Raw genomic sequence first — 71,249 nt, 5'->3', positions numbered from 1 at the left:
AAGGTGTGCTTCGGAAAGAAACTATGTGTCAGGGACCATAATTAGGGGTACCCCCAAGACTCCTAAACTCGGCTGGTATCCACCATCAGCACAAGCTGCAAAGGCCTGATGGGCGCAATACAGGTCAAAGCTCCATCCACTCCAAGGGCACGATCTCGCCTCGCCCGAGCCCAGCCTCGGGCAGGAACAATAGACCCATGTGGATTCACGCCTCGCCCGAGGGCCTCCTCAAGCAACGGGCGCACCTTCGACTCGCCCGAGGCCCAGCTCGGGCAGGCTTCGCGGAGAAGCAACCTTGGCCAGATCGCCTCGCCAACCGACAGTATCGCAGGAGCATTCAATGCAAGGATCGCCTGACACCTTATCCTGACGCGCGTTCCTCAGTCGACAGGGCCAAAGTGACCGCAGTCACTTCACCCCTCCACTGACTGACCTGACAGGAAAACAGCGCCGCCTGCCCTGCTCCGACTGCTGTGCCACCCGCCAGGGTGAGGCTGACATCAACCGAGTCCAGCCTCAGGCGCCATAGGAAGCTCCGCCTCGCCCGACCCCGGGGCTCGGCCCCCGCCTCGACCACGGAAGACGGTCTCCGCCTCGCCCGACCCCAGGGCTCAGACTCAGCCTCGACCCCGGAAGACGGTCTCCGCCTCGCCCGACCCCAGGGCTCGGACTCAGCCTCGACCCCGGAAGACGGTCTCCGCCTCGCCCGACCCAAGGGCTCGGACTCAGCCTCGACCCCGGAAGACGGTCTCCGCCTCGCCCGACCCCAGGGCTCAGACTCACCCTCGACCTCGGAGGAGTCACCGCCTCGCCTGACCTTGGGCTCGGACCGACCACGTTACAGGGGGGCCATCATTACCCTACCCCTAGCTAGCTCAGGCTACGGGGAACAAGACCGGCGTCCCATCTGGCTCGCCCCAGTAAACAGGTAATGATGGCACCCCGCGTGCTCCCATGACGATGGCAGTTCTCAACCCCTTACGGAAGCAAGGAGACGTCAGCAAGGACCCAATAGCCCCGACAGCTGTGCTTCTACAGGGCTCAAGCGCTCCTCCGACGGCCACGACATCACATGAACAGGGCACCAACACCTCTCCGACAGCCACGTCGGCATATACATAGGGCTCTGGCTCCTCTCTGCTAGACACGTTAGCACATTGCTACACCCCCCATTGTACACCTGGGCCTTCTCCTTACATCTATAAAAGGAAGGTCCAGGGCCCTCGTACGAGAAGGTGGCCGCGCGGGAGGACGGGCTGACGGGCAGTCTCTCTCTCTCTCCCTCTCCCTCACGAACGCTTGTAACCCCCTACTGCAAGCGCATCCGCCCTGGGCGTAGGACAACACGAGCCGTGGTTGCCCTTTTTGTTCCCCCTTGTGTTCCGTCTCGCGCCAACCCATCTGGGCTGGGACACGCAGCGACAATTTACTCGTCGGTCTAGGGACCCCCCGGGGTCGAAACGCCGACAGTTGGCACGCCAGGTAGGGGCCTGCTGCGTGTTGACGAACAGCTTCCCGTCAAGCTCCAGATGGGTAGTCTCCAGCAACCTCTCCAGCCCGGGACGCTGCTCCGTTTCGGGAGTCTCGAGTTCATGTCCCTCGACGGCAACTACGACATGGTACTTCTTCCTCCGCCGCGCGACAACGACAACGACGGCCGCCAGCCCGCCCGACGGCGGCGGAATCGACGACGTCTTCCCCGCGTGGCGGAAGAACAGCATCCGAGTCTGTCCTGTCACCTTCCCCACCGACGGAGGAGGAGGCGGGGCAACCATGGCCAAGCAGGAGGCGGCACCTCGTCGGCTATCGAGCGAGTCGACGACGCCGGCCCCCCAGCGGGGGACACGTCGGGCGTTGACCTCGCGTCTGAGACAAAGACGAGCGTCGCTACCCCAAGCGAACGGATGACTCCAGCACGCTCGCGAAGGACTTGCTGGGCGTTAGCCTCGTACCTGAGATAACAGTGCAGTCCGTCCCCGACGCGACTTCGTCACCACCCGTCGATCAAGAGGTACCGTCCGTTTTCCACCCTGTGCCTTTTAGATTCAGCTTCGACCCACCAAGCGACCCTGCTTCGGTGGACGCTTTCATAAAGGCATATCCTAACCTTCTAGGGTACCATATGTGGTCAACCTAGGACCGACTGACGGTCGTCTCGACCTACGGGCCCCCGGGTTCCGAGGAAGATGACGAGCCCGACTCTGGTTGGGATTTCTCCGGACTCGATAACCCCAGTGCCATGTGAGACTTCATGACCGCATGTGATTACTTCCTCTCCGATTACTCCGATGGTGGCCACAGCCTTGACAACGAGGACTGTGGCCCGAGTCGTGAATGTTTCCATGTCGATCTAGGGGGTCTCGACGAAGGCAACCACCTTGGTATGCCGGAGGACAGTGATCCCCCTAGGCCTGCGCCTCGCGTTGACATCCTTCGGGAGCTAGCTATGGTCCCAGTCCCTGCGGGGGGTTAGGACGCACAGCTCGAGCAAATCCGCGAGATGCAGACCAGGCTCGACGAGGAAGCAGGACAACTTGTGCAGCTCCGACAGAACATCGGGCAGGAGTGGGCAGGCCGAGCGCCAGCCGGAGAAGCGCGTCATCTGCCCCAGGACGTCCAGCACAGCATTGCTGACGATGCCAGGGCAAGGCCGTCCCTGGCTTCCAGTGGGGTCGGCCAGAACCTGGCTGCAGCAGCAATACTACTTCGAGCAATGCCGGAGCCATCCACCAACGAGGGGCGGCGTATCCAGGGAGAGCTCAAGAATCTCCTGGAGGATATCACGGTCCGACGGGCCGAAAGCTCTGCCTCCCGAAGGCAGTCGTACCCCCCGGAGCATCGCTCCGCGACTTCCCGATTCATGCGGGAAGCCTCGGTCCACACCGGGCGCACGCGGGATACAACGCCTGCAGCCCTAGGTCGCCTCGGCAATGAGCGCCACCACCGCGACCGTCGAGCCCACCTCGACGAGAAGGTGCGCCGAGGCTACCACCCCAGGCGTGGGGGACGCTACGACTGTGGGGAGGATCAGAGTCCCTAGACCGAACCACCCGGTCCGCAAGCTTTCAGCCGGGCCATACGACGGGCACCGTTCCCGACCCGATTCCGAACCCCGACTACCATCACCAAATACTCGGGGGAAACAAGGCCGGAACTGTGACTCGCGGACTACCGACTGGCCTGCCAGCTAGGTGGAACGGACGATGACAACCTCATCATCCGCAACCTCCCCCTGTTCCTCTCCGACGCCGCCCGAGCCTGGCTGGAGCATCTGCCTCTTGCGCAGATCTCCAACTGGGACAACCTGGTCAAAGCCTTCGCCGACAACTTTCAGGGCACATACGTGCGCCCTCGGAACTCCTGGGATCACCGAAGCTGCTGCCAGCAGCCAGGAGAATCCCCGCGGGACTACATCCGGTGATTTTCGAAGCAGCGCACCGAGCTGCCCAACATCACCGACTCAGATGTCATCGGCGCGTTCCTCGCCAGCACCACTTGTCGCGACCTGGTGAGCAAGCTAGGTCGTAAGACTCCCACCAGGGCGAGCGAGCTGATGGACATCGCCACCAAGTTCGCCTCTGGTCAGGAGGCGGTCGAGGCCATCTTCCGAAAGGACAAGCAGCCTCAGGGACACCAGCAGGAAGACGTCCCTGAGGCGTCCGCTCAGCGCAGCACGAAGAAGAAGGGCAAGAAGAAGTCGCAAGCGAAACGCGACGCCGCCGACGCAGATCTTGTCGCCGCCGCCGAGCACAGGAACCCTCGTAAGCCTCCCGGAGGGGCCAACCTGTTCGACAAGATGCTCAAGGAGTCGTGCCCCTATCATCAGGGTCCCGTCAAGCACACCCTTGAGGAGTGCGTCATGCTTCAGCGCTACTTCCATAAGGCCGGGCCCCCGGCGGAAGGTGGCAAAGGCCACGACAACGACAAGAAGGAGGGCCACAAAGCAGAGGAGTTCCCCGAGGTCCACAACTGCTTCATGATCTACGGTGGGCAAGTGGCGAACGCCTCGGCTCGGCACCGCAAGCAAGAGCGCCGGGAGGTCTGCTCGGTGAAGGTGGCGGCGCCAGTCTACCTAGACTGGTCTGACAAGCCCATCACCTTCGACCAAGGCGACCACCCCGACCGCGTGCCGAGCCCGGGGAAGTACCCGCTCGTTGTCGATCCCGTCATCGGCAACGTCAGGCTTACCAAGGTCCTCATGGACGGAGGCAGCAGCCTCAACATCATCTACGCCGAGACCCTCGGGCTCTTGCAGATCAATCTATCCACGATCCGGGCCGGTGCGACGCCCTTTCACGGGATCATCCCCGGGAAGCGCGTCCAACCCCTTGGGCAACTCGATCTGCTCGTCTGCTTCGGGACTCCCTCCAACTTCCGAAAGGAAACCCTCACGTTCGAGGTGGTCGGGTTCCGAGGAACCTACCACGCAGTGCTGGGGAGACCATGTTACGCCAAGTTCATGGCCGTCCCCAACTACACCTACCTCAAGCTCAAGATGTCGGGCCCCAACAGGGTCATCACCGTCGGATCCACGTACCGACACGCGTACGAATGCGACATGGAGTGCGTGGAGTATGCTGAGACCCTCGCCGAATCCGAGGCCCTCATCGCCGACCTGGAGAGCCTCTCCAAGGAGGTGCTAGATGTGAAGCGCCACGCCGGCAACTTTGAGCCTGCAGAGGCGGTTAAGTCCGTCCCTCTCGACCCCAACAACGACGCCTCCAAGCAAGTCCGGATCGGCTCCGAGCTCGACCCCAAATAGGAAGCAGTGCTCGTCGACTTTCTCCGCGCGAACGCCGAGGTTTTTGCGTGGAGTCCCTCGGACATGCCTGGCATACCGAGGGATGTCGCCGAGCACTCGCTCGATATCCGAGCTGGAGCCCGACCCGTGAAGCAGCCTCTGCGCCGATTCGACGAAGAAAAGCGCAGAGCCATAGGCGAGGAGATCCACAAGCTGATGGCTATAGGGTTCATCAAAGAGGTATTCCATCCCGAATGGCTAGCCAACCTTGTGCTTGTGAAAAAGAAAGGTGGGAAATGGAGGATGTGTGTAGACTACACTGGTCTAAACAAAGCATGTCCGAAGGTTCCCTACCCTCTGCCTCACATCGATCAAATCGTGGATTCCACTGCTGGGTGCGAAACCCTGTCATTCCTTGATGCCTACTCAGGGTATCACCAAATCAGGATGAAAGAGTCCGACCAGCTCGCGACCTCTTTCATCACACCCTTTGGCATGTACTGCTATATTACTATGTCATTCGGTTTAAGGAATGCAGGCGCGACATACCAAAGGTGCATGAACCACGTGTTCGGAGAGCACATTGGTCGAATGGTCGAGGCTTACGTTGATGACATCGTAGTCAAGACGAGGAAAGCCTCCGACCTCCTCTCTGACCTTGAAACGACATTCAAGTGTCTCAAGGCGAAAGGCGTAAAACTCAATCCCGAGAAGTGTGTCTTCGGAGTCCCCTGAGGCATGCTCCTGGCGTTCATCGTCTCCGAGCGGGGCATCGAGGCCAACCCGGAGAAAATCGCGGCCATCACCAACATGGGGCCTATCAAGGACTTGAAAGGAGTACAAAGGGTCATGGGATGCCTTGCGGCTCTGAGCCGCTTCATCTCGCGCCTCGGCGAAAGAGGCCTACCCCTGTACCGCCTCTTAAGGAAGACCGAGCGCTTCACTTGGACCCCCGAGGCCGAGGAAGCCCTCGGGAACTTAAAGGCGCTCCTTACAAGTGCACCCATCTTGGTGCCCCCCGCTGCCGGAGAAGCCCTCTTGATCTACGTAGCCGCAACCACTCAGGTGGTCAGCGCCGCGATCGTAGTCGAGAGACGAGAAGAAGGGCATGCATTGCCCGTCCAGAGGCCGGTCTACTTCATCAGTGAAGTACTGTCCGAGACCAAAATCCGCTACCCACAAATTCAGAAGCTACTGTACGCGGTAATTCTGACGCGGCGAAAGTTGCGACACTACTTCGAGTCTCATCCGGTGACTATGGTGTCATCCTTCCCCCTGGGGGAGATCATCCAGTGCCGAGAGGCCTCGGGTAGGATTGCAAAGTGGGCGGTGGAAATCATGGGCGAGACAATCTCGTTCGCTCCTCGGAAGGCCATCAAGTCCCAAGTCTTGGCGGACTTTGTGGCTGAATGGGTCGACACCCAGCTTCCAGCAGCTCCGATCCAACCGGAACTCTGGACCATGTTTTTCGACGGGCCGCTAATGAAAACAGGAGCAGGCGTGGGCCTGCTCTTCATCTCACCCCTCAGGAAGCACCTCCGCTACGTGCTACGCCTCCATTTCCCGGCGTCAAACAACGTGGTCGAGTACGAGGCTCTGGTTAACGGGTTGCGCATCGCCATCGAGCTAGGGGTTCGGCGCCTCGACGCTCGTGGCGACTCGCAACTCGTCATCGACCAAGTCATGAAGAACTCCCATTGCTGCGACCCGAAGATGGAAGCCTACTGCGACGAGGTTCGGCGCCTGGAAGACAAGTTCTACGGGCTCGAGCTCAACCACGTCGCTCGAAGATACAACGAGACTGCGGACGAGCTGGCTAAAATAGCCTCGGGGCGGACAACGGTTCCCCCGGATGTCTTCTCCCGAGACCTACATCAACCCTCCGTCAAGACCGACGACACGCCCGAGCCCGAGGAAGCCTCGGCCCAGCCCGAGGCACCCTCGGCTCAGCCCGAGGCACCCTCGGCCCCCGAGGGTGAGGCACTGCGCATCGAGGAAGAGTGGAATGGGGTCATGCCTAATCGAAACTGGCAGACCACGTACCTGCAATATCTCCACCAAGGAGAGCTACCTCTCGACAGAGCCGAAGCTCGGCGACTGGCGCGGCGCGCCAAGTCGTTCGTCTTGCTGGGTGACAAAAAGAAGCTCTACCACCGCAGCCCCTCAGGCATCCTCCAGCGATGCATATCCATCGCCGAAGGTCAGGAGCTATTACAAGAAATACACTCGGGGGCTTGCGGTCATCACGCAGCGCCTCGAGCCCTCGTTGGAAATGCCTCCCAACAAGGTTTCTACTGGCCAACCGCGATGGCCGACGCCACTAGGATTGTACGCACCTGACAAGGGTGTCAATTCTACGCAAGGTAGACACACCTGCCCGCTCAGGCCCTGCAGACAATACCCATCACCTGGCCATTTGCTGTGTGGGGTCTGGACCTCGTCGGTCCCTTGCATAAGGCACTCGGGGGCAACACGCACCTGCTGGTCGCTATCGACAAATTCTCCAAATGTATTGAGGTCCGACCCCTAAACAGCATCAGGTCCGAGCAGGCGGTGGCGTTCTTCACCAACATCATCCATCGCTTTGGGGTCCCGAACTCCATCATCACCGACAACGGCATCCAGTTCACTGGCAAGAAGTTCCTGGACTTCTGCGAGGACCACCACATCCGGGTGGACTAGGCCGCCGTAGCTCACCCCATGACGAATGGGCAGGTAGAGCGTGCCAACGGCATGATTCTGCAGGGACTTAAGCCGAGAATCTACAACGACCTCAACAAGTTCAGCAAGCGATGGATGAAGGAACTCCCCTCGGTGGTCTGGAGTCTGAGGACGACACCAAGCCGAGCCACGGGCTTCACGCCGTTTTTTCTAGTCTATGGGGCCGAGGCTATCTTGCCCACAGACTTAGAATACGGCTTCCCGAGGACAGGGGCGTACGACGACCGAAGCAACCAGACCAACCGAGAAGACTCACTGGACCAGCTGGAAGAGGCTCGGTACATGGCCTTACTACACTCGGCACGGTATCAGCAGTCTCTGCGACGCTACCACGCCCGAGGGGTTCGGTCCCGAGACCTCCAGGTGGGGGACTTGGTGCTTCGGCTACGACAAGACGCCCGAGGGCGCCACAAGCTCACACCTCCCTAGGAAGGGTCGTTCATCATTGCCAAGATTTTGAAGCCTGGAACATATAAGCTAGCCAACAGTCAAGGCGAGGTCTACGACAACGCTTGGAACATCCGACAGCTACGTCGCTTTTACCCTTAACATGTCTTCAAGTCGTTCATATACCTCGTTCTCTTTACATACACAAATAAAGTCTAACCATCAAGGAAGGGTCAGCCTTGCCTCGGCAAAGCCCGACCCTCTCTCGGGGGCTAGAAGGGGGGAACCCCCTCTGCGTCAAAATTTTCCTCGAAAAGTCTTTCTGCCAGAACATCTTTCACGCTTTTCGACTACTTCGATAGTGGGATCCTGAAAACGACGGAGTACACGTAAGCGGCAAGGCCAACCGAGCCGAGGGACTCCTATGCCTCCGAGATACGGATACCTCACTCATCATCATCTGCGATAAGTAACTCACGCTCGGATAAGCGATTCCGCTGACCGAACAAGTCTTAACGCTTGAAAACTTTTTCTGCCAAAACGATTTTTCATGCCTTCTCGACTATATCGATAACAGAATCCTGCGAACGAGTAAGAGTACACGTAAGCGGCGAGGCTGACCGAGCCGAGGGACTCCTATGCCTCCGGGATACGGATACCTCACTCATCACCTCCCGTGATAAGTAACTCTCGCTCAGATAAGTGATTCTGCTACCGACAAACAAGTCCTGATACTCGAAACAAGAGGAAAAGAAACGCAGCTTTACAACGCGACAACGATATGTTTGGGCCTCGGCGGCATCGAAAAACATACGCACACTACAGACAAACTGTTCCTACAGGTTCAGACATCAGTAGGGGGAGCAGCAGCACCCTCGGCATCGACCCCACCTTCAGCAGAATCCGACCTAGCCTCGAACAACAACACAGTCGGAGGATCTCCACCTCGAAGGAAGATATCAGTACCGTGTCTGGGCCATCGTCGCCAGGGTCTCCTCCAGGAACCCGGCCCGAGCAGACGGCTTGACCGGCCACTCTGTAGCCTCAGCCAGTTGTCCCCCGGGACATCAGCCCAGCTCATGGCTTCGGCAGCCCGACTCCAGGGTTGGTCCCGCCAGTGGACGACCTGGCCAGGTTCCAGCCGCCGCTGCTACGCCTCCTCGGCCTGGGAAGTCACCTGCTCCTGGGCCAACGAAGTTTCTTCTCGAGCCAACTCCGCCTCTGTCCATGCTGACACCGCTGCCTCTGGCTCCGGCTCATCGCAGATCAGTCGAGGGTTCCTTAACTGAGCAAGAGAAGCCTTGAGTGGCAAGGCCGACCGAGCCGAGGGACTCCTACGCCTCCGGGATACGGATACCTCACTCGTCACCTTCCGCACAAGGCAACTCACACTTGGTTAAGTGGTCTAGCTAGCCGACAGGCAAGTCTTAGTGCTCGAAATGAGGAAGAAACACGGTATTGCACTCAAATACCAAGATGTTCAGGCCCCGACAGCCACAATGAACAGACACCGGCACTCAAGATGCCATTACAAACGGAACCCCGGTTCCACTCCCGCGGGTATGAACAACCTCCACATCGGAGGGCCTGTGGGACGACAAACTCCGGGTGACTCGCCGGCGACCTCTGCAGCAGCAGCGATGGTCCTAGGGCGGACGCTACCGCTGGAAGGCTCTCGTTCGCGTCCCCACTCGAGGGACGAGAACCAGATATTAAAGCCAAAGAGCCAGAGGTCGGTCCGCGGGTGGCGCTGATGGTCTCGTCGACGGAGAAGCTTTCTCCAGCTGCCACCACCTCAGCACCGACGGCGGCGTCCACCTGCCCACCAACACCGCACCAGCGAGCGCCGGCCGCCCCAAAGCGCACCGGCAGGTCCTCACTCCCGTCCTCGCCACGAAAACGAGAATGGGACCGTCCCAGAACACGAGTACCACCCTCGCGGCGTACGACGTGTTGTGAGACCCCCCGGTGCGGCTGGCCACTGTCGCTCGGACAGAGGGCGAAATGCTGCACCCTGGCTGGGTAGCAGCAGTTCGCCTTCCCCGGCATGGCTGAAGGACGCCTCCTCCGTAGAGCTGGAGGATGGTTTCCACCCCCAGAAGCCGGAGGAAGAAGCGGGACGCCAGCCCACGTGAAGGCAGGCCCCGGCTCGCCTCGCCCTCCGCCCCAGCAAGGATGATGAAGATCCTTGAAGTTGAGGGCGGGGCGGAGGCCACAGCCCGGCTTGCTTCTCCCCACCATCGAATTGGTGGTCACCGTCTTGGGTGACCATTGGTGAGGGGATGCAGCCGGGCTGCCTGATAAAAATCCTTGAAGCCGAGCGATGGCTGAAAGGTACCAACCTCCACGAGGTTGCGCTCCTCCCACAACGAGACGAAGGCAACGCGGGCGCTCCCCATCCGGGGGCTCGAAAGGCAGAAGGACGCAATGCATGAGGAGAGTGCAAAGGCATGGCTACCACTCGGGGGGTCGATCCCTTTTTAAAGGCGACTCTCCCCACTCGCGTCCTCAGGCGTCGCGGACCAAGTCTTCACCAACGCGCTCCAGGGTCCTCCCCCTACGACACGGGGGCTGGGTCCCACACGACATGCAAGCTGGCCCAGGACAGAAGAAGCCAAACCGCCGCGCGTGGAGCGTGTAACCGCCCCGCGGTTACAAGCACTCCTCCATCTTCGCCTAAACCAGCGGGTGAAAGGGCGGACCGCCATGCAGGCGGCATGCAACTGCACCACGGGGACACACCCTTTCGACTTCAACGCATCCAGCATGGAGGCCCAGGCCCACACGTCATGTAACCGGCGCGCCGGTTACTGCGTGCAAAAAACTCCACCGCCACTTGCGCTAGTACCGCGCCTTCTCGACTACGGAACCGGTGCCGCGACTCGAGGCAACCCTACGCACAGCCCAACAGTGCCAACCAAGCGCATCGGTCACGGGTCAGTCAGCCGCGGGAGAAGGCGCGACGGTCGATATGGCCAGAAGTGGGCCGGCAGTAATGGCGGCAGCAGGCAGGCGGAGGCAGCAATCAAATCGTCTGCAGGCTCACGTCCCCTCCTGGGGCAGCAGAGGAGCCCACTCTCACGGCGTGAAGACGACGCGCCCGTGTTCCGTCCCTCGAACGGCTCGCACAATGGCTGCCCCACGAACCACTCATCCCGTCGCGTTAACTCCGCGGCAGGGCAGGCGACACCTTTGGCAGGCGAAGCGGGCGACGCTTCACCTCTGCCATAATGACCGCGTCAAAAAAGGTGTGCCACATCATTCAATTTCGTACCCTTTTCCTCTTCCCCTTTCTCTCTCTTGCTACAGGGACCGAGAAAGGGGATACTACAAAAAGGATCCTTCTCTGCGAAGGAAGCGGGCCCCGAGCCCTCCTACTGATCAGGGGTTCGAAGGCTGGCCCCTCGGAAGGGTTCGACAGCCACCCCAGAGCAATCGGGCTCCGTGCCCAATACTGGTCAGAGGTTCGGAGGCTGGCCCCTCGGAAGGGTTCGACAGCCGCCTCAGGCCACTCGGGCTCCGCGCCCACTACTGATCAGGGGTTCGAAGGCTGGCCCCCCGAAGGGTTCGACAGCCGCCTCAAAACACGCAGAGCGAGGGATGACTCTGGGTACGTCCGATACATGGCCGAGGCTCGGGCTACGCTCCCGAGGTACCCTAGGACATTTTCGAGACCAGCAGGAGCGATTCTGTAACGGAATCCCATCAGAGGGAGGCATCGAGCCCTCGGACCCTATCAAACGGGACCGGGTCTGGCAAATCACCTGCAGGTTTTTTTGGAGCGCGAATCTGGGCCACTAGCCGACCCTTATCGAACGGGGCACGGGCGTCCACTCGGATCACCCGTTAGCAACTCACTGGAGACACCATGTTCGGCGCCCTCCAAGGGCAACATGGCGCTTTCCCCCCTCCTTGCGGAAAGGCGACGAAGGTGCGTATGATAAAAGCCGAGTCAGCCCTTGACCGTCCTCTCGCTCTGTGCAGAGGCTCGGGGGCTGCTCTCGCAAAACCCGGCTCCGGCCAAATCGTTGACAGCGTCAACATACCAGCCCGAGAACTCGGAACCTGACCATGCACCCGGGCTACGATCAGATCACATGAGGGAACAACTAGACCGGCCGAGGCGTCACGAAAAGCACTAAGACCTCGGAGGAGTCAAACCACTCCTCCGAGGCCACGAGGGCTACACCCCCGGAACGAAATGCAATCGAGAAAGGCCGGTCCACATGCAAAAAAGTGCGATAAAGCCTCCAAGCGAGTACCAACACTCCCTTTGAGGCTCAGGGGCTACTGTCGGGGACCATAATTAGGGGTACCCCCAAGACTCCTAAACTCGGCTGGTAACCACCATCAGCACAAGCTGCAAAGGCCTGATGGGCGCAATACAGGTCAAAGCTCCATCCACTCCAGGGGCACGATCTCGCCTCGCCCGAGCCCAGCCTCGGGCAGGAACAATAGACCCATGTGGATTCACGCCTCGCCCGAGGGCCTCCTCAAGCAACGGGCGCACCTTCGACTCACCCGAGGCCCAACTCGGGCAGGCTTCGCGGAGAAGCAACCTTGGCCAGATCACCTTGCCAACCGACCGTATCGCAGGAGCATTCAATGCAAGGATCGCCTGACACCTTATCCTGACGCGCGTTCCTCAGTCGACAGGGCCGAAGTGACCGCATTCACTTCACCCCTCCACTGACTGACCTGACAGGAAAACAGCGCCGCCTGCCCTGCTCCTACTGTTATGCCACCCGCCAGGGTGAGGCTGACAGCAGCCGAGTCCAGCCTCAGGCGCCATAGGAAGCTCCGCCTCGCCCGACCCCGGGGCTCAGCCCCCGCCTCGACCTCGGAAGACGGTCTCCGCCTCGCCCGACCCTAGGGCTCGGACTCAGCCTCGACACCGGAAGACGGTCTCCGCCTCGCCCGACCCCAGGGCTCCGACTCAGCCTTGACCCCGGAAGACGGTCTCCGCCTCGCCCGACCCTAGGGCTCGGACTCAGCCTCGACCTCGGAGGAGTCACCGCCTCGCCCGACCTTGGGCTCGGACCGACCACGTTACAGGGGGCCCATCATTACCCTACCCCTAGCTAGCTCAGGCTACGGGGAACAAGACCGGCGTCCCATCTGGCTCGCCCCGGTAAACAGGTAATGATGGCACCCCGCGTGCTCCTACAGGGCTCAAGCGCTCCTCCGACGGCCACGACATCACATGAACAGGGCACCAACACCTCTCCGACAGCCACGTCGGCATGTACATAGGGCTCTGGCTCCTCTCTACTAGACACGTTAGCACATTGCCACACCCCCCCATTGTACACCTGGGCCTTCTCCTTACATCTATAAAAAGAAGGTCCAGGGCCCTCGTACGAGAAGGTGGCCGCGCGAGAGGACGGGCTGATGGGCAGTCTCTCTCTCTCTCCCTCTCCCTCGCGAACGCTTGTAACCCCCTACTGCAAGCGCATCCGCCCTAGGCGCAGGACAACACGAGCCGCAGTTCCCCTTTTTGTTCCCCCTTGTGTTCCGTCTCACGTCGACCCATCTGGGCTGGGACACACAACGACAATTTACTCGTCGGTCCAGGGACCCCCCGGGGTCGAAACACCGACACTATGCAAAACTCGCTTTTACAACGAGTGTCTTGAGCTGTGTATTCGAGTATGTCTAAGGGGGTAAATGTAAAAAAACTAAAAAAAATCCATATCGTAACGAAGATATCGTGTCTTGGCTCTATGCTCGAGATAAGCGACTAACTGATTGTTCAATTTAATTTATTGAATGTTCTGATTGATGTCACTAATATAGTAAGACACATGTTTTAGATACGTCCACTGTATTATATTGTGTTTTAGATGTGTCTTATACTTACAGTACCGTGCAACAGTGTCAGTGTTGCACATACCCTTAGATATCTACTAGTCGATTACCCGTGCGTTGCGACGGCTCACAACAATACCCATGTAAATTATCCACCAAAAAGATCTCAGATTTTTTATTAACTGTCTCCGCTCTTCACATAATATTTTTTATGAACGCACGGGTACCATAGGCAGCAAATTAGAGATCCCATCCCTCGCCTCCCCCACTTCCAAGGTTTTGTAGAGCATGAGGGAAAGGGAAGAAGCAGACATACCTGTTCGTTGCCGGAGAAGGACACGATGAAGACCTGGGCATCTGGAGGCGATATAGGTAGTATACCGCTAGATATACAGGGAGAGAGCATGCAAGCGGAGAAAGAAGCCCAGCCGGAGCATCTCCAAACCGAGAGGCACCCGCACCAGGCGTCAATCCGAGAAGGGCGAGAGAATGCGAGTGTCTTCCCAGCCCTAGACCCACCAAAGCGACACAACACCACCACCAACTCCATAGCATATGCTGACTGCTACCACGCTACAGGCATTGGTTGTCCAATATCTCAGACCTAGACTCCTCATCGCCAAGATAATCTAAGCGTGGCAGGCGCCACCATATCCTCCTCGACGGCACGCACGGAGAAAGGCCAGGAGCATAACCGACTCGCGCCGTACCCGCGTCGACGAGCGTCAGTCGGCTTGCGGTTGCGACCGTGGGCGGGGACAACAGGTTGGGGAGGAAGAACAGGGCGAAGGCCGGGAAGATGAACGGGACGTCCGATGATGGCAAAAACGATGGTGCGCGCATGATGTGAAACGTCCTCGTGGACGTGCAATAGCCACTGCGCGAGTCGGTGTGGGGGCTGGTGTCGGACGAATACGGGGAGGAGGCACATGCTCCTACGCCCTCTGCCGAGAATGGGGTGGCGCGGATGTGGAGGCATGAGGGGAGAGATAAAAGAAGTAGAATGGTGAATGAGGTGGTGGCAACTGAGGCAAGATCCATATTATCGTGTGGATGTATAGATGGCCAAATGAGCCGTGTCTGGCGAGCCGGCTCGAGGCACAACCCATTTAATAGTGCCTGGCCAACCCGCACGAACGTCGTGCGGTGCTTGGGCCGTAGCCTCGACCCGTAGTGCTGGCCCGGCCGACACGGTTATTTTTTTATTTTACAAAAGATCATATATACATATGTACAATTTATATTCAATATTATAAACACATGAGCATGATGTTCTACTGGTTATACAACTTTGTCCAGTGTCTTCCACCCTTCTTCCCCCACCTCCTGCACTGTTTTTTAACATTTTACGCTGAGTTGATTTAGAAGAAATGTAGAGATTTTTTTAAAAGATGATGCAGGACGACCATTGAAACTAGTGCTTTAAGTATACTAGTCGGTTGCCCGTGCGTTGCAACGACTTACAACAATACCCACATAAACTATCTATCAAAAAAATTCAAGATTTTTATTGATTGTCTCTGCTCTCTGTATATTTTTTTTGATTTAGCTAACTGATGTTATTGTTTACTCCATGCAATGTCTTGGTACAACTCGACCAATGAAGTGAGCGATTAGAAGAGAGTTTACAACGACTGACTGAACGAACAGAGATTATAAAATGACATAATTTCACCATACAGAGACCAAATAAGAGAAAGTTTGTGAGCTCAAGTTTCTAAAATATGTCACATGAAGTCAAACTTATAAAAAGATAGATCAAAATATGGAGTGATTGCTAAAGTCAGGCATAAATAAAAATTGTATGCACTCCATATAAATTATGCTACTTCGTAGCAATTAATAACGTTTAAAACCAATAAATAACCTTTTATTTTACTGTTAGTGTGACAAATCATTGTTGCTCCATCCAATTCAGCAATCTCAAACACCATGTAGTCCATTGCACCAATGTGGTCTCAGAAACGACCGAATTCTTGCAAGAGCCAATAACGCTGTGTCGTGCTTGGGTTGTAGCCTCGGCCCGTAGTGCTGGCTCAACACGATTATATATTTTTATTTTACAAAACAAACGTATATACATATGTACAATTTATATTCAATATTCAAAACATTTGAGCATGATGTTCTACTGGCTAGACAATTTCACACAGTGTCTCTCGTCCTTTTTCCATCAGGGCATGGATTCGAACCTCACCTACTGCACCATTTTTTAACATTTTACACTGATTTAATCAAATGGGACTACGGGCTAGCCCGACACAGTCAGCAGGTCGACATGACGTGCATGGGCCATAGTTGTGGCCCACATGCGTCTAGCCCGTGCTAGGCCAACGTTTACACTGATTTAATCAAATGGGCCGACGGGCTAATGGGCTGACTCGGCACAGTCAGCAGGCCGACGTGACGTGCCTGAGTCATAGTTGTGGCCCATGTGCGTCTGGCCCGTGCTGGACCGATGTTTGGCCATCTATATATGTGCAACGGATTAATTTGAAATATGTGTGATGAGTTATTTGTAAAAAGATGACGCATGACGAGCATTGAAACTGGTTCTTTAAGTATAACTAGTTAGTCCAAATGTTTGTGTTGGGCAATTCAACCACCAAAATCAATTAGGAAATAGGTGTAAGCCTAATTCCCTTTCAGTTACCGATGAATCCGATCGAAAAAATTCGAAATCGATTTCTGGAATACCGAAAAATTCTGAAACCGTTTTCATCCCTAGTTATAGTTTACTCCATGCAATATATCATGGTACAACACGACCAATGAAGTGAGCGATTAGAAGAGAGTTCACAACGACTGACTGGACGAACAGAGATTATAAAATGGCAAAATTCCACCATACAAAGACCAAATAAGAGAAAGTTTATGAGCTCAAGTTTCTAAAATAAGTCACATGAACTCAAACTTATAAAAAAGATGGATTAAAATATGGAGTGATTGCTAAAGTCAGGCATCAATAAAAGCTGGATGTGCTTCATATAAATTATGCTACATCATAGCAATTACTAACGTTTAAAACCAACAATTAATCTTTCATTTTACTATTAGTGTGACAAATCATTGTTGCTCCATCCAATTCAGCAACCTCAAACACCATGGAGTCCATTGCGTCAATGTGGTCTCAGAAACGACCTAATGCTTGCAAGAGCCAAGAACGTCGTGCCGTGCTTGGGTTGTAGCCTAAGCCAGTAGTACTGGTTCGGCCCGACACGATTATTTTTTTTATTTTACAAAAAAATGTATATACATATATACGATTTATATTCAATATTAAAAATATCTGAGTGTGATATTCTACTGCTTAGACAGTTTCACCCAGGGCAATAGGTTCGAACCCCACCTCCTGCACTGTTTTTTAATATTTTACACTGATTTAATCAAATGAGCCGATGGGCTGGCTCGACACAGTCAGTAGGCCGACATGATGTGCTTGGACCAGAGTTGTGGCCCGCGGGCGTCTGGTCCGTGACGGGCCGTTGTTTGGCCATCTATAGACGTGCAACAGATTAATTTGAAATAACTGTGAGTGGTTATTTGTAAAAAGATGACGCGGAACGACCGTTGAAACTGGTGCTTTAAGTATAATATAGATATAGAATAAAGATTTGTTAGCTAGCTATTTTTATTAGGATTTTTTAATCAACTAAATATTAAATCTAGTACATTCTGTTGTCCATTCATACCGTCCTTTATTTATGCAATCCTTTTGTTTGTTGTTCAAGACAGATATTTTAATGAGTGAATGAATGGAAGGGCAAGTCCCGTGGGCCGGAGGATCCAAACAAACGGCACACGGAACGAAAAAGCTTCACGACTTTCACGAGACAAAACAACCCGAGCAAGAAAACAAAGCACGACCAGAACCGCAGAGGGGGGACACCCGGACTCAGAGAGAGAGAGAGGGGCATTCGCCCGTTCGAATTCTCTCGCCTCGGCCTCCTCCTCACCTGCCTGCTCGGCTGCTCGCCAGACCAACCACAGCCGTCGGCGCTGCAGACCGCGGCGGGCAGGATCAGCGGTGCGTAGCCTGCCCATTTCGCGAGGTAGATCCCTGCTCAAGTCTTCGCCGCTTCATTTTCCGTGGGGAGTTTTTTTTTCATGGTTTTCTTTTCTGGGTGAAAGTTTGGGTTTCTTCGGGAGGGAGGGAGGGTGGGGAGAGGTTCTAGGAGTTGCCGAAGCGATTCTGCTCGATCGATTCAAATGCGGCCGACCGGACGATAGCGCTAGCGCAGGGGTTTAAGCGCGTGCTTTCTGCTTGGTTGCCAGGGTTTGAGCATGTTTTTTTTGTGTGTGTGTGGTTAGTTTCTCGATCTGACGCGATTTCGTGACGCGTCGATGCACTTCTTTCGTGGGTAAAAAAGAATCTCGTTACCTTTGCTTGATTAACCCATGTAGATGTAGGGTTCTTGTTCTTGACATTTTGTTCAATTCGCTAAAGGCACGGGAACTACTGGACACTGGTGCAGAAACCAATATGTACAGATTTTTCTCCTTGTGAAAGACATGCTAACGCAAGCTTGATATGAGCCTACATGAAAGCTTTGAACAAGTCCATGAGACGCCTACCTGAAAACTTTGAACAAGTCCATGAGACTTGAGAGATATTTGTTGCAAGTAGGAAGACCTGTCAGGTCAACCACTTGAAAGCATCACCTGAGGTCCTAGGGACCATGTGTGCTTCAGCTATTTCAAAATCTCGTAACAGTATCCAATCATATAGCTAGACTGTGCTGGAGCTGTAAAATTGCACTTTTACGCAAGATATGGTATCATGGCAAGGAAAGGATTTGTGTTTACAGTGCCAGTAGTAGGATGCACACACTGCTGCCTTTACCGAGAGCGTATCTCTCCCATCCCCTTTATTAAATCTCACATAGTGTAAATGAAAATATTCGTCATTTTTTCATAGCAGGACCATATAATTCCAAGACCCTGATGATGGCCACAACTGCTTATATCGATGATTCCTGTTCGGAGGTTATTGATCCCCCGAAGACTGAGGTGCTGGATGTTGCTGAACTCCCTGGTGACCATACTCAGAACCCACCAAAACCGAATGTTGTGGTGTCTAGCAGTGTGCGTGAACTTCTGGAATGTCCAGTCTGTTTGAGTGCCATGTATCCTCCTATTCATCAGGTGCACATTCATACTGATCCATGACGTGTTTATATCTATAACCTGTCTAAATGTAGAATTGGATGAAAATTATGGTTTACTGGTTTAAGAGTTCCTTTCAATATCATGTACTACTATCATCAATCCACCATTTAATTCTGACCCGTTTCAATTTCCTTAGACCTTTTAATCTTCAGTGTTTATAAACCTTAACTTTTACTCTCTCTTCCCTTTTTTTGGTTAGCTATGGTGCAGTGCAGAATAGTAATATGTTCTGCTTTTTATTCAACTATTTAAATCTTATTTCTTATGATAGTAATGCCATCTTTTGTCTATGCAGTGCTCTAATGGTCATACATTGTGTTCCGGATGCAAACCAAGGGTTCATAACCGTTGTCCAACTTGTAGGCATGAACTGGGTAACATAAGGTGTCTTGCTCTTGAGAAGGTGGCTGCATCTCTTGAACTTCCATGCAAGTACCAGTGCTTTGGGTGCCCAGGCATTTATCCTTACTACAGCAAGCTGAAGCATGAGTCGCAGTGCCAATATAGACCTTATAGTTGTCCATATGCTGGATCTGAATGCACAGTTGCTGGTGACATCCCATATTTGGTGAATCACTTGAAAGATGACCACAAAGTTGACATGCACAATGGCTGTACCTTCAATCATCGCTATGTAAAGCCAAACCCTCATGAAGTTGAGAATGCCACATGGATGCTTACGGTACTTCACACTGACACCAATACGTTGATTTAAATTTCTGTTGTTTTTACTGTAGTTTGTTTCTGCATAGATAAAAGTCTATGGCGTAGAAACTTCTGTATATATTTGTAGTGTGTGTTTACCGACTTTTATCTATTTGTTGCATGTATATTTTACTGTTGTTTGCTTCTTCAAAGGTAGAAGTTCATTTTTCTATCCTGTCTTGGAAACTTTTGCACATTTGTCAGATATTGATGTAGTGTGACTGTTTATCGACATCTACATATTTGTCACATATATACGATGAAGATGCTGAACATGGTACACACTTGTTGGACGAGAAATGATTAGGTGCTGATCATAATACACACCTAAAACACGACTAGAGGGAGAAACGTGCACCCTCATTTTTTATAGGTAGAATTTGAGAATGAAACCTGGGTACAAACTGAGCGATAGCTAGTGGTGGGGCTGGTCGTGGTCATGCCCTCTGACCGGGGTTCGGAACTCTGGTATTGCAAAAGATCCCCATGCTTTGCTCCCTGGCTTGGGGCTGTGGTGTGCTGCCGGCCTAGGTAACAGTGAGCTGCACTGGCCTTGGTAACGGTCAGCACAAGTTCAGTTTGGCCCTATAAATGGGCATGTGTCAGGGTTTGAGGGGTTTTCTCAACTGGGCTCATATGGCCCCTTCTTAATTATAATGCTGTGGGAGCAGTTCTTTCCCCACCGGTTGATAAAATCAAACACTGGTTGACTGGGGTGGTCGTACACTCTCACTAGCCAATTCATCTCAGGGAGATTCTCGCTTGTTCAACTGTTTTTTTTCTTATACAAACACACTGCATGTACAGATCCATCTTCATCTGTTTTCGATGAAAGGCCATGCTGTTTTAAGGCGTGAGTCATTTCAGATTGGTTCTTGGTTTGCTACATTTTCTCACTGTTTGAAGCGCAATAAAGAAACACAGCTGTTACAAAATCACTTCCATGATCTGCTATAATCGTCTCGTGCAGGTATTCAGCTGCTTTGGCCAGTACTTCTGCCTACACTTCGAGGCCTTCCAGCTGGGCATGTCACCCGTCTACATCGCCTTCCTGAGGTTCATGGGAGACGACGCGGAAGCGAAGAACTACAGCTACAGCCTGGAGGTAGGGGGCACGGGGCGCAAGATGGTCTGGCAGGGGGTGCCGCGGAGCATCAGGGACAGCCACCGGAAGGTCCGGGACAGCTACGACGGGCTCATCATCCAGAGGAACATGGCCCTGTTCTTCTCGGGTGGCGACAGGAAGGAGCTCAAGCTGCGTGTCACCGGGCGGATCTGGAAGGAACAATGAGCTTGATGGGTCAGCTAGTACGTCTGTCCCGCTCCGCTGCTGCCCTGAACTCATGAATCGCATCGCAAAGAGCTTTTGCCAGTCGTAGGAATGGGCGACTCTGTGGTTCGTTCTGTGTTTTCAGCTTCTTCTCGCTTGCTATTGTCTTCATGGTTCCTGCAGGGTAGGTAGGTGCTGTTGGATGTGTAGATCATGTAGAGGTTGGAGGTTGCTACCGATGCAGAATTCGTGGAGATTTCCTATTTTATTGAACTGTCTTTAGAGCAGCTTCAAGAGATGAGCTATTAGTGTTGTCGAGTAAAAAATTTGGATGCCCTTCCCGCGCGGAAGCATCTTTATTCCCGCACGTAGCCAATATCGGTGCTGCGAGTAGAGATGGCAACGGCTATAAACCCATTGTATTTTTGCCCTCTCAAACCCGTACATATGAAAAATATCTATGCCCATTAAAAAACCAATACTTATAACGGATTTGAGATTTTGCTCAAACCCGTATCCATTGGGTTAGCGGGTACCCACAGGTTACCTGCGGGTTTTATTTCCTATATACTTGTTCTTCTCATAATCATAAGTATCGTAATAATTAATGAGATTTGGTCCAAAATTTATGTGATGAACAACAAGTTCATGATTCGGTATAAAAATTACTAGTAGAGAGAATGAAATATAAATAATAAGTTGTATAATTAAGTGACCTTGTACTAAGTTATTCATCCACCACATATATAGCGCTAGAAAAAACTATAATAGCAAGCAAGCAACACTCTCACCGACTACTTATACATTCACCATTTGATAAAAATTAGGAAGTAAATAAGGAATAACAAGTTTGTTGTTCGTTTATAAAATAAAATGACAATGTACAATAGGTTTGGTCGGGTTTAAAAAATCCACGGGTTCACAGGTTTGGGTACTTTAGAAATAAACTCGTATCCATAAACCCGTTAGATATAGATTTATGCCCATTAACAAACTAATGGTATGAAAATTGATCTAAATCCGTACCTTAATAGATTAAAAACCTATCGGGTTTCAGATTTCAGGTATCCATTGGCATCTCTAGCTGCAAGTGCTGCAGTCCGCGGCGATTCCTGCCGTGCTGCAGCTGCAGGAGATGTTGGTACAGTCCGACGTCCAGGAGAAGACGCATGAGGTGCTCCAGCTCCAGCCATATCTGATTGTGCCTGGGACTTATTTTTTCTGTTGATTTATTCTTTCAATGTAGGCATCAGATTGTGCCTGCAGGAGAGGAACACATCTGTGCTGAACTCGTGTTTGCTTGGTTACCAGATCAGAATGTCCCTGCTCTGGAATACATTTGTGAGTTCGCGGTTCCACGTTTGCCAGTTCGTTCCAACATTTGCACTCGAACGTTCTTCCTTTTCGCGAGGAATACATTATTGCAAGAAAATTCCTTATCTGACGCTAAAAGACTCGCTCTTTCTAATTTAGCATCTGAACTTCAAATCTTCATTCTTTGAACACCCGTTGAAATTTTTGTTCTCAAATTGACACTACCGTGGCTTTATACATGTAATGGTCTCAAGTTCCATTGTGAAAAATGTTTTTTTGTCCCTCCAAGTGTTCCAGGTTTTTAATTATGGCAGATTTTTTTCATGATGGATTTTTTTCTGAGCACTTGAACCTAGATTATTTTTCTGAAAGTTTTTTTTCCATCCAGATTCACCGCACTGTTCACCCAGGGGAAAAAAATCGCCAACAATAAAAGCTGGGACACTTGGGGGGAGGGGGGGAGAGGGCAGAAACAATGTTAGGCTATCTCATCTTCTATTTTTAACTCTAGTATATAAACATCACTTTTCGCAGTCAAAGACAATATTTTACAATGTCATATGCACAATCTGTCGGAGACAGTGCCCAAACTTCGATTTGGAAACAAAAATTTCAAGAGGCATCCGGTAAGGAATATTCCAAGTTTGGGTACTGTTTTTTTTTATAAAAAACATTTTTTTTTTGTCATGGAGAATTTTTTTCATACATTAAACGTTATGACTACATTCGTATATCGGTATATGCTTGGATTAACAACTGCTCAGAAAAGAATTGCACAAGGTACTGAACTACAAGTTCGCCAATCATATATTATCATGCATAGATGTAAGATGGTTTGTTCCAAGTTCCAACTCAGTTGTTAGTAAGATAAGTGCAAAAGGCCCACACATGTTTCAGAAGCACAACAAATGTTTACCGTCTAGCAGTAGATGCTACCAGGAGCCCAGCAAGCATCTTTAAAACCAAAGGCTAAGTAAGGGGAGATATGAAATGAACCATTTGTAGCACACAGTCTCCATTACTTATATGGATCCCTTATTCATATTCATCAAACCCACTCTGGTTATCAATGTATAATATACATATTTTATACAATCTCAAACTATAGGGCCAGAAGCCATATTGCCCTTCTCAGAATGCTAATAGCACGCCCAAAGAATCAAGGAAGGCTCCACCTTTTCTTGCCACTATGTAGCACAACCTCTAAATCTCTAACCCTTTGCTTTGGGCCTTCTTTTCCAACATGAAGGTCTATCAATACACATTCACAGACACACACATGTACATGAAGTACTATGAGATGGCACCTTACCATCGATGGTACTCCAGATGTGATAACTTGAGGGCCAAGAACCCATTCGCTATCCTTTCAAAACACTGATGGCATACCCAATACCTATCCTCCCAACTGCGTCCACAATATACAGCAGCCAAAGAACACAAGAAATGCTCTTTTCCTCTCCCACTACCTCTAATCAAGCAATCCTTAAGTTCTCGTATACACTCAACTTAAACAAGCTATCAAGAACAGCAATTGGGGCAGCGTACCAAGCCGTTTTCGTTGCACTCCAGGCAGCGGCGGGCTCGCCCCTCTTCCTCCACGAACACCTTGCGGGAGCCGTCGCAGGCCGGACAGGGCGCGAACCGGAACCCGCCGCAGGCGCCGCAGACGAAGGCGGGGTCCTGCCCGGGGGCGCCTTCGAGGACGCGGCGGAGCTCGCCGGACTCGTGCAGCCGGCGGACCTCGTCGGCGCCGCCGACGAGCGCGCCCCCGACCAGGAGCTGCGGGAGCGAGAACCCGCGGCCCCGTGCCGCGAGGATCCCCTGCAGCTCGCGCCGGAGCGCCGCGTCCATGGAGACGTCGCGCTCGTCCACGGCGACGCGGAGGCCCCGCAGCGCGGCGCGCACCGCGCAGCAGTCCGCGAACGTGCGGCGCACGCCGCGGAGCGACGTCGTGTACAGGACCACCGACTGCGGGCGCTGCGGGTTGGGCGCCGGCGCCGGCAGCACCTGGCGCCCCTGGTACGGGTGGTGGTGGTAGGTCAGCGAGCGGGACAGGTGCCGGGGCTTCTTGTTCTTGGGGCAGGCACCCGGTGCGCCGCCGCCGATGTCGTCCATCTCCCCGGCCGCCTCCTCCGCCCGGGAGTCGGCCGGCGAAGGCTGTTGTTTAGGGCTCGGAGCTCCGACGAGAGTTGTGGCGATTGGGGAATGAGAGGAAGGCGGGTTTTGTACTTGGGTCCAGTCGTCTGGTGGTTTGTGAGTTAGGCTGTTGCCTCGTTGGTGACGAACTGGCGATGGCGATGAAGCTTTGTACCAACGGTGTTAATATTTTTTATCGATTTAGATGACAGTCTTTATAAAAATAAATAGTACCTGCCATAATTATTTTATGGGACTGAGGGACTACCTGATAATGGTTCATTAAATAAGGTCGCTATAATGTCCGAATAAGAAAAGGATTGGCTTTGTTCAATTAAATGAATGACATCACTATCTATGCTCGTCACTACTACGAGTATTTGACTTCACCTCCAGAAATGTTCGTCCAATGCTTGTTTATGAATTATGATCAGCTAATGCTATCGGTTTTGTTCCTTTTGCACTCTTTTTTTTTTATCCAAATTCAATCAAGAAATCAAGCAATTTGTGTTCAACAAGAAGTGAGTCCTCAAAATTAAAATAAGACCTTATTTAAAAAGTTTAGGGCCACAAAAACATTTGCAGCTCCAACAATTGAGCCATATTAATATTATTAAAAAATAAATCATGTTTTTAGGAAATAAAAAAATAAGAATAGTGTACAAATGAGGATAGGACTCCGGTATATGGGGCAGTGGGGCACTATATTTAGGACCCAAAAGACTGAGCAGGCGAGCACTATAATGGTTTGATGAATTTTTGTAAAATAGAGTCTATGTTAGAGCATATTTTTAGTAGTAGAGTCCTATATTTTAAAATAGAACTCTATTTAGGGCTCATATTGGAGATGCTCTTAGCTGTTATATTCAAACTAAATTTAACTAAATTTATAGCAAACATTAATAATATTTATATATCTGAATAAATATATTATAAAATATATATTCAATGGATAATTTGACTTAATGATACTTATTACAAACCATAAATATTAGTACTCTTTTGTATATATTTAATCGAAGTTGTACTCCCTCCATTTCAAATTAGTATTTACTTTAGCACTTAGTTTTTATTTGGTTTTTATGTCTATATTCAAATAGATGATGATGAATCTAGACACATATGCAAAACACATACATTAGTTATTGTATGAATCCACTAAATGTCTAAAACGAATTTTATTTGAAAAGGCTAAAAACTATATTTAGATGTAAAATACAATCAATGTATTTGAAAAGGCTAAAAAATATAATTTAAAAATAGGGAGTATTAGCATTCCTCCAATAATGTTTAATTATGACATATCAAATAATAGCCCTGAGTACACTAGGTGCTTAATTTGTGGCAATGGCGCGCCTATCCAACCATAACATCGCAAGCCACATTTCAAAGTTGAAAGTCGCCTAGAGGGGGGTGAATAGGGTGAAACTGAAATTCTCAAAAATAATCACAACTACAAGCCGGGTTAGCGTTAGAAATATAATAGAGTCCGCAAGAGAGGGTGTAAAACAAATCGCAAGCGAATAATGAAGTGAGACACGCGGATTTGTTTTACCGAGGTTCGGTTCTCTCAAACCTACTCCCCGTTGAGGAGGCCACAAAGGCCGGGTCTCTTTCAACCCTTTCCCTCTCTCAAACGGTCCCTCGGACCGAGTGAACTTTCTCTTCTCAATCACTTGGAACACAAAGTTCCCACAAGGACCACCACAAGATTGGTGTCTCTTGCCTCAATTACAAGTGAGTTTGATCGCAATGAAAGAATCAAGAAGGAAGAAAGCAATCCAAGCGCAAGAGCTCGAAAGAACACAAGCAAATCTCTCTCTCTAATCACTAGGGCGTTGTGTGGAATTTGGAGAGGATTTGATCTCTTTGGTGTGTCTAGAATTGAATGCTAGAGCTCTTGTAAGTAGTTGAGAAGTGGAAAACTTGGATGCAATGAATGGTGGGTGGTTGGGGTTATTTATAGCCCCAACCACCAAACTAGCCGTTTGGTGAGGCTGTCTGTTCGATGGCGCACCGGACAGTCCGATGCACACCGGACATGTCCGGTGCGACAGCCACGTCACCAAAAGCCGTTGGGTTCGACCGTTGGAGTTCTGTCTTCTGGGCCCGCCTGGATGTCCGGTGGCGCACCGGACATGTACTGTAGAGTGTCCGGTGCGCCACTACGCGCGTGCCTGACTTCTGCGCGCTCTGGCGCGCATTAATTGCTGTTGCAGGTGACCGTTGGCGCGAAGTAGCCGTTGCCCCGCAGTTACACCGGACAGTCCGGTGTACACCGGACATGTCCGGTGAATTATAGCGGAGCAGCCGTTGTAGTTTCCCGAAGCTGGCGAGTTCCTGAGGCCGCTCTTCCTTGGAGCACCGGACACTGTCCGGTGTACACCGGACAGTCCGGTGAATTATAGCGGAGTTGCCTCTGGAATTTCCCGAAGGTGACGAGTTTGAGTTGGAGCCCTCTGGTGCACCGGACATGTCCGGTGGCACACCGGACAGTCCGGTGCGCCAGACCAGAGGTGCCTTCGGTTGCCCCTTTGCTCTTTTGTTGAACCCAATACTTGGTCTTTTTATTGGCTAAGTGTGAACCTTTGGCACCTGTATAACTTGTACACTAGAGCAAACTAGTTAGTCCAATTATTTGTGTTGGGCAATTCAACCACCAAAATTATTTAGGAACTAGGTGTAAGCCTAATTCCCTTTCAATCTCCCCCTTTTTGGTGATTGATGCCAACATAAACCAAAGCAAATATAGAAGTGCATAATTGAACTAGTTTGCATAATGTAAGTCCAAAGGTTGCTCGGAATTGAGCCAATCTAAATACTTACAAGATATGCATGGATTGTTTCTTCATTTTTAACATTTTGGACCACGTTTGCACCACATGTTTTTTTTGAAAATTCTTTTGTAAATCCTTTTCAAAGTTCTTTTGCAAATAGTCAAAGGTAAATGAATAAGATTTTGTGAAGCATTTTCAAGATTTGAAATTTTCTCCCCCTGTTTCAAATGCTTTTCCTTTGACTAAAATAAAACTCCCCCTAAATGAGATCCTCCTCTTAGTGTTCAAGAGGGTTTTGATATATCCATTTTGAAATACTACTTTATCCCCCTTTTGAACACAATAAGATACTAATTTGAAATTTACCAATTTGAAAATCTCTATTTTAAAATTAGGTGGTGGTGCGGTCCTTTTGCTTTGGGCTCATACTTTCTCCCCCTTTGGCATGAATCGCCAAAAACGGATACTTTGAGTGAGATATAAGCCCTTGAAGACTACTTTCTCCCCTTTGGCAAATAAAACATATGAGTGAAGATTATACCAAAGATGGAGAGTGACGCGGAGCGACGACGAAGGATGAGTAGTAGAGTGGAGTGGAAGCCTTGTCTTCGCCGAAGACTCCAATTCCCTTTCAATATACCTATGACTTGATTTGAAATACACTTGAAAACACATTAGTCATAGCATATATAAAAGAGACATGATCAAAAGGTATACTTATGAGCTATGTGTGCAAATTAGCAAAAGAAGTTCCTAGAATCAAGAATATTGAGCTCATGCCTAAGTTTGGTAAAAGATTGTTCATCAAGTGGCTTGGTAAAGATATCGGCTAATTGATCTTTAGTATTAATGTATGCAATCTCGATATCCCCTTTTTGTTGGTGATCCCTAAGAAAATGATACCGAATGGCTATGTGTTTAGTGCGGCTATGCTCAACGGGATTATCCGCCATTTTGATTGCACTCTCATTATCACATAGCAAAGGGACCTTGGTTAATTTGTAACCGTAGTCCCGCAGTGTTTGCCTCATCCAAAGCAATTGTGCGCAACAATGTCCTGCGGCAATATACTCGGCTTCGGCGGTAGAAAGAGCGACCGAATTTTGCTTCTTTGAAGCCCAAGACACCAAGGATCTTCCCAAGAACTGGCAAGTCCCCGATGTGCTCTTCCTATTAATCTTACACCGCGCCCAATCGGCATCCGAATAACCAATCAAATCAAATGTGGATCCCCGAGGGTACCAAAGGCCAAACTTAGGAGTATAAGCCAAATATCTCAAGATTCGTTTTACGACCGTAAGGTGGGATTCCTTAGGGCCAGATTGAAATCTTGCACACATGCAAACGGAAAGCATAATGTCCGGTCGAGATGCACATAAATAAAGCAATGAACCAATCATCGACCGGTATACCTTTTGATCGACGGATTTACCTCCTGTGTCGAGGTCGAGATGCCCATTAGTTCCCATGGGTGTCTTGATGGGCTTGGCATCTTTCATTCCAAACTTGGTTAGAATGTCTTGAGTGTACTTCGTTTGGCTAATGAAGGTGCCCTCTTGGAGTTGCTTGACTTGAAATCCTAGAAAATACTTCAACTCCCCCATCATAGACATCTCGAATTTCTGTGTCATGATCCTACTAAATTCTTCACATGTAGATTCGTTAGTAGACCCAAATATAATATCATCAACATAAATTTGGCATACAAACAAATCTTTGTCAAGAGTTTTAGTGAATAAAGTAGGATCAGCCTTTCCAACTTTGAAACCATTAGCGATAAGGAAATCTCTAAGGCATTCATACCATGCTCTTGGGGCTTGCTTGAGCCCATAAAGCGCCTTAGAGAGCCTATAGACATGGTTAGGGTACTCACTGTCTTCAAAGCCGGGAGGTTGCTCAACATAGACCTCCTCCTTGATTGGTCCATTGAGGAAGGCACTCTTCACGTCCATTTGATAAAGCTTGAAGCCATGGTAAGTAGCATAGGCCAATAATATGCGAATTGACTCAAGCCTAGCTACGGGTGCATAGGTTTCACCGAAATCCAAACCTTCGACTTGGGAGTATCCCTTGGCCACAAGTCGGGCTTTGTTCCTTGTCACCACACCATGCTTGTCCTGCTTGTTGCAGAAGACCCACTTGGTTCCTACAACATTCTGGTTAGGACGTGGAACTAAATGCCATACCTCGTTCCTCGTGAAGTTGTTGAGCTCCTCTTGCATCGCCATCACCCAATCCGAATCTTGGAGCGCTTCCTCTACCCTGTGTGGCTCAATAGAGGAAACAAAAGAGTAATGCTCACAAATATGTGCAACACGAGATCGAGTGGTTACCCCCTTATGAATGTCGCCGAGGATGGTGTCGACGGGGTGATCTCGTTGTATTGCTTGGTGGACTCTTGGGTGTGGCGGTCTTGGTTCTTCATCCTCCTTGTCTTTATCATTTGCATCTCCCCCTTGATCATTGCCATCATCTTGAGGTGGCTCATCATTGTGTTCTTCCTCTTTATCATCTTGAGCCTCGTCCTCATTTTGGGTTGGTGGAGATGCTTGCGTGGAGGAGGATGGTTGATCTTGTGCATGTGGAGGCTCTTCGGATTCCTTAGGACACACATCCCTAATGGACATGTTCCTTAGCGCGAAGCATGGAGCCTGTTCTTCACCTATCTCATCAAGATCAACTTGCTCTACTTGAGAGCCGTTAGTCTCATCAAACACAACATCACAAGAAACTTCAACTTGTCCAGAGGACTTGTTAAAGATTCTATATGCCCTTGTGTTTGAATCATATCCTAGTAAAAAGCCTTCTACAGTCTTAGGAGCAAATTTAGATTTTCTACCTCTTTTAACAAGAATAAAACATTTGCTACCAATGACTCTAAAATATGAAATATTGGGCTTTTTACCGGTTAGGAGTTCATACGATGTCTTCTTGAGGATTCGGTGAAGATATAACCGGTTGATGGCGTAACAGGCGGTGTTGACCGCCTCGGCCCAAAACCGATCCGAAGTCTTGTACTCATCAAGCATGGTCCTTGCCATGTCCAATAGAGTTCGATTCTTCCTCTCCACTACACCATTTTGTTGTGGCGTGTAGGGAGAAGAGAACTCATGCTTGATGCCCTCTTCCTCAAGGAAGCCTTCGATTTGAGAGTTCTTGAACTCCGTCCCGTTGTCGCTTCTAATTTTCTTGATCCTTAAGCCGAACTCATTTTGAGCCCGTCTCAAGAATCCCTTTAAGGTCTCTTGGGTATGGGATTTTTCCTGCAAAAAGAACACCCAAGTGAAGCGAGAATAATCATCCACAATAACTAGACAGTACTTACTCCCGCCGATGCTTATGTAAGCGATCGGGCCGAATAGGTCCATGTGTAGGAGCTCCAGTGGCCTGTCACTAGTCATGATGTTCTTGTGTGGATGATGAGTGCCAACTTGCTTCCCGGCTTAACATGCGCTACAAATCCTGTCTTTCTCAAAATGAACATCTGTTAGTCCTAAAATGTGTTCTCCCTTTAGAAGCTTATGAAGATTCTTCATTCCAACATGGGCTAGTCGGCGGTGCCAGAGCCAACCCAAGTTAGTCTTAGCAATTAAGCAAGTGTCGAGTTCAGCTCTATCAAAATCTACCAAGTATAGCTGATCCTCTAACACTCCCTTAAATGCTATTGAATCATCACTTCTTCTAAAGACAGTGACACCTACATCAGTAAATAGACAGTTGTAGCCCATTTGACATAGTTGCGAAACGGAAAGCAAATTGTAATCTAAAGAATCTACAAGAAAAAACATTGGAAATAGTATGGTCAGGTGATATAGCAATTTTACCCAATCCTTTGACCAAACCTTGATTTCCATCCCCGAATGTGATAGCTCGTTGGGGATCTTGGTTTTTCTCATATGAGGAGAACATCTTCTTCTCCCCTGTCATGTGGTTTGTGCACCCGCTGTCGAGTATCCAACTTGAGCCCCCGGATGCATAAACCTACAAAACAATTTTAGTTCTTGACTTTAGGTACCCAAACGGTCTTGGGTCCTTTGGCATTAGAAACAAGAACTTTGGGGTACCCAAACACAAGTCTTGGAGCCCTTGTGTTTGCCCCCAACAAACTTGGCAACTACCTTGCCGGATTTGTTAGTCAAAACATAGGATGCATCAAAAGTTTTAAATGAAATAACATGATCATTTGATGCATTAGGAGTTTTCTTTCTAGGCAACTTGGCACGGGTTGGTTGCCTAGAGCTAGATGTCTCACCCTTATACATGAAAGCATGGTTAGGGCCAGAGTGAGACTTCCTAGAGTGAATTCTCCTAATTTTGCTCTCGGGATAGCCGGCAGGGTACAAAATGTAACCCTCGTTATCCTGAGGCATGGTAGCCTTGCCCTTAACAAAATTAGACAATCTTTTAGGAGGGGCACTAAGTTTGACATTGTCTCCCCTTTGGTAGCCAATGCCATCCTTGATGCCAGGGCGTCTCCCATTATAGAGCATACTTCTAGCAAATTTAAACTTTTCATTTTCTAAGTTATGCTCGACAATTTTAGCATCTAAAACCGCTATATGATCATTTTGTTGTTTAATTAAAGCCATATGATCATGAATAGCATTGATATCAACATCTCTACATCTAGTGCAAATAGAAACATGCTCAACGGTAGATGTAGAGGGTTTGCAAGATTTTAATTCTACAACCTTAGCATGTAGTATATCATTCTCATTTCTAAGGTTAGAAATAGTAACATTGCAAACATCAAAATCTTTAGCCTTAGCAATTAATTCTTCATTTTCAATCCTAAGGCTAGCAAGAGAGATGTTTAATTCTTCAATCTTAGCAAGCAAGTCATCATTATCATTTCTAAGATTGGGAATTGAAACATCACGAACATGAGAATCAACCTTAGCAATTAAACTAGCATTTTCATTTCTAAGGTTATCAATGGTCTCATGGCAAGTGCTTAGCTCACTAGACAATTTTTCACATTTTTCAACTTGTAGAGCATAAGCATTTTTAACCTTAACATGCCTTTTATTTTCCTTGATTAGGAAGTCCTCTTGGGAGTCCAAGAGATCATCCTTCTCATGGATGGCACTAATTAGCTCATTTAATTTTTCCTTTTGTTCCATGTTAAGGTTGGCAAAAAGGGTACGCAAATTATTTTCCTCATCACTAGCATTATCATCACTAGAGGATTCATATTTAGTGGAGGATTTAGATTTAACCTTCTTCCTTTTGCCGTCCTTTGCCATGAGGCACTTGTGGTCGATGTTGGGGAAGAGGAGTCCCTTGGTGACGGCGATGTTGGCGACGTCCTCGTCGTCGGAGGAGGAGTCGGTGGAGCTCTCGTCGGAGTTCCACTCGCGGCACACGTGGGCATCGCCGCCCTTCTTCTTGTGGTACCTCTTCTTTTCTCTCCTCTTGCCCTTCTTGTCGTTATCCCTGTCACTGTCACTTGATAATGGACATTTAGCAATAAACTGACCGGGCTTACCACACTTGTAGCAAACCTTCTTGGAACGGGATTTGTAATCCTTCCCCTTCCGTTGCTTGAGGATTTGGCGAAAGCTTTTGATGATTAAAGCCATCTCCTCATTGTCGAGCTTGGAGGCGTCAATTGGTTGTCTACTCGGTGTAGACTCCTCCTTCTTCTCCTCCGTCGCCTTAAATGCCACCGGTTGTGCTTCGGATGTGGAGGGTTCATCAAGCTCGTTGATCTTCTTTGATCCTTTAATCATACATTCAAAGCTCACAAAATTCCCGATTACTTCCTCGGGAGTCATTAGTGTGTATCTAGGATTACCACGAATTAATTGAACTTGAGTAGGGTTAAGGAAAATAAGTGATCTCAAAATAACCTTAACCACCTCGTGGTCATCCCATTTCTTGCTCCCAAGGTTGCGCACTTGGTTCACCAAGGTTTTGAGCCGGTTGTACATATCTTGTGGCTCCTCCCCTTGGCGAAGACGGAAGCGACCGAGCTCCCCCTCGATCGTTTCCCGCTTGGTGATCTTGGTGAGTTCATCACCCTCGTGCGCGGTCTTGAGTAGGTCCCAAATCTCCTTTGCATTCTTCAACCCTTGCACCTTGTTGTATTCCTCCTTGCTTAGAGAGGCTAGGAGTATGGTTGTAGCTTGAGAGTTGAAGTGCTCGATTTGGGCCACTTCGTCCGTATCATAGTCTTCATCCCCTACGGATGGTACCTGTGCTCCAAACTCAACAACATTCCATATACTTTTGTGGAGTGAGGTTAGATGAAATTTCATTAAATCACTCCACTTAGCATAATCTTCGCCATCAAAGGTTGGCGGTTTGCCTAATGGAACGGAAAGTAATGGAGTAGGTCTAGATGTACGAGGATAGTGTAAGGGGATCTTACTAAACTTCTTGCGCTCTTGGCGCTTAGAAGTTACGGACGGCACATCAGAGTCGGAGGTCGATGTTGATGAAGTGTCGGTCTCGTAGTAGACCACCTTCCTCATCCTCTTGTGCTTGTCGCCTTTCCGATGCGACTTGTGGGAAGAAGATTTTTCCTTCTTCTCTTTGTGGTGAGAAGAAGAAGATCTTTTCTCCTTCCGTTTGGAGGAGTCCTTCTTCTTCTCCTTCCTCTTGGTGCGGGACTCTTCCAATGAAGTGCTCCTGTGGCTCGTAGTGGGCTTGTCGCCGGTCTCCATCTCCCTCTTAGTGTGATCTCCCGACATCACTTCGAGCGGTTAGGCTCTAATGAAGCACCGGGCTCTGATACCAATTGAAAGTCGCCTAGAGGGGGGGGTGAATAGGGTGAAACTGAAATTCTCAAAAATAATCACAACTACAAGCCGGGTTAGCGTTAGAAATATAATAGAGTCCGCAAGAGAGGGTGCAAAACAAATCGCAAGAGAATAATGAAGTGAGACACGCGGATTTGTTTTACCGAGGTTCGGTTCTCTCAAACCTACTCCCCGTTGAGGAGGCCACAAAGGCCGGGTCTCTTTCAACCCTTTCCCTCTCTCAAACGGTCCCTCGGACCGAGTGAGCTTTCTCTTCTCAATCACTTGGAACACAAAGTTCCCACAAGGACCACCACAAGATTGGTGTCTCTTGCCTCAATTACAAGTGAGTTTGATCGCAATGAAAGAATCAAGAAGGAAGAAAGCAATCCAAGCGCAAGAGCTCGAAAGAACACAAGCAAATCTCTCTCTCTAATCACTAGGGCGTTGTGTGGAATTTGGAGAGGATTTGATCTCTTTGGTGTGTCTAGAATTGAATGCTAGAGCTCTTGTAAGTAGTTGAGAAGTGGAAAACTTGGATGCAATGAATGGTGGGTGGTTGGGGGTATTTATAGCCCCAACCACCAAACTAGCCGTTTGGTGAGGCTGTCTGTTCGATGGCGCACCGGACAGTCCGGTGCACACCGGACATGTCCGGTGCGACAGCCACGTCACCAAAAGCCGTTGGGTTCGACCGTTGGAGTTCTGTCTTCTGGGCCCGCCTGGATGTCCGGTGGCGCACCGGACATGTACTGTAGAGTGTCCGGTGCGCCACTACGCGCGTGCCTGACTTCTGCGCGCTCTGGCGCGCATTAATTGCTGTTGCAGGTGACCGTTGGCGCGAAGTAGCCGTTGCCCCGCAGTTACACCGGACAGTCCGGTGTACACCGGACATGTCCGGTGAATTATAGCGGAGCAGCCGTTGTAGTTTCCTGAAGCTGGCGAGTTCCTGAGGCCGCTCTTCCTTGGAGCACCGGACACTGTCCGGTGTACACCGGACAGTCCGGTGAATTATAGCGGAGTTGCCTCTAGAATTTCCCGAAGGTGACGAGTTTGAGTTGGAGCCCTCTGGTGCATCGGACATGTCCGGTGGTGCACCGGACACTGTCCGGTGGCACACCGGACAGTCCGGTGCGCCAGACCAGAGGTGCCTTCGGTTGCCCCTTTGCTCTTTTGTTGAACCCAATACTTGGTCTTTTTATTGGCTAAGTGTGAACCTTTGGCACCTGTATAACTTGTACACTAGATCAAACTAGTTAGTCCAATTATTTGTGTTGGGCAATTCAACCACCAAAATTATTTAGGAACTAGGTGTAAGCCTAATTCCCTTTCAAAAGTGCCAACACTGTGAGACTATTAGGAGTAGATCAAGAACCCCTAAAGGTCTAGGGGCCGGTAGAGGGTCCCAATGGGACTCAAATTCAAAATATAATGTAAAATGAAACATCTTTGAGTCTAATGTCACATCCTTTAGAAATAGGGGGATCCACCATCTCATGTATTATCCTTCTTTTTTAATTTAACATGCTTGTCAACTCGATAAATCTCATTAGTCCTATAATTGTGTGGTCACTATCACTAAAATACACAATTAGAGCTTGAGTGCACATACAAGAAGCAACTAGTTTTTGTGCTCAATCTATATTTAGAGGGGTGATCGACCCTTGGAGTTAGTTGAGCACCCTTGGGGACTTAGTATCTATGTGTATGTGTGCTTCGGAGCCCATTCAATAGTGAGTGAGCGATCTAGTGCATTGCATTGAGCAATTTGCATCAAGGATTGTTCAGTTAGGGGTGGGTTTAGGTGGATTGGAGGAGATTAAATCTCTCTCTATTCAATTTTAAATAGGAAGGGATTTAGTCTCTCTCAATCCCTTCCAATCTCCTACAACCAAATAGGGCCTCAGGTGGCATTATGTGATCAATTTGTGAGCCTGTGGTGCGTACTACTCTTGGAGGTTGCGCACAACTTGGAGGTTGTGGCTCCATCGAAGCTGACTTGAAGTTGTGTATGGCTCTAGAGAAGGCTTTGTAAGGGGCACCATGCTCACCTTATGGGAGACGAAAGAGCAACACTAGTAGAGGGAGGTGTGCATAGTGCTAAAAGGTATCACCGAATCAAGTGCTATAGCTCTTGTGTGAGCACTCTACATAGAATAGTGTGACTTGTAGGTTACCACTAGCTAGAGAATTAGCAACAACCTTGGCTTGCATCAATAGAGAATAAGTAGTTGGCAAACCACTAAACCTTAGGATAAAAATCGTCAGGTCAATACATATCTTACCATCAATTTGCAAATCCCTAACACCAGCTCAATCTTACTTCTTCATTCATGTGCTAATGTTTAATGTTGTTCTTGTAACTAGTTTACTTGTGTAGTAAATTAGTTTATGTTATGCTAGTTAGCTTATGTAGCTAAGTAGCCTTTCTTAGTTTGTGTAACTAAGCAGTAATTGTTGTCTAGTTTAGCTTGTGTAGCTTTGCTAGTTAGGTAGTATCAGTGTGCTTAGTATTTATGCACTTTTCTCACTAGTAAGTGTAGTAGCTGTTGTATAAGTTTATGTGACTTTGTCAACTAGAATTGTGTAGGCGGGTGTGTAAGGAAAATGGACCCCAAGCCATTTAGCCAAAGTGATTTTGGTGTTTGATGATCAACATAACCTATGGACTAATATGTTTGCTAGTGTTTGTGTTTATAGTTCACTGGATGCGAAGAGGATTGGACTAAGGCACTAAGGACGCAACACCTCAAAAGAAGACATAAAAAGAAGCATAGAAATCCAAGACTCAAGAATAAAAGAAGTCCAAGGAAACAACAAAGAAATCCATGAAGTGGGTAGTTAGTCAGCGCACTGGTGGCGCAATGGACAATGAACAGTAACATGTCCTGTGTGCACCGGGCAGTCTGCGCAGAGAGGCCCACAATGGGCGCTCTCGGGCTGTAGCACCGGATTGTCCGGTGTGCACTGGATAGTCTGGGTAACGGTCGGATCCAACGATTGACTGCTACAGACCTCAAAGGTCAGCTGACGTGGCAGGGCACCGGACAGTGAACAATGCATGTCCAGTGTGCACCGGACTGTCCGGTGCGCCCATCGACATAAAGCTGTTGCTTCTATCCAACGACTATAATTGTGGGGGAGGCTATAAATACCCCTGTCGGCGTTTTGACCCCGGGGGGTCCCTGGACCGACGAGTAAATTGTCGCTGCGTGCCCCAGCCCAGATGGGTCGGCGCGAGACGGAACACAAGGAGGGGGAAAACCGCGACTTCGTGTTGTCCTGCGCCCAGGGTGGATGCGCTTGTAGTAGGGAGTTACAAGCGTCCGCGAGGGAGAGAGAGAGAGAGCCTGTCTGTCAGCCCGTCCTCCCGCGCGACCACCTCTCGTACGAGGGCCCTGGACCTTCCTTTTATAGATGTAAGAAGAGGGTCCAGGTGTACAATGAGGGGTGTAGCAATATGCTAACGTGTCCAACAGAGAGGAGCCAGAGCCCTATATACATGCCGACGTGGCTGTCGGAGAGGTGTTAGTGCCCTGTGCATGTGATGTCGTGGCCGTCGGAGGAGCGCTTGAGCCCTGTAGAAGCACAGCTGTCGGGGCTGTCGGGACCTTGCTGACGTCTCCTTGCTTCCGTAGGGGGCTGAGAACCGTCGTCGTCAAGGGAGCATGCGGGGTGCCATCATTACTTGTTTACCGGGGTGAGCCAGATGGGACGCCGGTCTTGTCCCCCGTAGCCTGACCTAGCTAGGGGTAGAGTAATGATGTACCCCCCTGTAACGTGGTCGGTCCGAGCCCAAGGTCGGGCAAGGCGGTGACTCCTCTGAGGTCGAGGTTGAGGCCGAGCCCTGGGGTCGGGCGAGGCGGAGACCGTCTTCCGAGGTCAAGGTTGAGGCCGAGCCCTGGGGTCGGGTGAGACGGAGACCGTCTTTCGAGGCCGAGGTTGAGGCCGAGCCCTGGGGTCGGGCGAGGTGGAGACCGTCTTCTGAGGTTGAGGTTGAGTCCGAGCCCTGGGGTCGGGCGAGGCAGAGACCGTCTTCTGAGGTCGAGGCGGGGGCCGAGCCCCGAGGTCGGGTGAGGCGGAGCTTCCTATGGCGCCTGAGGCTGGACTCGGCTGCTGTCAGCCTCACCCTGGCAGGTGGCACAGCAGTCGGAGCAGGGTAGGTAGCGCTGTTTTCCTGTCAGGTCAGTCAGTGGAGGGGCGAAGTGACTGCGGTCACTTAGTCCTTGCCAACTGAGGAACGCGCGTCAGGATAAGGTGTCAGGTGATCCTTGCATTGAATGCTTCTGCGATACAGTCGGTTGGCGAGGCGATCTGGCCAAGGTTGCTTCACTGCTTAGCCTGCTCGAACTGGGCCTCGGGCGAGTCGAAGGTGCGTCCATTGCTTGAGGAGGCCCTCGGGCGAGGCATGAATCCGCCTGGGTCTACTGTTCCTGCTCGAGGCTGGCCTCGGGCGAGGCGAGATCGTGTCCCTTGAGTGGACGGAGCCTTGACCTAAATTGCGCCCATCAGGCTTTTGCAGCTTGTGCTGATGGTGGTTACCAGCCGAGTTTAGGAGCCTTCGGGGTACCCCTAATTATGGTCCCCGACAGTAGCCCCCGAGCCTCAAAGAGAGTGTTGGTACTCGCTTGGAGGCTTTGTCGCACTTTTTTGCAAGGGGACCGGCCTTTCTCGGTTACATTTTGTTTCGGTGGGTGCGTGCGAGCACACCCGCCGGGTGTAGCCCCCGAGGCCTCGGAGGAGTGGTTTGACTCCTCCGAGGTCTTAGTGCCTTTCGTGATGCCTCGGCCGGTCTGGTTGTTCCCTCATGCGATCTGATCGTAGCCCGGGTGCATGGTCAGGTTCCGAGTTCTCGGGCTGGTATGTTAACGCTGTCAACGGTTTGGCTGGAGCCGGGTTTGCGAGAGCAGCCCCCGAGCCTCTGCACAGAGTGAGAGGACGGTCAAGGACTGACTCGGCTTTTATCATACGCCCCTTCGTCGCCTTTCCACAAGGAGGAGGGGGGAAAGCGCCATGTTGCCCTCGGAGGGCGCCGAACATGGTGTCTCCAGTGAGTTGCTAACGGGTGATCCGAGTGGACGCCCTTGCCCCGTTCGATAAGGGTCGGCTGGTGGCCCGAGGCACGCTCCAAAAGTACCTGCAGGTGATTTGCCAAACCCGGTCCCGTTTGATAAGGTCCGATGGCTCGATGCCTCCCTCTGATGGGATTCTGTTACAGAATCGCTCCTACTGGTCTCAGAAATGTCCTAGGGTACCTCAGGAGCGTAGCCCGAGCCTCGGCCATGTATCGGACGTACCCAGAGCCATCGCTCGCTCTGCGTGTTCTGGGGCGGCTGTCGAACCCTTCGGGGGGGCCAGCCTTCGAACCCCTGATCAGTAGTGGGTGCGGAGCCCGAGTGCTCTGAGGCGGCTGTCGAACCCTTCCGAGGGGCCAGCCTTCGAACCTCTGATCAGTAGTGGGCGCGGAGCCCGAGTGCTCTGAGGCGGTTGTCGAACCCTTCCGAGGGGCCAGCCTTCGAACCTCTGATCAGTAGTGGGCGCGGAGCCCGAGTGCTCTGAGGCGGCTGTCGAACCCTTCCGAGGGGCCAGCCTTCGAACCTCTGATCAATAGGAGGGCTCGGGGCCCGCTTCCTTCGCGGAGAAGGATCCCTTTCGGAGTATCCCCTTTCCCGGTCCCTGTAGCAAGAGAGAGAAAGGGGAAGGAGAAAAGGATACGAATTTAAATGATGTGGCGCACCTTTTTTGACGCGGTCATCATGGCGGAGGTGAAGCGTCGCCCGCTTCGCCTACCAAAGGTGTCGCCTGCCCTGCCGCGGAGTTAATGCGACGGGACGGGTGGTTCGCGGGGCAGCCGTTGTGCGTGCGCGAGTCGTTCGAGGGACGAAACACGGGCGCGTCGTCTTCACGCCGTGGGAGAGGGCTCCTCCGCTGCTCCAGGAGGGGACGTGAGCCTGCAGATGATTTGACTGCTGCTTCCGCCCGCCTGCTGCCGCCATTACTGCCAGCCCACTTTTGGCCATATCGACCGTCGCGCCTTCTCCCGCGGCTGACTGACCCGTGACCGATGCGCTTGGTTGGCACTGTTGGGTCATGCTCAGAGTTGCCTCGAGTCGCAGCACCGGTTCCGCAGTCGAGAAGGCGCGACATTGGCGTAAGTGGCGGTGCAGTTTTTCGCATGTAGAAACCGGCGCGCCGGTTACATGACGTGTGGGCCTGGGCCTCCATGCTAGATGCGTCGAAGTCGAAAGGGTGCATCCCCGTGGTGCAGTTGCATGTCGCCTGCATGGCGGTCCACCCTTTCACCCGCTGGTTTAGGCGAAGATGGAGGAGTGCTTGTAACCGTTGGGCGGTTACACGCTCCGCGCGCGGCAGTTTGGCTTCTTGTCCTGGGCCAGCTCGCATGACGTGTGGGACCTAGCCCCGGTGTCATAGGGGGAGGACCCTGGAGCGCGTTGGTGAAGATTTAGTCCGCGACGCCTGAGGACGCGAGTGGGGAGAGTCGCCTTTGAAAAGGGATCGACCCCCTGGGTGGCAGCCACGCCTTCGCACTCCCCTCATGCATTGCGCCCTTCCACCTTCCGAGCCCCCGGATGGGGAGCGCCCGTGTTGCTTTCGTCTTGCTGTTGTTGGAGGAGCGCAACTTCGCGGAGGTTGGCACCTTTCAGCCATTGCTCGGCTTCAAGGATTTTCATCAGGCAGCCCGGCTGCATCCCCTCACCAATGGTCACGCAGGAGGGTGACCACCAGTTCGATGGTGGGGAGAAGCAAGCCAGGCTGCGGCCTCTGCCCCGCCCTCAGCTTCAAGGATCTTCATCATCCTTGCTGGGGTGGGGGGCGAGCTGAGCCGGGGCCTGCCTTTGCATGGGCTGGCGTCCCGCTTCTTCCTCCGGCATCTAGGGGTGGAAACCATCCTCCAGCTCTGCGGAGGAGGCGTCCTCCGGCCATGCGGGGGAAGGTGAACTGCTGCTGCCCAGCCAGGGTGCAGCATTCCGTCTTCTGTCTGGGCGACTGCGGCCGGCCGTACCGGAGGGTCTCACAACACGTCGTACGCCGCGAGGGCGGTACTAGTGTTCTAGGACGGTCCCATTCTCGTTTTCATGGCGAGGACGGGGGTGAGGACCTGCCGGTGCGCTTTGGGGTGGCCGGCACTCGCTGGTGCGGTGTTGGTGGGCAGGTGGACGCCGCCGTCGGTGCTAAGGTGGTGGCAGTCGGAGAAGGTCTCTCCGCCGACGAGATCGTCGGCGCCATCTGTGCTCCAGGCCTCCGGCTCTTTGGCTTTAATATCTGGTTCTCGTCCTCCGCGAGGGGATGCGAACGAGAGCCTTCCAGTGGTAGCGTTCGCCCTGGGACCACCCCTGCTGCTGCATAGGTCGCCGGCGAGTCACCCGAAGTTCGTCGTCCCGCAGGCCCTCTGATGTGGGGGTTGTTCGTACCCGCGGGAGTGGAACCAGAGTTCCATTTGTAATGGCACCTTGAGTGCCGGTGTCTGTTCATTGTGGCTGTCGAGGCCTAAACATCTAGGTATTTTGGGTGCAATACCGTGTTTCTTCCTCATTTCGAGCACCAGGACTCGCCGGTCGGCTAGCTGGACCGCTTAACCAAGTGTGAGTTGCCCTGTGCGGAAGGTGACGAGTGAGGTATCCGTATCCCGGAGGCGTAGGAGTCCCTCGGCTCGGTCGACCTTGCTACCCAAGGCTTCTCTTGCTCAGTTAAAGAAACCCTCGGCCGCTCTGCGATGAGCCGGAGTCGGAGGCAGCGGTGTCAGCGTGGACAGAGGCAGAGTTGGCTCGAGAAGAAACTTCATCGGCCCAGGAGCAGGTGACTTGCCATGCCGAGGAGGCGTAGCAGCAGCGGCTGGAACCTGGCCAAGTCGTCCACTAGCGGGACCGACCCCGGAGTCGGGCTGCCAAGGCCATGAGCCGGGCTGATGTCCTCGGGGGACAGCTGGCTGAGGCTACGGAGCGGCCGATCAAGCCGTCTGCTCGGGCCGGGTTCCTCTAGGAGACCCTGGCGGCGATGGCCCAGGCGCGGTGCTGACATCTTCCTTCGAAGTGGAGATCCTCCGACCGTGTCGCCGTCCGAGGCCGGGCCAGATTCCGCCGAAGGTGGAGTCGACGCCGAGGGTGCTGCTGCTCCCCCTGTTGATGTCTGAACCTGCAGAAACACTTTGTCTGTAGTGTGCGTATGTTTTTTGCGGCCGCTGAGGCCCAAACATATCATTGTCGTGTTATAAAGCTGTGTTTCTTTTCCTCTTGTTTCGTGTATCAGGACTTGTTCGTCGGTAGCAGAATCGCTTATCCGAGCGAGAGTTACTTATCGCGGAAGGTGATGAGTGAGGTATCCGTATCCCGGAGGCACAGGAGTCCCTCGGCTCGGTCAGCCTCGCCGCTTACGTGTACTCTTACTCGTCCACAGGATTCTGTTATCGATATAGTTGTGAAACACGAAAGTCGTTTTGATAGAAAAGTTTTTGAGCGTTAAGACTTGTTCGGTCAGCAGAATCGCTTATCCGAGCGTGAGTTACTTATCACAGAAGGTGATGAGTGAGGTATCTGTATCCCCGGAGGCGTAGGAGTCCCTCGGCTCGGTCGGCCTTGCCGCTTACGTGTACTCCATCGTTTTCAGGATCCCACTATCGAAGTAGTCGAAAAGCGCGAAAGATGTTCTGGCAGAAAGACTTTTTCCGAGGAAAATTTTGACGCAGAGGGGGTTCCCCCCTTCTAGCCCCCGAGGGAGGGTCGGGCTTTGCCGAGGCAAGGCTGACCCTTCCTTGACGGTTAGACTCTATTTGTGTATGTAAAGAGAACGAGGTATATGAACGACTTGAAAACATCTTAAGGGTAAGAGCGACGTAGCTGTCGGATGTTCCAAGCGTTGCTGTAGACCTCGCCTTGACTGTTGGCCAGCTTGTATGTTCCGGGCTTCAAAATCTTAGCGATGATGAACGGTCCTTCCCAGGGAGGTGTGAGCTTGTGGCGCCCTCGGGCGTCTTGTCATAGCCGAAGCACCAAGTCCCCCACCTAGAGGTCTCGGGACCGAACCCCTCGGGCGTGGTAGCGTCGCAGAGACTGCTGATACCGTGCCGAGTGTAGTAAGGCCATGTCCCGAGCCTCTTCCAGTTGGTCCAGTGAGTCTTCTCGGCTGGTCTGGTTGCTTCGGTCGTCGTACGCCCTTGTCCTCGGGGAACCGTATTCTAAGTCTATGGGCAAGATAGCCTCGGCCCCATAGACTAGAAAGAACGACGTGAAGCCCATGGCTCGGCTTGGCGTCGTCCTCAGACTCCAGACCACCGAGGGGAGTTCCTTCATCCATCGCTTGCCGAACTTGTTGAGGTCGTTGTAGATCCTCGGCTTAAGTCCCTATAGAATCATGCCGTTGGCACGCTCTACCTGCCCATTCGTCATGGGGTGAGCTACGGTGGCCCAATCCACCCGGATGTGGTGGTCCTCGCAGAAGTCTAGGAACTTCCTGCCAGTGAACTAGGTGCCGTTGTCGGTGATGATGGAGTTTGGGACCCCAAAGCGATGGATGATGTTGGTGACGAACGCCACCGCCTGCTCGAACCTGATGCTGTCTAGGGGTCGAACCTCGATCCACTTGGAGAATTTGTCGATAGCGACCAGCAGGTGCGTGAAGCCCCCGGGTGCCTTCTTCAAGGGACCGACGAGGTCCAGTCCCCACACAGCAAACGACCAGGTGATGGGTATTGTTTGTAGGGCCTGAGCGGGCAGGTGTGTCTGCCTTGCGTAGAATTGACACCCTTGGCAGGTGCATACAATCCTAGTGGTGTCGGCCACCGCGGTTGGCCAGTAGAAACCTTGTCGGAAGGCGTTTCCAACGAGGGCTCGAGGTGCAGCGTGGTGACCGCAAGCCCCCGAGTGTATTTCTTGCAATAGCTCCTGATCTTCGGCGACGGATATGCATCGCTGAAGGATGCCTGAGGGGCTGCGGTGGTAGAGCTCCTTTTCGTCACCCAGCAAGACGAACGACTTGGCGCGCCGCGCCAGTCGCCGAGCTTTGGCTCTGTCGAGGGGTAGCTCTCCTCGGTGGAGATATTGCAGGTACGGGGTATGCCAGTTTCGATTAGGCGTGACCCCATTCCGCTCTTCCTCGACGCGCAGCGCCTCACCCTCGGCGGCCGAGGGTGCCTCGGGCTAGGCCGAGGCCTCCCCGGGCTCGGGCGTGTCGTCGGTCTTGATGGAGGGTTGATGTAGGTCTCGGGAGAAGATGTCCGGTGGAACCGTTGTCCGTCCCGGTACCGTCGAGCGATGTGGTTGAGCTCGAGCCCGTAGAACTTGTCTTCCAGGCGCCGAACCTCGTCGCAGTAGGCCTCCATCTTCGGGTCGCGGTAGTGGGAGTTCTTCATGACTTGGTCGATGACAAGCTGCGAGTCGCCACGAGCATAGAGGCGTCGAACCCCTAGCTCGATGGCGATGCGCAACCCGTTAACCAGAGCCTCGTACTCGGCCATGTTGTTTGACGCTGGGAAATGGAGGCGCAACACGTAGCGGAGGTGCTTCCCGAGGGGTGAGATGAAGAGCAGGCCCGCACCCGCTCCTGATTTCATCAGCGACCCGTCGAAATACATGGTCCAGAGTTCTGGTTGGATCAGAGCTGTTGGAAGCTGGGTGTCGACCCATTCAGCCACAAAGTCTGCCAAGACTTGGGACTCGATGGCCTTCCGAGGAGCGAACGAGATTGTCTCGCCCATGATCTCCACCACCCCCTTTGCAATCCTACCCAAGGCCTCTCGGCACTGGATGATCTCCCCCATGGGGAAGGATGACACCACAGTCACCGGATGAGACTCGAAGTAGTGTCGCAACTTTCGCCGCGTCAGGATTATCGCGTACAGTAGCTTCTGAATTTGCGGGTAGCGGATTTTGGTCTCAGACAGTACTTCACTGATGATGTAGACCGACCTCTGGACGAGCAATGCATGCCCTTCTTCTCGTCTCTCGACCACGATCGCGGCGCTGACCACCTGAGTGGTTGCGGCTACGTAGATCAAGAGGGCTTCTCTGGCAGCGGGGGGCACCAAGATGGGCACGCTTGTAAGGAGCGCCTTTAAGTTCTCGAGGGCTTCCTCGGCCTCGGGGGTCCAAGTGAAGCGCTCGGTCTTCCTTAAGAGGCGGTACAGGGGTAGGCCTCTTTTGCCGAGGCGCGAGATGAAGCGACTCAGAGCCGCAAGGCATCCCATGACCCTCTGTACTCCTTTCAAGTCCCTGATAGGCCCCATGTTGGTGATGGCCGCAATTTTCTCCAGATTGGCCTCGATGCCCCACTCGGAGATGATGAACCCCAGGAGCATGCCTCGGGGGACTCCGAAGACACACTTCTCGGGATTGAGTTTTATGCCTTTCGCCTTGAGACACTTGAATGTCGTTTCAAGGTCAGTGAGGAGGTCGGAGGCTTTCCTCGTCTTGACTATGATGTCATCGACGTAAGCCTCGACCGTTCGGCCAATGTGCTCTCCAAACACGTGGTTCATGCACCTTTGGTATGTTGCGCCTGCATTCCTTAAACCAAATGGCATAGTAATATAGCAGTACATGCCAAAGGGTGTGATGAAAGAGGTCGCGAGCTGGTCGGACTCTTTCATCCTGATTTGGTGATACCCTGAGTAGGCATCGAGGAATGACAGGGTTTCGCACCCAGCAGTGGAATCCACGATTTGATCGATGCGAGGCAGAGGGTAGGGAACCTTCGGACATGCTTTGTTTAGACCAGTGTAGTCTACACACATCCTCCATTTCCCACCTTTCTTTTTCATAAGCATAGGGTTGGCTAGCCATTCGGGATGGAATACCTCTTTGATGAACCCTGCAGCCATCAGCTTGTGGATCTCCTCGCCTATGGCTCTGCGCTTTTCTTCGTCAAATCGGCGCAGAGGCTGCTTCACGGGTCGGGCTCCAGCTCGGATATCCAGCGAGTGCTCGGCGACATCCCTTGGTATGCCAGGCATGTCCGAGGGACTCCACACAAAAACCTCGGCATTCGCGTGGAGAAAGTCGACGAGCACTGCTTCCTATTTGGGGTCGAGCTCGGAGCCGATCCGGACTCGCTTGGAGGCGTCGTTGCTGGGGTCGAGAGGGACGGACTTAACCGCCTCTGCTGGCTCGAAGTTGCCGACGTGGCGCTTCGCATTTGGCACCTCCTTGGAGAGGCTCTCCAGGTCGGTGATGAGGGTCTCGGATTCGGAGAGGGCCTCAGCGTACTCCACGCACTCCACGTCGCATTCGTACGCGTGTCGGTACGTGGATCCGACGGTGATGACCCCGTTGGGGCCCGGCATCTTGAGCTTGAGGTAGGTGTAGTTGGGGACGACCATGAACTTGGTGTAGCATGGTCTCCCCAGCACTGCGTGGTAGGTTCCTCGGAACCCGACCACCTCGAATGTGAGGGTTTCCTTTCGGAAGTTGCAGGGAGTAACGAAGCAGACGGGTAGATCGAGTTGCCCAAGGGGCTGGACGCGCTTCCCGGGGATGATTCCGTGAAAAGGCGCCGCATCGGCCCGGATCGTGGACAGATCGATCTGCAAGAGCCCGAGGGTCTCGGCGTAGATGATGTTGAGGCTGCTGCCTCCGTCCATGAGGACCTTGGTAAGCCTGATGTTGCCGATGACGGGATTGACAATGAGCGGGTACTTCCCTGGGCTCGGCACGCGGTCGGGGTGGTCGCCTTGGTCGAAGGTGATGGGCTTGTCGGACCAGTCTAGGTAGACTGGCGCCGCCACCTTCACCGAGCAGACCTCCCGGCGCTCCTGCTTGCAGTGCCGAGCCGAGGCGTTCGCCACTTGCCCACCATAGATCATGAAGCAGTTGTGGACCTCGGGGAACTCCTCCGCTTTGTGGCCCTCCTTCTTGTCGTTGTCATGGCCTTTGCCACCTTCCGCCGGGGGCTCGGCCTTATGGAAGTAGCACCGAAGCATGATGCACTCCTCAAGGGTGTGCTTGACGGGACCCTGATGATAGGGGCACGACTCCTTGAGCATCTTGTCGAACAGGTTGGCCCCTCCGGGAGGCTTCCGAGGGTTCCTGTGCTCGACGGCGGCGACAAGATCTGCGTCGGCGGCGTTGCGTTTCACTTGCGACTTGTTCTTGCCCTTCTTCTTCGTGCCGCGCTGAGCGGACGCCTCGGGGACGTCTTCCTGCTGGCGTCCCTGAGGCTGCTTGTCCTTCCGGAAGATGGCCTCGACCGCCTCCTGACCAGAGGCGAACTTGGTGGCGATGTCCATCAGCTCGCTCGCCCTGGTGGGAGTCTTGCGACCCAGCTTGCTCACCAGGTCGCGGCAAGTGGTGTCGGCGAGGAACGCGCCGATGACATCCGAGTTGGTGATGTTGGGCAGCTCAGTGCGTTGCTTCGAAAATCGCCGGATGTAGTCCCCAGGGATTCTCCTAGCTGCTGGCGGCAGCTTCAGAGATCCTAGGAGTTCCCAGGGCGCACGTACGTGCCCTGAAAGTTTCCGGTGAAGGCTTTGACCAGGTCGTCCCAGTTGGAGATCTACGCAGGAGGCAGATGCTCCAGCCAGGCTCGGGCGGCGTCGGAAAGGAACAGGGGGAGGTTGCGGATGATGAGGTTGTCATCGTCCGTTCCACCCAGCTGGAAGGCCAGCCGGTAGTCCACGAGCCATAGTTCCGGCCTTGTTTCCCCCGAGTACTTGGTGATGGTAGTCGGGGCTCGGAACCGGGTCGGGAACAGCGCCCGTCGTATGGCCCGGTTGAAAGCTTGCGGACCGGGTGGTTCGGGCGAGGGGCTTCGATCCTTCCCGCTGTCGTAGCGTCCCCCACGTCTGGGGTGGTAGCCTCGGCGCACCTTCTCGTCGAGGTGGGCTCGACGGTCGCGGCGGTGGTGCTCGTTGCCGAGGTGACCCAGGGCTGCAGGCGTTGCGTCCCGCGTGCGCCCGGTGTGGACCGAGGCTTCCCGCATGAATCGGGAAGTCACAGCGCGATGCTCCGGGGGGTACCCTTGCCTTCAGGAGGCAGAGCTTTCGGCCCGTCGGACTGCGGCATCCTCCAGGAGATTCTTGAGTTCTCCTTGGATACGCCGCCCCTCGGTGGTGGATGGCTCCGGCATCCTCGGAGTAGTATTGCTGCTGCAGCCAGGTTCTGGCCGACTCCACTGGGGGCAGCCTTGCCCTGACATCGTCAGCGATGCGGTGCTGGACGTCTTGGGCCAGATGACGCGCTTCTCCGGCTAGTGCTCGACCTGCCCACTCCTGCCCGATGTTCTGCCGGAGCTGCACAAGGGTTCCTGCTTCCTCGTCGAGCTTGGCCTGCATCTCGCGGATTTGCTCGAGCTGTGTGTCCTGACCCCCTGCAGGGACTGGGACCACAGCAAGCTCCCGAAGGATGTCAACTGAAAGGGAATTAGGCTTACACCTAGTCCCTAATTAATTTTGGTGGTTGAATCGCCCAACACAAACAATTGGACTAACTAGTTTGCTCTAGATTATATGTTCTACAGGTGCCAAAGATTCATCTATATCTATACTAAATCGACTGTCCGGAATACCGTAGATTATTCCGGACAGGAGAAGCTTTTTGGAAAAACAGGCCAAGCGCGGACCGTCCGGGCCCTTGCGGCGGACCGTCCGCGACACGAGGATGTCACTCGGCCAGAACCAATGCAAAAATCCAAGTCTGTGCTATGGACTGTCCGGAGGAAAAGCAAAGACCGTCCGAGCCCTTGCGCGGACCGTCCGGCCTCTGGCGCGGACCGTCCGGTAGGTGAGAAACCGAAAAACCCGAAGGTAACGGGTTCGGAGAAATGAATTATAGCGGCCTCGCGGACCGTCCGGACCAGGCGGGCGGACCGTCCGCGACTGGCTCTGTCTGACATCTGACGACGCATTAAATGCAATATAGCCGTTGATATAGCCGTTACTGCTGACCGTTGCATTTTCAGCCGTTGATCTACAGGGGCGGACCGTCCGCACCAGGAGGGCGGACCGTCCGCGCTCGGCAGAAAGGCCCAACGGCTAGGAAGTGGTTGGTGGCTATAAATACAACCCCAACCACCTCCATTCACTAGATCCAAGCATTCCAACCTTCAACATTCAATACAAGAGCTAGCAATCCATTCCAAGACACATTCAAAGCCTCCATCTCTCCAAGTTTCACTATTGAGATAAGAGATCATTAGTGATTAGTGGCTTGAGAGAAAGTGATCCGTGTGTCATTTGTCGCTCTTGTTGCTTGGCTTTTTAATCGTGCTTTCTTGATTCTTTCATTGCGATCAAATTCACTTGTAATTGAGGCAAGAGACACCAAACTTGTGGTGGTCCTTGTGGGAACTTTGTGTTCCAAGTGATTAAGAAGAGAAAGCTCACTCGGTCCGAGGGACCGTTTGAGAGAGGGAAGGGTTGAAAGAGACCCGGCCTTTGTGGCCTCCTCAACGGGGAGTAGGTTTGCGAGAACCGAACCTCGGTAAAACAAATCCGCGTGTCTCACTTACTTATTCGCTCTCGATTTGTTTTGCGCCCTCTCTCGCGGACTCGTTTATATTTCTAACGCTAACCCGGCTTGTAGTTGTGTTTATATTTGTAAATTTCAGTTTCGCCCTATTCACCCCCCCCTCTAGGCGACTATCAATTGGTATCGGAGCCCGGTGCTTCATTAGAGCCTAACCGCTCGAAGTGATGTCGGGAGATCACGCCAAGAAGGAGATGGAGACCGGCGACGACAAGCCCACTACAAGCCAAGGGAGCACTTCATCTTCATCGGAAGAGTCCCGCACCAAGAGAAGAGAGAAGAAGAAGAAATCCTCCAAGCGGAAGGAGAAAAGATCTTCCTCTTCTCACCATAAGGAGAAGAAGGAAAAATCTTCTCACAAGCCGCATCGGAGTGGGGACAAGCACAAAAGGATGAGGAAGGTGGTCTTCTACGAGACCGACACTTCATCGACCTCCACCTCCGGCTCCGACGCAGCGTCCGTCACTTCTAAACGCCAAGAGCGTAAGAAGTATAGTAAGATCCCTCTACGCTACCCTCGCGTTCCTAAACATACACCTTTACTTTCCGTCCCATTAGGCAAACCACCAACTTTTAATGGTGAAGATTATGCTATGTGGAGTAATTTGATGCGATTTCATCTAACCTCTCTCCACAAAAGATTATGGGATGTTGTTGAGTATGGTGTACAGGTACCATCCGTAGGGGATGAGGACTACGACACGGACGAAGTGGCCCAAATCGAGCACTTCAACTCTCAAGCCACAACCATTCTCCTTGCCTCTTTAAGCAAGGAGGAATACAACAAAGTACAAGGGTTGAAGAACGCCAAGGAGATTTGGGACCTACTCAAGACGGCGCATGAGGGTGATGAACTCACCAAGATCACCAAGCGGGAAACGATCGAGGGGGAGCTCGGTCGCTTCCGTCTTCGCCAAGGGGAGGAGCCACAAGACATGTACAACCGGCTCAAGACCTTGGTGAACCAAGTGCGCAACCTCGGGAGCACAAAATGGGATGACCACGAAGTGGTTAAGGTTATTCTGAGAGCCCTTATTTTCCTTAACCCTACTCAAGTACAATTAATTCGTGGCAATCCTAGATATACACAAATGACCCCCGAGGAAGTCATCGGAAATTTTGTTAGTTTTGAATGCATGATTAAGGGCTCCAAGAAGATCAACGAGCTTGATGAGCCTTCCACATCCGAGGCGCAACCCGTGGCCTTCAAGGCAACGGAGGAGAAAAAGGAGGAGTCTACACCAAGTAGACAACCAATTGACGCCTCCAAGCTCGACAACGAGGAGATGGCCCTAATCATCAAAAGCTTCCGGCAAATCCTCAAGCAACGGAAGGGGAAGGACTACAAATCCCGTTCCAAGAAGGTTTGCTACAAGTGTGGTAAGCCCGGTCACTTTATTGCAAAATGTCCTATGTCTAGTGACAGTGACAGGGGCGACGACAAGAAGGGAAGAAGAAAGGAGAAGAAGAAGTATTACAAGAAGAAGGGCGGCGATGCCCATGTTTGTCGGGAGTGGGACTCCGACGAAAGCTCAAGCGACTCCTCCGACGACGAGGATGCCGCCAACATCGCCGTCACCAAAGGCCTTCTCTTCCCCAACGTCGGCCACAAGTGTCTCATGGCCAAGGACGGCAAAAAGAAGGTTTATGCATCCGGGGGCTCAAGTTGGATACTCGACAGCGGGTGCACAAACCACATGACCGGGGAGAAAAGGATGTTCTCCTCATATGAGAAAAACAAAGACCCCCAACGAGCTATCACATTTGGGGATGGAAATCAAGGGTTGGTCAAAGGTTTGGGTAAAATTGCTATTTCACCTGACCATTCCATTTCCAATGTTTTTCTTGTTGATTCATTAGATTACAACTTGCTTTCTGTTTCCCAATTATGTCAAATGGGCTACAACTGTCTTTTTACTGATATAGGTGTCACTGTCTTTAGAAGAAGTGATGATTCAATAGCATTTAAGGGTGTGTTAGAGGGTCAGCTATACTTAGTAGATTTTGATAGAGCTGAGCTCGACACATGTCTAATTGCTAAGACTAACATGGGTTGGCTCTGGCACCGCCGACTAGCCCATGTTGGGATGAAGAATCTTCATAAGCTTCTAAAGGGAGAGCACATTTTAGGACTAACCAATGTTCATTTTGAGAAAGACAGGATTTGTAGCGCATGCCAAGCAGGGAAGCAAGTTGGCACTCATCATCCACACAAGAACATAATGACGACTGACAGGCCACTGGAGCTCCTACACATGGATCTATTCGGCCCGATCGCTTACATAAGCATCGGCGGGAGTAAGTACTGTCTGGTTATTGTGGATGATTATTCTCGCTTCACTTGGGTATTCTTTTTACAGGAAAAATCTCAAACCCAAGACACCTTAAAAGGATTCTTAAGACGGGCTCAAAATGAGTTTGGCTTAAGGATCAAGAAAATAAGAAGCGACAACGGAACGGAGTTCAAGAACTCTCAAATTGAAGGCTTCCTTGAGGAGGAGGGCATCAAGCATGAGTTCTCTTCTCCCTACACACCTCAACAAAATGGTGTAATAGAGAGGAAGAATCGAACTCTATTGGACATGGCAAGAACCATGCTTGATGAGTACAAGACACCGCACCGGTTTTGGGCCGAAGCGGTCAACACCGCCTGCTACGCCATCAACCGGTTATATCTTCACCGAATCCTCAAGAAGACATCCTACGAACTCCTAACCGGTAAAAAGCCCAACATTTCATACTTTAGAGTTTTTGGTAGCAAATGCTTTATTCTTGTTAAAAGAGGTAGAAAATCTAAATTTGCACCTAAAACTGTAGAAGGCTTTTTACTAGGATATGACTCAAACACAAGGGCATATAGAGTTTTTAACAAGTCCACTGGACTAGTTGAAGTCTCATGTGACGTTGTGTTTGATGAAACTAACGGCTCTCAAGTAGAGCAAGTTGATCTTGATGAGATAGGTGAAGAACAGGCTCCATGCATAACGCTAAGGAACATGTCCATCGGGGATGTGTGTCCTAAGGAATCCGAAGAGCCTCCAAGTACACAAGATCAACCATCCTCCTCCATGCAAGCATCTCCACCAACTCAAAATGAGGATGAGGCTCAAAATGATGAAGAGCAAAATCAAGAAGACGGGCCACCTCAAGATGATAGCAATGATCAAGGGGGAGATACAAATGATCAAGAAAAGGAGGATGAGGAAGAACCAAGACCGCCACACCCAAGAGTCCACCAAGCAATCCAACGAGATCACCCCGTCGACACCATCCTCGGCGACATTCATAAGGGGGTAACTACTCGATCTCGGGTTGCTCATTTTTGTGAACATTACTCTTTTGTTTCCTCCATTGAGCCACACAGGGTAGAGGAAGCTCTCCAAGATTCGGATTGGGTGGTGGCGATGCAAGAGGAGCTCAACAATTTCACGAGGAACGAGGTATGGCATTTAGTTCCACGTCCTAACCAAAATGTTGTAGGAACCAAATGGGTCTTCCGCAACAAGCAAGATGAGCATGGTGTGGTGACAAGGAACAAAGCTCGACTCGTGGCCAAAGGGTATTCACAAGTCGAAGGTTTGGATTTTGGTGAAACCTATGCACCCGTAGCTAGGCTTGAGTCAATTCGCATATTATTGGCCTATGCTACTTACCATGGCTTTAAGCTCTATCAAATGGACGTGAAAAGTGCCTTCCTCAACGGACCAATCAAGGAAGAGGTCTATGTTGAGCAACCTCCCGGCTTTGAAGACAGTGAGTATCCTAACCATGTCTATAGGCTCTCTAAGGCGCTTTATGGGCTCAAGCAAGCCCCAAGAGCATGGTATGAATGCCTAAGAGATTTCCTTATTGCTAATGGCTTCAAAGTTGGCAAAGCCGATCCTACACTCTTTACTAAAACTCTTGAAAATGACTTGTTTGTATGCCAAATTTATGTTGATGATATTATATTTGGGTCTACTAATGAGTCTACATGTGAAGAGTTTAGTAGGATCATGACACAGAAATTCGAGATGTCGATGATGGGGGAGTTGAAGTATTTTCTAGGATTCCAAGTCAAGCAACTCCGAGAGGGCACCTTCATTAGCCAAACGAAGTACACTCAAGACATTCTTGCTAAGTTTGGGATGAAGGATGCCAAACCCATCAAGACACCCATGGGAACTAATGGGCATCTCGACCTCGACACGGGAGGTAAGTCCGTGGATCAAAAGGTATACCGGTCGATGATTGGTTCATTGCTTTATTTATGTGCATCTCGACCGGACATTATGCTTTCCGTTTGCATGTGTGCAAGATTCCAATCCGACCCTAAGGAATCCCACCTTACGGCCGTAAAACGAATCTTGAGATATTTGGCTTATACTCCTAAGTTTGGGCTTTGGTACCCTAGGGGATCCACATTTGATTTAATTGGTTATTCGGATGCCGATTGGGCAGGGTGCAAAATCAATAGGAAGAGCACATCGGGGACTTGCCAGTTCTTGGGAAGATCCTTAGTGTCTTGGGCTTCAAAGAAGCAAAATTCGGTCGCTCTTTCCACCGCCGAAGCCGAGTACATTGCCGCAGGACATTGTTGCGCGCAATTGCTTTGGATGAGGCAAACCCTGCGGGACTACGGTTACAAATTAACCAAAGTCCCTTTGCTATGTGATAATGAGAGTGCAATCAAAATGGCCGACAATCCCGTCGAGCATAGCCGCACTAAGCACATAGCCATTCGGTATCATTTTCTTAGGGATCACCAACAAAAGGGGGATATCGAGATTTCTTACATTAATACTAAAGATCAATTAGCCGATATCTTTACCAAGCCTCTTGATGAACAAACTTTTACCAAACTTAGGCATGAGCTCAATATTCTTGATTCTAGAAATTTCTTTTGCTAAGCTTGCACACATAGCTCTTTTAAATACCTTTGATCGTATCTCTTTTATATGCTATGACTAATGTGTTTTCAAGTTTATTTCAAACCAAGTCATAGGTATATTGAAAGGGAATTGGAGTCTTCGGCGAAGACAAAAGGCTTCCACTCCGTAACTCATACTTCGCCACCACTCCGAGCAACTCTCTCTTCTTTGGGGGAGAAATGAGCATCAAGGAAAAGGACTTCATCCTTGGGGGAGAAAGTAAAAGCTCAAACGCAAAAGGACCGGATTTCGTCTTTGGTATAATCTTAACTCATTTACTTTTTGACCAAAGGAGAAGAAATTACTTTCAGGGCTCTAATGATTCCGTTTTTGGCGATTCATGCCAAAAAGGGGGAGAAAGTAAGAGCCCAAAGCAAAAGGACCGCACCACCACCAATTTCAAAAACTTAAGTGCTGAATATTTTTCAATTGATATCCTATTGTGTTCAAAAGGAGGAGAAAGTAGTATTTCAAAATGACATATCAAAAACCCTCTTGAACACTAAGAGGAGGATCTCATTTAGGGGGAGTTTTGTTTAGTCAAAGGAAAAGCATTTGAAACAGGGGGAGAAAATTTCAAATCTTGAAAATGCTTCTCAAAATCTTATTCATTTGCCTTTGACTATTTGCAAAAGAACTTTGAAAAGTATTTACAAAAGAGTTTGCAAAAACAAAACATGTGGTGCAAGCGTGGTCCAAAATGTTATAAGTAAGAAACAATCCATGCATATCTTGCAAGTATTTACATTGGCCCAATTCCAAGCAACCTTTGCACTTATATTATGCAAACTAGTTCAATTATGCACTTCTATATTTGCTTTGGTTTGTGTTGGCATCAATCACCAAAAAGGGGGAGATTGAAAGGGAATTAGGCTTACACCTAGTCCCTAATTAATTTTGGTGGTTGAATCGCCCAACACAAACAATTGGACTAACTAGTTTGCTCTAGATTATATGTTCTACAGGTGCCAAAGATTCATCTATATCTATACTAAATCGACTGTCCGGAATACCGTAGATTATTCCGGACAGGAGAAGCTTTTTGGAAAAACAGGCCAAGCGCGGACCGTCCGGGCCCTTGCGGCGGACCGTCCGCGACACGAGGATGTCACTCGGCCAGAACCAATGCAAAAATCCAAGTCTGTGCTATGGACTGTCCGGAGGAAAAGCAAAGACCGTCCGAGCCCTTGCGCGGACCGTCCGGCCTCTGGCGCGGACCGTCCGGTAGGTGAGAAACCGAAAAACCCGAAGGTAACGGGTTCGGAGAAATGAATTATAGCGGCCTCACGGACCGTCCGGACCAGGCGGGCGGACCGTCCGCGACTGGCTCTGTCTGACATCTGACGACGCATTAAATGCAATATAGCCGTTGATATAGCCGTTACTGCTGACCGTTGCATTTTCAGCCGTTGATCTACAGGGGCGGACCGTCCGCACCAGGAGGGCGGACCGTCCGCGCTCGGCAGAAAGGCCCAACGGCTAGGAAGTGGTTGGTGGCTATAAATACAACCCCAACCACCTCCATTCACTAGATCCAAGCATTCCAACCTTCAACATTCAATACAAGAGCTAGCAATCCATTCCAAGACACATTCAAAGCCTCCATCTCTCCAAGTTTCACTATTGAGATAAGAGATCATTAGTGATTAGTGGCTTGAGAGAAAGTGATCCGTGTGTCATTTGTCGCTCTTGTTGCTTGGCTTTTTAATCGTGCTTTCTTGATTCTTTCATTGCGATCAAATTCACTTGTAATTGAGGCAAGAGACACCAAACTTGTGGTGGTCCTTGTGGGAACTTTGTGTTCCAAGTGATTAAGAAGAGAAAGCTCACTCGGTCCGAGGGACCGTTTGAGAGAGGGAAGGGTTGAAAGAGACCCGGCCTTTGTGGCCTCCTCAACGGGGAGTAGGTTTGCGAGAACCGAACCTCGGTAAAACAAATCCGCGTGTCTCACTTACTTATTCGCTCTCGATTTGTTTTGCGCCCTCTCTCGCGGACTCGTTTATATTTCTAACGCTAACCCGGCTTGTAGTTGTGTTTATATTTGTAAATTTCAGTTTCGCCCTATTCACCCCCCCCTCTAGGCGACTATCATCAACGCGAGGCGCAAGCCTAGGGGGATCGCTGTCCACTGGCATACCAAGGTGGTTGCCTTCGTCAAGACCCCCTAGATCGACGTGGAAGCATTCACGACTTGGGCCATAGTCCTCGTCGTCAAGGCTGTGGCCACCATCGGAGTAATCGGAGAGGCAGTAGTCACATGCGGCCATGAAGTCTCGCATGGCCCTGGGGTTACCGAGCCCGGAGAAATCCCAACCAGAGTCGGGCTCGTCATCTTCCTTGGAACCCGGGGGCCCGTAGGTCGAGACGACCGTCAGTCGGTCCCAGGTTGACCACATATGGTACCCCGGAAGGTCAGGATATGCCTTTATGAAAGCGTCCACCGAAGCGGGGTCGCTTGGTGGGTCGAAGCTGAATCTAAAAGGCACATGGTGGAAAACGGACGGTACCTCTTGATCGACGGATGGTGACGAAGTCGCGTCGGGGACGGACTGCACCGTTATCTCAGGTACGAGGCTAATGCCCAACAAGACCTTCGCGAGCGTGCTGGCGTCATCCGTCTGCTTGGGGTTGGCGTGTTGCAGGGAAACGATGCTCGTCTTCGTCTCAGACGCGAGGTCAACGCCCGACGTGTCCCCCGCTGGGGCGCCGGCGTCGTCGACTTGCTCGACAGCCAACGAGGTGCCGCCTCCTGCTTGGCCATGGTTGCCCCGCCTCCTCCTCCTGTGGCGGGGAAGGTGATGGGACAGGCCCGGATGCTGCTCTTCCGCCATGGGGGGAAGACGTCGTCGATTCCGCCGCCGCCGCCGAGCGGGCTGACGACCGCCATTGTCGTTGTCGCGCAGCGGAGGAAGGAGTACCATGTCGTAGCTGCCGTCGAGGGACATGAACTCGAGACTCCCGAAACGGAGCAGCGTCACGGGCCGGACATGTTGTTGGAGACTACCCATCTAGAGCTTGACGGGAAGCTGTTCGTCAACACGCAGCAGGCCCCTACCTGGCGCGCCAACTGTCGGCGTTTCGACCCCAGGGGGGTCCCTGGACCGACGAGTAAATTGTCGCTGCGTGCCCCAGCCCAGATGGGTCGGCACGAGACGGAACACAAGGAGGGGGAGAACCGCAGCTTCGTGTTGTCCTGCGCCCAGGGTGGATGCGCTTGCAGTAGGGGGTTACAAGCGTCCGTGAGGGAGAGAGAGAGAGAGAGAGAGCCTGTCCGTCAGCCCGTCCTCCCGCGCGGCCACCCCTCGTACGAGGGCCCTGGACCTTCCTTTTATAGATGTAAGGAGTGGGTCCAGGTGTACAATGAGGGGTGTAGCAATATGCTAACGTGTCCGATAGAGAGAAGCCAGAGCCCTATATACATGCCGACGTGGCTGTCGGAGAGGTGTTAGTGCCCTGTGCATGTGATGTCGTGGCCGTCGGAGGAGCGCTTGAGCCCTGTAGAAGCACAGCTGTCGGGGCTGTCGGGACCTTGCTGACATCTCCTTGCTTCCGTAGGGGGCTGAGAACCGCCGTCGTCATGGGAGCATGCGGGGTGCCATCATTACTTGTTTACTGGGGCGAGCTAGATGGGACGCCGGTCTTGTCCCCCGTAGTCTGAGCTAGCTAGGGGTAGGGTAATGATGTACCCCCTGTAACGTGGTCGGTCCGAGCCCAAGGTCGAGCGAGGCGGTGACTCCTCCAAGGTCGAGGTTGAGGCTGAGCCCTGGGGTCGGGCGAGGCGGAGACCGTCTTCCGAGGCCGAGGTTGTGGCCGAGCCCTAGGGTCGGGCGAGGCGGAGACCGTCTTCCGAGGTTGAGGTTGAGTCTGAGCCCTAGGGTCGGGCGAGGCGGAGACCGTCTTCCGAGGTCGAGGCGGGGGCCGAGCCCTGGGGTCGGGCGAGGCGGAGCTTCCTATGGCGCCTGAGGCTGGACTCGGCTGCTGTCAGCCTCACCCTAGCTGGTGGCACAGCAGTCAGAGCAGGGCAGGCAGCGCTGTTTTCCTGTCAGGTCAGTCAGTGGAGGGGCGAAGTGACTGCGGTCACTTCGGCCCTGCCGACTGAGGAACGCGCGTCAGGATAAGGTGTCAGGTGATCCTTGCATTGAATGCTCCTGCGATACGGTCGGTTGGCGAGGCGATATGGCCAAGGTTGCTTCACTGCGAAGCCTGCCCGAACTGGGCCTCGGGCGAGTCGAAGGTGCGCCCGTTGCTTGAGGAGGCCCTCGGGCGAGGCGTGAATCCGCCTAGGTCTACTGTTCCTGCCCGAGGCTGGGCTCGGGCGAGGCGAGATCGTGTCCCTTGAGTGGACGGAGCCTTGACCTGAATTGCGCCCATCAGGCTTTTGCAGCTTGTGCTGATGGTGGTTACCAGCCGAGTTTAGGAGTCTTGGGGGTACCCCTAATTATGGTCCCCGACAACCCCCAACCGACCATTTCAAGGTGTGGGAGCCCAAGCAACATACCAAGACATATTGTAGATATTTCCAAGTGCTCAAACACCCAAGTGCTTAATAGAATCACTCGGTGATTAGCGTAAGTGTTTTGCGAAGTGCTTAGGTTAGTTATACCGCATTAGTTCTTGCTCTAGGTGAATTCTAGTTAGTTGAGTGAGTTTAGAAAAACCACACAACCCCTCCGCTCTTGCGTGAGCAGTTGTAATTGTACCGAATGGGGTGAGAGTCTTGTGAGACCGTGACAACCGTGATTGTGTCACGGGCGCCATCGTGTACCGAAGGGAATGAGGCCCTCGTCGTTTTCAGCCGGAAGCTTGATAGTGGAGACGGCGGAGAGCGTCCGAGAGGAGCCGGAAGAGGAGCACCACTTGCATGTGGAGAAGGCCCATGGCTCTCTACGGAGTTACTCTACCGAGGTGCTTGGCCCTCGTGTGGGCTTCCCTTTGCGTTGGGGCACCAACGTGCATTAGTCCGGACCTTGCGTGGTTCCGGATACCTCGGTAAAAATACCGATGTCATCCACGAGAGTTTGTGTCTCGACCTTGCTCTTTACCTTCCACATTTACATTAAGTATTTAAGTTTCAATCTTGTCTTGTTGGTTAGATTATTTGGATTGAAACATAGCCTTTGTGGTAGAGATAGCAACACCTAGACAAAATCTAGTTTGCACATTCTAGATTGTTTATTTGCGTAGGTTTTGCTCTAGGGATTTAATTGTGGCCTAGTTTAGAGAAAGTTTTTAGAAGTCCTAATTCACCCCCTCTCAGACATCACCGTTTCCTTCAGGGTGCTATCGAGCTTGACACCTTATTGCCGATTCAGGATCTTTTGTAAGGTGCTTGTAGTAGATAGAGAGATATAGTCTTTATTATATTGATTAGTTTAATTCTATATTTATTTTGATTAGCCAACATATCTAAGTTTAAAAAGGACTATTCAACTATATAGTCACCCTCTATGTTGTCATCTTGACCCTAACTATGTCCCTAACAAGCTTGAGGGCCCTAAGAGAAACAAACATAGAGATACTAGTGTAAACCTAACCAAATCGAGAAGGCCGCAACAACCTCATTGAGATTGAACCCTAGATGTATACTAAGGATAAGAAGGGGATACAAACGTCGATGACATCGATGTACTCAAATACATCGACAAGGTAAACCTTAGGGAGCAGTAAGCTTGGGAGGAGATGAAGATGAGAGCAGAACTTTCACATGGGGCTGGTTGTGCCCCAAGCGCTATTGTCACATCGATAAACACAGGCGATTGAAAGACCGCAACATTTTTCCTCGTAGCTACTAGGAGGAGGAAGAGGAGACAACACGATTCATTCACACAACCACCTGTAGTCATAGGTGTTGTAGCATCGAGAGGTGGAAAAACATCGACGAAAGGGTAGGACAAGAGGGAGGTGTGTGATAGGAACGACGATGGGTCGAGCACAAGCCATTTCCCTTATGATTACCTTTGAGTTGGGTTGGGAAGAGGTTGAGTGGAGGGTCATTACCCTAAGCTAGATATCCTTGATGTAGTGTAGCAATGGTGTCGTGATCGGATAGATGCATATGAATAGAGTACTCTACAACTTAAAATCATGGTTGCTAACGTGGATGAGAAGTTTGGGACTGCTCCACAAATTATGCTTCACAAACTCCATCGTGGAGCAACTCTATAACAAATCTAAAGTTTATAGAGCATCTCTTTAGGTGCTCTTATAACCTACTTTTTGTTTGAACATAGTTACGTGAAATTAAATCTACATATATGAGCGAAGTCTCAAACATCTTCTAAAGATCTTATATGATACTATGTCCCTGTTTCTCATGCAGTCTACTCATGAGAGTCTATCTATGTGGCCCGAACAATATACTCTGTGGGGTTTGGGTTGAGATTTTGAGCCCACTGCCCATAGAGGTTGTCGGCGTTTCGACCCGAGGGGTCCCTGGACCGACGAGTAAATTGTCGCTGCGTGTCCCAGCCCAGATGGGTCGGCGCGAGATGGAACACAAGGGGAAAAAAGGGGAACCGCGGCTCGTGTTATCCTGCGCCCAGGGCGGATGCGCTTGCAGTAGGGGGTTACAAGCGTTCGCGAGGGAGAGAGAGAGAGCCTATCCGTCAGCCCGTCCTCCCGCGCGGCCACCTCCCCGTACGAGGGCCCTGGACCTTCCTTTTATAGATGTAAGGAGAGGGTCCAGGTGTACAATGGGGGGTGTAGCGATGTGCTAACGTGTCCGGCAGAGAGGAGCCAGAGCCCTATGTACATGCCGACGTGGCTGTCGAAGAGGTTTTAGTGCCCTGTGCATGTGATGTCGTGGCCGTCGGAGGAGCGCTTGAGCCCTGTAGAAGCACAACTGTCGGGGCTGTCGGGACCTTGCTGATGTCTCCTTGCTTCCGTAGGGGGCTGAGAACCACCGTCATCATGGGAGCACGTGGGGTGCCATCATTACTTGTTTACCGGGACGAGCTAGATGGGACACCGGTCTTGTTCCCCGTAGCCTGAGCTAGCTAGGGGTAGGGTAATGATGTACCCCCCCTGTAACGTGGTCGGTCCGAGCCCTGGGGTCGGGCGAGGCGGTGACTCCTCCAAGGTCGAGGTTGAGGCCGAGCCCTAGGGTCGGGCGAGGCGGAGACTATCTTCTGAGGTCGAGGTTGAGTCCGAGCCCTAGGGTCGGGCGTGGGGGAGCTTCCTATGGCATCTGAGGCTGGACTCGGCTGCTGTTAGCCTCACCCTGGCGGGTGGCACAACAGTCGGAGCAGGGTAGGTGGCGCTGTTTTCCTGTCAGGTCAGTCAGTGGAGGGGCGAAGTGACTGCAGTCACTTCGGCCCTGCCAACTAAGGAACACACATCAGGATAAGGTGTCAGGCGATCCTTGCATTGAATGCTCCTACGATACGGTCGGTTGGCGAGGCGATCTGGCCAAGGTTGCTTCACTGCGAAGCCTGCCCGAGCTGGGCCTCGGGCGAGTCGAAGGTGCGCCCATTGCTTGAGGAGGCCCTCGGGCGAGGCGTGAATCCGCCTGGGTCTACTGTTCCTGCCCAAGGCTGGGCTCGGGCGAGGCGAGATCGTGTCCCTTGAGTGGACGGAGCCTTGACCTAAATTGCGCCCATCAGGCTTTTGCAGCTTGTGCTGATGGTGATTACTAGCCGAGTTTAGGAGTCTTGGGGGTACCCCTAATTATGGTCCTCGACAGTAGCCCCCGAGCCTCAAAGGGAGTGTTGGTACTCGCTTGGAGGCTTTGTCGCACTTTTTTGCAAGGGGACCGGCCTTTCTCGGTTACATTTTGTTCCGGTGGGTGCGCGCGAGCGCACCCGACGGGTGTAGCCCCCGAGGCCTCGGAGGAGTGGTTTGACTCCTCCGAGGTCTTAGTGCCTTTCGTGACGCCTCGGCCGGTATGGTTGTTCCCTCATGCGGTCTGATCGTAGCCCGGGTGCATGGTCAGGTTCCGAGTTCTCGGGCTGGTATGTTGACGCTGTCAACGGTTTGGCCGGAGCCGGGTTTGCAAGAGCAGCCCCCGAGCCTCTGCACAGAGCGAGAGGACGGTCAAGGACTGACTCGGCTTTTATCATACGCCCCTTCGTCGCCTTTCCGCAAGGAGGAGGGGGGAAAGCGCCATGTTGCCCTCGGAGGGCGCCAAACATGGTGTCTCCAGTGAGTTGCTAACGGGTGATCCGAGTGGACGCCCGTGCCCCGTTCGATAAGGGTCGGCTGGTGGCCCAGAGGCGCGCTCCAAAAGTACCTGCAGGTGATTTGCCAGACCCGGTCCCGTTTGATAGGGTCCAAGGGCTCGATGCCTCCCTCTGATGGGATTCCGTTACAGAATCGCTCCTGCTGGTCTCGGAAATGTCCTAGGGTACCTCGGGAGCGTAGCCCGAGCCTCGGCCATGTATCGGACGTACCTAGAGTCATCCCTCGCTCTGCATGTTCTGGGGCGGCTGTCGAACCCTTCGGGGGGCTAGCCTTCGAACCCCTGATCAGTAGTGGGCGCGGAGCCCGAGTGCTCTGAGGCGGCTGTCGAACCCTTCCGAGGGGCTAGCCTTCGAACCTCTAATCAGTAGTGGGCGCGGAGCCCGAGTGCTCTGAGGCGGCTGTCGAACCCTTCCGAGGGGCCAGCCTTCGAACCTCTAATCAGTAGTGGGCGCGGAGCCCGAGTGCTCTGGGGTGGCTGTCGAACCCTTCCGAGGGGCCAGCCTTCGAACCCCTGATCAGTAGGAGGGCTCGGGGCCCGCTTCCTTCGCGGAGAAAGATCCCTTTCAGAGTATCCCCTTTCCCGGTCTCTGTAGCAAGAGAGAGAAAGGGGAAGAGGAAAAGGATACGAAATTGAACGATGTGGCACACCTTTTTTGATGCGGTCATCATGGCGGAGGTGAAGCGTCGCCCGCCTCGCCTGCCAAAGGTGTCGCCTGCCCTGCCGCGGAGTTAATGCGACAGGACGAGTGGTTCGCGGGGCAGCCGTTGCGCGAGCCATTCGAGGAACGGGCGTTTCGCCTTCGAGTTTGAATTTCGCAGCGGGTTCGGGCGAAGCGTTGAACGGGTCTTGCCCGGGCCTTTAAATATCCGGAAGAGGGACCAGTGGTGGCTCTTTACTCTGCTGCTCGCCTCCTGCTTTGGTTTCCGCAACCCAAGGGAATAGCCAGAGAAAGAAAACCACACACCTTGTTCGCTCCGCCGCCACCCCCTTCGCTTGGCGATGGCCGACCGGGTAACCGTCGTTTCGCCGCGCGACCTGTGGCCTTTCTCCACCGTCACGGTGGACGATCTGGAGGCCCTTGTTGCCGATGGCTTGCTCCGTCCCCTCTCTAGTGACCCGCAGCCAGAGTGGATGGTCCCTCCGAGCGGGGCCGCCCCGACCCCGCCGCTGGGGTATGTGCTGAGTTTCGTCTCCTTCCATGAGTGGGGGTTCGGAGTGCCAGCAAGCCGTTTCATGCGAGCGCTCCTGCATTATTACGGGGTGGAGCTGCACAATCTCAACCCCAACTCCATCGCGCAAGCGGCCATCTTCGCGGCGGTTTGCGAAGGATTTTTGGGGATTGACCCCCACTGGGATCTGTGGACCCATCTCTTCTCTGCGGAGCCTTTTGCCCTGACGACGGGGGAAAAGAGGGTCTGCATGGCGGTGCGGGCCGGTGGCTGCATCCTCCAGTTGAGGCAGGCGCGCGCGCAACAGTACATCCCCGCCATGCTTGTGTCTTCGAACAAGGGGTGGCAGCGCCGGTGGTTTTACCTCCGGAATGACGATGGGAGGCTCCTGTCGTTTTCTCAACGAGTGGTGACTGGCGCCGGCAGCAACTGGCGCTATGGGGCCGCGCGCGAGAAACAGGAGAATCTCCAGCCCCTTCTGGAGGCCTTGCAGGAGCTGCGAGACGGAGGGCTTACCGTCGTGGGGGTGGTCGCTGCCATCCATCGTCGGAGGGTGCTTCCCTTGACAGAGCGGCGATTGCTGCTTTCGGAGATGGTGTCGGGGGTCGACTTGGAGGGTTCGCAGATGTCCTCGGTCCCCCTCTCCGCCGATGACCTCCACAGGCGGGTAGCTGGCACGGTAGGGAGGCTGGACGCCGGCGCCCTTACCCAACCCTTGATGCATCCCGAGTGCAGGTGCATGTCCCTGGTGAGTGTCCGCTCCTTCTTCTTTCTTGTGTCAGATTGCCCTTGGTTCTCACAGTCGAGATTTCCGTCCGTCTCCAGGAGTTGGGGTGTCATGAGCCTTCCCTGCCACCGGTCCCGGAGGACGCGGTGGACCGAGCCGCGCGGAGGGTCGCTGCAGAGAAGAAGAAGGAGAAGAAGGACGCGAAAAAGGCTCGGGCTCGCGAGCGGATGCAGGCTCGGGATGCCTTGGAGAGGCACCGTCGGAGGCAGGAGAGGGACGGGCTCCCGAGGGAGCCGTCGCCGGAGACTCCTGACGACGATGATGATGATGATGACGAAGACGACGACATGGCGGCCTGCCTTGGCCTCAGCCCGGATCTGAGGCTGGGCCAGGGGTCGTCGAGCCAGCCCCCGAGTGGGCTGGCGCCGTCGGTATCTGGGGCCGGGACATCAGGGTCCCGGTCCGAAGAACAAGGGCAGGCTGAGGTGGTACTTGACCCCTTGGCCGAGGTAGTTGAGGTGACCCCGGGGAGTCAGGCCGACCCACCTGTCCCCCAAGAGCCGTCGCCCGTGCCGGCCGCATAGGAGGTTGATCCTCAGGTCGTCGTGACTGCGCCTGGGCGGACCGTCCCTTCGGCGCCTCGGGCGCCCGAGGCGGGGATGGTGCCGAAGCCGGCAGCGGGGCAAACCTCGGCAGTGCCCGCGGGGACCGAGGCTCGAGGGGCCTCCTCGCAGGCACGATTGGCCTTGGTTCGGAGTGGGTAAGTATCTGAGGATGCCTCTGTCCTGGCTCCTCCTTCGTGTGTCCTGATCCTGCTTTTCCTTTTCCTCCCAGCAAACGGAGGCACGGTTCGGCTGGTCTGGCTCCCCGGAAGGCCCTTAAGACGGTGCCAGCTTCTGTAGCCGGTGCCGCACCGGGCCACGCCGGTCGGCTGGCCTCCACACAAGATGCCCCAAGCGGGGGGCTCAGGCGGCACGAGTTGCCGTGGGGCGAGCTCCCCAGGCTGACCCCCCTGTCGAGGCGGCCGTCGTGCCGAGGGAGACTGCTGGTGCGACCGCGGCCTTGAGCCCACCTGATGTGTTGCCGGCGCCGGCACCAGCTTCTGCCGAGGCTGTTGCCGTTCTGCCCGTGGAGCCACCCGTCGCCGCTGATGCTGAGATGGCTGAGGCGCCGTTACTCGAGGTCGGTGATCGGAAGCCTGCCTCCTTAGCCGAGGAGGTACCCAATGCACCGACCGCAGGGGGTCCCGACGCCTTGGAGGAGGGGGGCACATAACCGCAGCCCGTCCTGGGGAGCGGCGACCTTGCCCTCACGCGGCGCGATCCTAATGAGCGGCGTGGGTAGGCGCTCCGGTTCTGGACCCGGGGTGCCTCGAAACCCCTCTTCGTTCTTGACGATGAGCGGGAGGAGCAGTCTCGGGACGAGCTCCGTGAGTGTGCCGAGGCAGCGATGGGGTCGCTTCGGTCGACCATGGAGGTCCTTTCCAGGAACGTTCCCAGGATCCTCTAGGTAAGGATTTCAGGCATACCTTTCACGTGACCAGGGCATTCTTTGTGACGCCCTACTTCCCTTCCTCAGGATCTGACGGATCTGAGTACCGCCAAGTCGTCGTTCATCCGCCGCGAGGCTGACGTCTGGGGTTCGCTGTGGTTCCTGAGGGCCACGCTTGCCGAGGCTACCGAGCATCGATAGACTAGTAGTCCGATGCATCGATTTAGGATACTAGAACAGACGGCGCCCTTACGAGTGCCCTATCCAGGGTTATGTCGTGGCGGTGAAGATGTGGGTTTAGCAATGCACCAGATGCGCTATACAGGCAAAGAGCAACATATAATATTCTCTTGATGTAAGCAATGGGACTACAACTAATAATAAATTAATGGCACACCATTTTTTAGCATAAGAGAGAATAGGGTTAGTCCTTGAGTTACACAACCATTATGGTTTGTTCATCCATATATTACATAAAACAATAAGAATCCACGACGGCTACGAAACATTCTAACCGGTAGTCTATAATGTCATTCCAAAATAAAACGTATGTGTAAAGGTCTTGACACAGGAATGTGCAAAGCATATAGGTTTTTAAATGTGATGATACCAAAAGAGAAACCTAATCACAACGACAAGTCCGTCAAACAGCTAACGCTAAGAACTGAACAGAGCAGTTGATCATCACATATCCTTTGCATCCTCCTTGCGAGCACAAAGCAAGACGTCCTCTCTTTTGTAGTTAAGCATCACCACCCATGTCCATGTTGCGTTCAAAGGCTGCCAGGCACAGTTTACACTAGTAAATGACGCGCGCCCTGCGCGCAATATTAAAACTATATTTATAACTTTTTGCATGTTTGTAGTAGTAAACATAAAATTAGATCATACAAAAAATGTGATAGCCGTGTTTGTGACCATAATATATGAATTAGTAACATATTAATTAACATCGTAGACCTAATATTAATGTTCCGCCCCTAGATGAATGAGCAACCAAAAGTGAAGGAATTTTGGAGGATTAGAATCCAATAAGAAAATTTCCTATGTGGTTCTTTGGAACAAAGGATTGAGCTCCTCTAAATTTTATAAAATTCTTATGGGATGGCATACTATAGTGAGATTTTGGAAGATTTCTAACATAAGATCTAACCTCTTGGAAAACTTTCCTTTGTCTCTATCTCTCCCCTCTAATTCCTGCGTTCTTCCTGTGTTTCATATAAACATTGTATTAGAAGCTTTCCTGCACTTTTAAATATTGTAGGATTGCAACATGCAAGTATCATGCAACTGTATTTCTACATTTTTTTTATTCATGCATTTTGTCAATCTTGCGTTCAAAAAGGGGGAGAGGCAGGGTGCATTTCTAGGATTTTTAGGAGTCTAGACCAAAATTCAAAATTGGGAATCTAAAACTAAAGAATTTCAACTTATTTATTTCCAATATGACTAAACAATAATTTAATATTTATGTGTGTTATTCGTTCCTTTCTGGCGGGTTAGATCTGGTTTGTCAATCCAGAGGACGTAGTCGAAGCAACAGAGAATTGAGGGCTTGAGGCATCGGACATGAATTAAACTGTGAGGGGATGCTAATCATTCTAACATCTAATTAAAGCACTATTCGAATCTAGTAGAATAAAATAAATAAATCAAACGGAAACGCAAAGGGCAAGGATGAGAGTGGATGTACTAATTCAGTGTACTAATTTGCTCTGAAAAAGAAATAGCACTTGAGAACTAACAAAATTGCAGGGAGAACAAACAGAAGCACAATTCAGTGTGCAAATGTAAGAGCCTGCACGATGTGACAATATGTATCTTTACCGATAGCCTAGAGTTATTACTCCCAAAGATGAGAGACTGTGTTCCAACGAACGCACATTTGGTACATCTAACTGGAACCCACTGTCAGCCCAAATATTGGAATCAACGATAGTGTGGTTTAATAAGTCATCCGATCACATTCACAACAAAGTGCAAACAGGGAAGGAAGCATGGATAGTGATTTGGGAAAACTAATAGCTAGGCAACTATAATATCAAACTCGAATCAGTGAACAAAGAACTGAGATACTTATCCTCTCGCACAGATCATAAGCCCTATTCGTAACGAAAAAGATCATTCTGGCCGAAAAATACCGAGGATCTATTTGCGCCAACAAATGGAAGATCCGAGAGAACAACGAAAAAAAGGAGGGGACAGGATGACCGAGCCTTTAGGAAATTAGATTAAACAGAACAATCAAGTCGCATGGCTAACACCTACGCAACGTTTGGACTCCGGACATGTTTTGGTGCTCGGAGATGATTGATTAATCACCTCTTGGTATAGTCAGATGCGACGTTGGGGCTCCGGCAGATGGAGGTGAACGACGACGTCCGAGCAAGGCGCACGATGAAGCTTTAGGTGGGCGCCCACGACATGTAGAAGGTGAGCAAGACGCCATCGTTGATGCTGCGGAAGCTGCCCCCATCGACTACCTCCGCCCGGGACTCCTCGTTGCCGACGTTAGTTGTTGCTGGCCGTGCGGCGCTCGGGGTCCTTCCCCTCGTCTTGGGCGCGGGGCATAGCTCCGCCGCCCCCGCCTCCGGCCTTCTTGACGAGGTTGGTGAGCGAGAGCTCGTACTCGGATTTAGTGAGGTCGTGCAACATCTCCCTAGCATCCCTTCCGCTGTCGCGCGATATCCTGCACCATCTCCGATGACCCCGCGTCCATCGGCGGCGAGCTCTGTTGCTGTAATGGAGAGGACAGGCGGGGCAGAGGAGTTTTGCGCTTTCCACGTAAGCTTTCTCGATGGCTCTGGAGCCCCGTATCGAGGTGCCAGTTTTGAAACTGTTGGATTGCGATCGGACGTCTAAAAATAAAAGTACCGACATGGATACCCTCAGCGCACGTCTAGCTGTAGGGCTTTAATATAAAAGAAAGTGAACACAAACGATAATATCTAAAAGCAGGCGAGCACTTCGAATAAACCAAATTGTACTTGCAAAAGCAGTTACCTAGGTTTAGTTGCAGCATCACCAGAACCACCCGCCTCATTATTTTTTGGCATCCTGATGCGAAAGTCTTTTTTGTATTTTTTTGTAGGTGACGCACAAGTCCCAAACAAAAAATGTTACATCTATATATACACATGGAAGCAAGTGGTATGATTCTGAAATAAATCAAGAAATAAAACCTTAAACCCTATATGATGCTGACCTCTTTTTGTCGCCACACTATTGTGTTTTGATCATTGTGCTTCTATAGGTTGAGATAGCTTGTGAGGTAGTAATTGGTCCCACCTTATTTGTAGGGCTATCCTCTTGCTGTAACATTTGATTGCACATAGCAGAACAACAAAATGCTGATGAATGAAAGATTAGGATTGCAACATGCAAGTATCATGCAACTGTATTTCTACATTTTTTTTATTCATGCATTTTGTCAATCTTGCGTTCAAAAAGGGGGAGAGGCAGGGTGCATTTCTAGGATTTTTAGGAGTCTAGACCAAAATTCAAAATTGGGAATCTAAAACTAAAGAATTTCAACTTATTTATTTCCAATATGACTAAACAATAATTTAATATTTATGTGTGTTATTCGTTCCTTTCTGGCGGGTTAGATCTGGTTTGTCAATCCAGAGGACGTAGTCGAAGCAACAGAGAATTGAGGGCTTGAGGCATCGGACATGAATTAAACTGTGAGGGGATGCTAATCATTCTAACATCTAATTAAAGCACTATTCGAATCTAGTAGAATAAAATAAATAAATCAAACGGAAACGCAAAGGGCAAGGATGAGAGTGGATGTACTAATTCAGTGTACTAATTTGCTCTGAAAAAGAAATAGCACTTGAGAACTAACAAAATTGCAGGGAGAACAAACAGAAGCACAATTCAGTGTGCAAATGTAAGAGCCTGCACGATGTGACAATATGTATCTTTACCGATAGCCTAGAGTTATTACTCCCAAAGATGAGAGACTGTGTTCCAACGAACGCACATTTGGTACATCTAACTGGAACCCACTGTCAGCCCAAATATTGGAATCAACGATAGTGTGGTTTAATAAGTCATCCGATCACATTCACAACAAAGTGCAAACAGGGAAGGAAGCATGGATAGTGATTTGGGAAAACTAATAGCTAGGCAACTATAATATCAAACTCGAATCAGTGAACAAAGAACTGAGATACTTATCCTCTCGCACAGATCATAAGCCCTATTCGTAACGAAAAAGATCATTCTGGCCGAAAAATACCGAGGATCTATTTGCGCCAACAAATGGAAGATCCGAGAGAACAACGAAAAAAAGGAGGGGACAGGATGACCGAGCCTTTAGGAAATTAGATTAAACAGAACAATCAAGTCGCATGGCTAACACCTACGCAACGTTTGGACTCCGGACATGTTTTGGTGCTCGGAGATGATTGATTAATCACCTCTTGGTATAGTCAGATGCGACGTTGGGGCTCCGGCAGATGGAGGCGAACGACGACGTCCGAGCAAGGCGCACGATGAAGCTTTAGGTGGGCGCCCACGACATGTAGAAGGTGAGCAAGACGCCATCGTTGATGCTGCGGAAGCTGCCCCCATCGACTACCTCCGCCCGGGACTCCTCGTTGCCGACGTTAGTTGTTGCTGGCCGTGCGGCGCTCGGGGTCCTTCCCCTCGTCTTGGGCGCGGGGCATAGCTCCGCCGCCCCCGCCTCCGGCCTTCTTGACGAGGTTGGTGAGCGAGAGCTCGTACTCGGATTTAGTGAGGTCGTGCAACATCTCCCTAGCATCCCTTCCGCTGTCGCGCGATATCCTGCACCATCTCCGATGACCCCGCGTCCATCGGCGGCGAGCTCTGTTGCTGTAATGGAGAGGACAGGCGGGGCAGAGGAGTTTTGCGCTTTCCACGTAAGCTTTCTCGATGGCTCTGGAGCCCCGTATCGAGGTGCCAGTTTTGAAACTGTTGGATTGCGATCGGACGTCTAAAAATAAAAGTACCGACATGGATACCCTCAGCGCACGTCTAGCTGTAGGGCTTTAATATAAAAGAAAGTGAACACAAACGATAATATCTAAAAGCAGGCGAGCACTTCGAATAAACCAAATTGTACTTGCAAAAGCAGTTACCTAGGTTTAGTTGCAGCATCACCAGAACCACCCGCCTCATTATTTTTTGGCATCCTGATGCGAAAGTCTTTTTTGTATTTTTTTGTAGGTGACGCACAAGTCCCAAACAAAAAATGTTACATCTATATATACACATGGAAGCAAGTGGTATGATTCTGAAATAAATCAAGAAATAAAACCTTAAACCCTATATGATGCTGACCTCTTTTTGTCGCCACACTATTGTGTTTTGATCATTGTGCTTCTATAGGTTGAGATAGCTTGTGAGGTAGTAATTGGTCCCACCTTATTTGTAGGGCTATCCTCTTGCTGTAACATTTGATTGCACATAGCAGAACAACAAAATGCTGATGAATGAAAGATTAGCGAGTTTTAGAGCTCCGAGGTAAGCATTTATTGCTTGTAAATACTCTCTGAT

At 51.8% G+C, this 71,249-nt stretch overlaps 2 protein-coding genes across 3 annotated transcripts; one reads left to right on the top strand and one right to left on the bottom strand.

Moving 5' to 3' along the window:
* The first annotated feature begins 17,385 nt into the window (after positions 1-17,385).
* LOC100170243 (uncharacterized) lies at positions 17,386-21,211 on the top strand. 2 transcript variants are annotated; one of them, XM_008676525.4, is made up of 4 exons: positions 17,386-17,709; positions 18,579-18,802; positions 19,122-19,508; positions 20,502-21,160. In XM_008676525.4, exons 1-4 carry the CDS (start codon positions 17,409-17,411, stop codon positions 20,820-20,822), a joined length of 1,233 nt encoding a protein of 410 aa, XP_008674747.2. In that variant the 5' UTR covers positions 17,386-17,408; the 3' UTR covers positions 20,823-21,160. The 2 variants fall into 2 exon arrangements, with proteins under 2 accessions (XP_008674747.2, NP_001154821.1); NM_001161349.1 differs by having other exon boundaries at positions 17,568-17,709; positions 18,576-18,802; positions 20,502-21,211.
* Positions 21,212-23,147: 1,936 nt separating this feature from the next.
* Positions 23,148-24,396, bottom strand: LOC100284357 (electron transporter). Its single transcript, NM_001157252.2, has one exon. The coding sequence runs from the start codon at positions 24,231-24,233 to the stop codon at positions 23,637-23,639; it is 597 nt and encodes a 198-aa protein (NP_001150724.2). The 5' UTR covers positions 24,234-24,396; the 3' UTR covers positions 23,148-23,636.
* Positions 24,397-71,249: the final 46,853 nt, after the last annotated feature.

Source organism: Zea mays, chromosome 1 (genome assembly GCF_902167145.1).
Source record: "Zea mays cultivar B73 chromosome 1, Zm-B73-REFERENCE-NAM-5.0, whole genome shotgun sequence".
NCBI lineage: Eukaryota > Viridiplantae > Streptophyta > Magnoliopsida > Poales > Poaceae > Zea > Zea mays.
The sequence above is the reverse complement of the archived record's forward strand: the minus strand, read 5'-3'. Positions and strand labels throughout refer to the sequence as shown.

Coding starts and splice junctions, on each gene's coding strand:
- LOC100284357 (NM_001157252.2), bottom strand. CDS start 24,233: ATGGACGACATCGGCGGCGGCGCACCGGGTGCCTGCCCCAAGAACAAG.
- LOC100170243 (XM_008676525.4), top strand. CDS start 17,409: ATGAATGGAAGGGCAAGTCCCGTGGGCCGGAGGATCCAAACAAACGGC. Junction 18,803..19,121: donor TGTATCCTCCTATTCATCAG/GTGCACATTCAT, acceptor TTGTCTATGCAG/TGCTCTAATGGTCATACATT. Junction 19,509..20,501: donor ATGCCACATGGATGCTTACG/GTACTTCACACT, acceptor CGTCTCGTGCAG/GTATTCAGCTGCTTTGGCCA.